The sequence below is a fragment of the Eulemur rufifrons genome, chromosome 3 (assembly GCF_041146395.1).
Source record: "Eulemur rufifrons isolate Redbay chromosome 3, OSU_ERuf_1, whole genome shotgun sequence".
Classification (NCBI taxonomy): Eukaryota; Metazoa; Chordata; class Mammalia; order Primates; family Lemuridae; genus Eulemur; species Eulemur rufifrons.
This window is the reverse complement of record NC_090985.1, coordinates 46083147-46155235: the sequence shown is the minus strand read 5'-3', so window position 1 is coordinate 46155235 and position 72089 is coordinate 46083147. Positions and strand designations below refer to the sequence as shown.

The window sequence follows — 72089 nt, the reverse complement described above, 5'->3', positions numbered from 1 at the left end:
AATCAAGAAAATTGAACTTTTATTATCTTGGGTTCTATTGCTAAGGCCAGAATTCAATTTAATTAGATTCAACAAACATTTATTAAGTGCCTCGTCTATGCCAGACACTGTTTTGGACTAGGAAATCAAAGAGGAATAAGACACAGCCCCTACCCTAAAGGAAATCAACATATAGCTGGGGAGATGGATGCATAAACAGATAATTACAATAGGATGGGATAATCATGACAGAACAAATGTACACGGATGACTATGAGAGCTCAGAGGAAGGGCCAGTGATTCCAGCCTGGGATTGGGAATGTCTGACTCTTCAGCCTTATTTGGTTGCTTCATGAGCAGCATTCAGAGTTCCAAGACTTTTAATATTACTCTAGACTCTCCCAGGCATATAGAAGTCATGTCATTTTTTCCTCGTTGTTGTTCTTGGTGATTCCAAATGTGACTCCAAAGTCACAATGCTGGGAGGAGAATGGGAAATTCCAAGTAGAGTCATGAGCTTGCTTTTCCTTCTATATGCTCTGTGACTTGAGTACATCACTGTGCCTTTTGTTTTTCATCAGGTGTTGATATTGTCAGTACATTTTGTTTGTAAGTCACCTGTTGGATATCAACAGCAGAAGCCAAGAGTTATTCCAGAGGAATGATAGGATTGGAATTCTATTAGTACAGTGTGACATTCCCTTGGTATGTGTTGAAATTAGACTACACTGTGATTATATCCTACAGGTCTGGAAAATAACAGTAACCAAGCTGCATTCAACTCTAACAAATGTTATTAATAACACCTCTTATAGCAAGCTATACTTATTCCTTCCTTTAAATTAAATTGTTTTCTTCCCCTATAAAAGTAACATGTTGATTAAAGGGAAGTACAGAGACAGCTACTGTATTAGTTTCCTATTGCTGCCATTACAAATTAACACAAATTTAGTGGATGTAAACAACACAAGTTTATTCTTCTGGAGGTCAGAAGCCTGAATCAACTTCACTGGGCTAAAGCCAAGGTGTTGGCAGAGCTGGATCCTTCTGGAGACTCTAGGGGAAAAATACGTTACTTGCCTTTTTCAGTTTCTAGTGGTCACTCACATTCCTTGGTTTGTAACCTTTCCCCCCATTTTTAAACCACATCACTTTGATTTTGCTTCTGTCATCATGTCCCCTTTCCCTCTGACTCTGTCTCCTCCTGAGATTGCCTTATAAGAACCGATATGATTACATTGGGCCAAACTAGGTAATCCAGGATAATCTCTCCATCTCAAGATCTTAATTTAATTATACTGGCAAAGTCCCCATTGCCATATAAAGTAACATTCAGAGGTTCTAGGGATTAGGATATGGAAATATTTGGGAGCCCATTATTCAGCCCATCAAAATTACTATTTGTTTTTGGGCACTGACTTAAAATTCTTCAAAAATTTATATAATCCATACAATTGTGTACATATACATTGGTATTATGTTTTTTTCACTTAACTTTGTATTTTTTGTCCATCTCAATATATTTTTTGAAATAATGCTTTTTGACAGCGGCATAATTCTTCTGCAGGAATATGTCATAATTTATGTAGCTGTTGCATTGCAACTGGTGTTTGTTAGGAATCTTGGTTCTAAGAAATGGAAGTCCAACTCAAGCTAGTTAAGCAAAGAGAGGAAGTTATTGGCTCTGGCAATCTGATGAAGTGTTGACCAACAAGGGTCAGGATTCAGCAGGACTTCAGAAGCCACTGAAATCGGGGATTCTAGTGGTGCCAGGACTTACTCCATTTTCATGCCCTTTTCACACTCTCTCACTAAGGCCTGCTGTTTTTTCCCCCTCACATTTCATTTCCTGAAGAGGGACTAGCTGACTACAAGCTCTCTGTTCAACCAAGTCAATCCAAACCCCTTAATAAAAAGCAAAACCCCATTCTCATCATGGCCTGAATTTAATCTCAGGGAATGCAATCGCAGGTCCTGGTGACATGGGTCTTTGTTGCTCAGAGTGTGGTCCACAGACCAACAGCATCAGCAACACCTGAATTTGTTAGAAATGAGAACTAAGGTCCCACCCAGAGCATGACGAATTATAATCTGCATTGTAACAATATCCCAGGTGGCTTGCCTCCCCATGGGTGTTTGTGAAGCATTATTCTAGTAATTGTTCTAGTTCTCTCCTTAGATTTTGGTGAGAGTTGGCAAAAACTGACCAGCAATTAAGGTTTATAGTTGTAGGAGGAAATATGTGAGGATAGTCTATGAAGACAGAGTGAAAACAAACAGCTTCGCAGATTTGGAGAACCAATGATCATGGCCTCTGCACGGCAGTTTCTTGCACCATGAGGTAGCTGAATCCGAATAGGCAAGACCTGCAGCTGTGTCATCCATAAGTTGTCGAAAGCACATCAGGGAAATATGGCTTTGCCAAGTAAATCTGGTATCTCTGCATTTTAGGCTCTGTCCCCACATGGCTCACCCCAGAGAATCAGCCAATTTGTCCTTCCATATGTTTGTAATTAAACGGGCAGACAAAGGTGAAGCCAGTGTAATGTGATATCATTTGTTGATTACCTATGAAGCTCTTTTCCATTCACATAAATCACCTGTGGGGACTTATGTCTGGAACTTCTGTAATTTCCATCCTATTAAGAAGTATGTAGTTTTCAAACTGCTGTTAGGCAGAGAAATGCCCAACCTCGAGTAACACCTACAGAGAAAACTAAGGGAATTTTCATAAGAATGTTTTAAATGGTCTTCAGAAATAATAATTGGTAACATGTATATGAATAAATAGACGTTATGGACCTTGGCATCAGATATAATTTACTGTCACAGAGTAAAAAAGGGCATAGATTCCTCTATGCCTGGGTCTAAATCTTAGATAAGATATTAGGATCTAATTAGGGTATAGGATTAGAAGTTTTTGGCTGCAAGTAACAGAAACCCCACAATCCAACTAGATCAAAATAACAAGGGCCTTGATTCTCTCAACTAATACCCATCAAGAGGGCAGGCTCCTATGGGCATATCTGGGCTCCACATCTGCCTCCCTGCAGTTCCTTTGATTCTCCTCTGTGTGTTGGCTTCATCTTTAGAGTGACAAAAAGATGGCCACAAGCATACCAGGAATCGGTTCTCACATTTCATTGGCCTGAATTTTACATCCATGCCAACACCAGTAGCAAAGAAAACGGATCCACATTATTGGCTTAGACAAATAAAAATATGCTTTCTAGACTTGAAGATGGGGCCCACCTTCCTGGACGCATAGGATGCTCACAGCAGGATGAATGAAATGAAAGTAGGATTCTGTTAGGAAAGAGGAAATGGCTGAGGCATAGATGTATATTGACTGGGTGGGCACCCAACAGCATCTGCTACAAGAGGTCACAGTAGCATCTACAGCCATAGAATTTATTTGGGCACTGTCAGTGTTCTGTGGTGCTAGAGAAGGTTTTAAGGAGAAGGAACGGTCACTCTGACAACATTCTCCATATTAAACACAAAGGTTTTCCAATGGCTTTGCTTGTAAAATATAATAAATATAAATCTTATTACCAGAAGTAGAAATAACATCAGAGATACAACAAGATGTTTCAAAGAATGGATCCCACCACACTTTCCTTCTAATTCTGCAGATAGGAGGTGGAGCTCTGGGGATGTTTTGGACCATAGATGAAACAGGGATGGGGGAGGGGATCAAGAGAAAAGTTGGGGATGTTTATAAAAGGGCAACATGAATGACCTTTGTGGGGATGGAAATGTTCTGTATTTTGACTGTATTAATATCAGTGACCTAGTTGTGATGGTTTGTAAAGTGTTACTATCGAAAGAAACTGGGTAAAGGGCACCTGAAGTATTATTCCTTACAATGGCATGTGAATCTACAATCATCTCAAAATAAATCCTTTAATTAAAACACTGCATTGAAGTAGTATTTATCTTGATTGCTGAGTGGTTTTGAATCCCCTTAAATTTTTCTCCTGTGATGTGAGTGTCTCTCCTGTCTCCTCCCAGTCTCATCTCATATGCAGGCTGAGGGCCACTTTTTTAGTAAATAAATTTAAGCAAATAAGATATCCTTCCTAAGCCTCAGTTTCCCCGTATGCAAAACGGGAATGACAGTAGTTCTTACTTCCTAGGGTTTTTGTCAGGATTAAGTAAGATAATGCATGTAAAGTAATCAGTCCAGGGCATGATATATAGTAAATTCTAACTAAATGTTAGTTGTAGAGCCATACCACAACACGATAACCAGAGTGTCTATGTAAAAAGGTGCACACATGGTTACAGGGGATGGGATTAGAGGAAGGATTCATTTTCTTTAATGACTCTATTTCCAGGTGACAGGGACAATATGGTTCCTAAAAATGTAACCTCCTTTTCAGGCAGGCTTCGTGGGTGTGCAGTCTCACAGGGCCTCATGCTTGGTTTAATGTTCTGCTGTCACTGTTTTTCAACAAAAGACCTCATTTTTTTTTTGCACTCCACCACAATTATGCAGCTAATCCTATCTCCCTTTAATCAAAGCCAGTGTCTCCTCAGAGAGGGCAAGATTGACAGTCACTGCCTACTCTCCAGCATGGAGGGCAATGGGACTTCTCCCCTGTACCCCAACAGCCTGGGCTGTTCGTTCAGCTTGTTAGAGGGAGTTCTGCCTACAGAGCTGTTCTCCCAGATCCCACCAAAATAACATCTACCCTCAGGTGGAAACCTCATTGGCTTTGTGAGTATATGGGTAGGGATGGCCTGTGGAGGGTTTCCCCTCCAACTTTGTGGGTTTGGGGACTTTTGCTTGATCATTTTTCATTAGACAGAAGGATTTTGTGGACAAGATCAGGGCTATGCTCTGTCACGGTTAAAAAAAAAAACAAAAAAAACCCTAAAACTGTGGGTCTTGAAGAAACTGGAGGCTCAAGAAGGAAAACATACAAAAGCACTAATCTATCACTTTAGTGGTATTTCCAAATTGTCAAAACCACTCTGAAGTCTGTCCTGCTCATGAGAGGCATGCTTGGGGTTTTCCAGACACTGATTTGGGAAGGAATTTCTCTGTTGGGTGGCTGAGGATGCAGCCAGTAAGATGATCCGGCACAGCAATATTGCCCTTGGAGCTGGCACGTTGGAGTCCTGTTTGTCCAGGTGCAGATCGTGTACAAATCTGTCCACTCAGCCACTCTGCCCCAAGGGTCTGCCAGAACACCAGGTGGGCCCTGTACTGATGGGCTTAGCCTAGGGGAAGCTGCCTCTCACACAAAGCTGGGGGGAACCAGGGAGGGAGCCTCTGGCTCCTCTCAGGCAGTGAAACGATGTGCCTGGAATAACAAAGGAGAGAAATCACAACAAATGAAACCCACAGCATAGGAGTTCCAACCATGCTTAGAAGTGATGAAACTGAAAAGAAAACTTAGCTGGAGTTCAAACTGTGGCTAGGGTTGTGACAGTTAATAAATCAGCGAGCAAGTCTGGAAAACGTTAAGTTTCAACAATAAAATTAGGAAGTTGCAATACTGTCATTAAACTAGTGTTATTGAAAGAACAGTAATTATTAACACATGTGGGTCTCCTCTCTGCAGATATCTTTTATTTATTTATCAGTAAGGTTTGCTTTCTCCAGTGTGGTATATTGGTAAATAAAATGCGTTCTGCCACCTGCTAGCCATGTGACCTTGGGTAGGTTATTTTCGATCTCAAAGCCTCAGTTCATACATCTGTAAACTGGATTTAATAATAACTGTGTCTATGTATGGTGGTTTTAAAATATTTTAGCAGCAACCTGGAGTAAGAAATATAGTCTATTATCACAATGCAATGTGCTACATACATACATATATCCATACATGTATAACTGAAACAAAGTTTTTGTAAAATATGTCACATAACTGCATTGGATGCACTTATATTTTTATTCTTCTTTTTCTATCGTTTTTAATATAAGAAATATTGGTTGTGACCCACTAAAGTGATTTCATAACTTAATGTTTCAAAAATACTATGGTAAATTCATCTGCCCATTAAAAAAGATAATATACATAAAATACTTAGTTCACAAAAGCTGGGCAATAAATGTGGACTAACTTCCTCCTCTGGCAGCCAAACTTAACATAGGCTACAATATATACTTTGGGTTTCTATGATGTTTACATGTGTGATGTTTATACATTTTCTTAATACAGTGAACTAAATACATTACTTTGGGTTTCTCAATACCAGTGCTAAATTGATCTGCACTTGTGATAAGCAATTAGATACCTCTTTGACTATTCATGAAAGAATACAGAAGATCTTGGGTCATATTTAATCTACAACAAACTAACCAATGATCCCAGAAGTAAACATTTTTAAAGGATTGCTACACATTGATTGTTAAGGATTTTATTTGTGTTAACTCCAGCTGCAGATTAGAATAATTCAGGGAAATTTCAAAATATAACCAATGTTTATGTTAGAGATTCTAATCCAAATGGCCTGGATGGAGCCTGAGGTTTAAAAAAACCTCAATATTTTTTAAAATAGGCTTAAGGTGGATTAGGAGGGAAGATGGTGGCCCAGAGACACCAGCTGCCAGATCATCTCAGAAAAGAGGAAAGGTTTTAGATGAAAAATAAACAAACAAACATAGATCAGGTATAATTCCAAGGGAAAAGTGCCAGAACCTACAAGGGATTCCATGGGAAGAAGTTGCTGAGCAGAACAAGAAGGAGCAAGATACTGGCAGAGGTCAACCTTCATGAGGCTTGGAGTCCAGCAAAAAGGGTAGATGGAGCGGTTCGTTTTTCCTCCCTCACATCTCTGGCAGTCAGCAGGCTCCTGAGCTGCTGGAGAACCTTTCTACCCTCATAAGCCCCAAAACGGCTGCTGCCAGTGAACTGGGAGCTTCTTGAGGACAAAGCACCAGGCTGCCGGCACCCTCGGGTCACTTCTCATCGCTGCAGACCTGAGCTGAGACGGCAGGCACCATATTGCTTCTCCACCCACTGTGCACCTTTGTCCTCCCCAGGGGGCTTCAGCCTCTCAGTTTTCATCTCATTCGTTCCCACACAAACATTTCCCAACTCAGGCCCAGACTGCAGGAGCCACAGGGGCTGGTGGGTCCAGGAGATCTGCGTGATCCCAGAGCCTGGACATTCCAGGTGGGCAGCCTTCTGGAGAAAAGGACAGAGATGACCAGAGTGCTAGCTTTCCTCCATCCAGACTCTGCCTCCCCTTCCTCTCTCCCACTGTTCTGGGGCTGAGGGTATAATTATGTATGCACAACACTTACTATCAAGAAATTATACACTAGCATTAGGGGAAAAGTTACAATTTGGCTGTTTTGGGCACAGAGGTGAGGGCATGTAACTTCAGCTGGGGGAATCATGGAAGACTTCCCAGAGGAGGTGATACTTGAGCCTTAACAATTGAGTAGGGACTTTTCAAATGAAGGCTACAGTGGGTGGAAGCTATGGGGGAGGGTACGGAGTAGAGAAAGGGATTTCCAGTCAGAGGAAACAGCATCTGCCAGTGCATCTGGGGAGTGGGAAGAGATGAAAAGATCAGATTACAAAGTGACTTACGTATTTTAGTAAGGGGTTCGAACTTCATTCTGTAGACGTTGGGGACTTTATGCAGAGGCTCAACATTGTAAGATTTATGTTCTAGAAAGGTTTTCAATGGCAAGAAGGTAAATGGATTTCTTGGGGATGGGGGTGAGCAATAACACTGTCAGGGAGAAAGGTCAGGAGTCTTATCCAGTTGTCTAAAAGGAAAATAAGTGTTTGAATAAAAAGCAGTGGTGTTTTCAACACAAAGAAATGATAAATGTCTGAGATGGTGGATATGCTAATTACCCTAATTTGGTTACTATACATTACATGTATTGACACATCGCTATTTATGCCATGAATATGTACAACTATTTGTCAATTTAAAAATTAAATTAAAAAAAGAAAAAAATACAGTGGTGTTGAGAACAGAGAAGGGTTGGATTCAAGAGAAACCTAGGAATTGGAATCTATAGATCTATAAATATGAATTGGGGCATTGGATGAGGAGCATCAGAAGGGGGAATTCAGGGTGACTATTAGGTCAAGTGACTGACACATGATGATGCCGTGGGGACCATCGGAAATCACCCTGGATGTTCCGTTGCTGTTTCAGGTTGCCGTGTAAGGAAGGCACCACTGTCCATGGTGCAGACAGACGGCTTGTTGACTTGTGCACATTCTTGCAGGTTAGGAATAGTTTTGGCATATACGCAAATTTAGATGTGTGTGTGCATATACACATATATGTATGTGTATTTGACAAATATACGGATCTCTACTTGGCTAAGCGAGCACCCATGTGTTTATGATTATCTCTTTCTTTTATTTTTTAGTGCCATGTTAATGCAGCAGTACAGTGTTGAAGTTATGTGCACGGGTTTGGAGCCAGACTGCCTGGGCACAAACCCTGGCTCCATCCCTCACTGGTAGGGTGACCTGGTATAATATAATTACTTCCTGAGTTTCCTCTCTCTATAAAACCATTATAACAATTACACCTGGCTCATAGGGATGTTGTGAGGATTAAATTAGTTAATTCATAGTAATCCACTTAGAACACAGCCTGCCTGGGATATGGTAAGTGCTCTCTGACTGTCAGACTGTTATCTCTTAATATCATGGCCAGAATATCTTCATGGGTAAAGTCCTCTGAGGGTTCCTGATGCTGCCTGAATGGCATCTTTGCCTGTTGCTGCCATGCAGAGCCCTAGCGCTAAGACAGACTCTGCCATGGGCTGCGCATGTATTATCTCCTTCAAATGTCACAGCAGAGCTACGAGGTCCTGCATGGAATATCATGATCCCAGTGTTACTGATAAAGACATGGAGATTGGAGATGTTAAGCAACTTGCCCAAATCTACACAGCTAGTGAACAGAGGAACCAGGATTCAAACCCAGGACCACCTAATTCTAAAGTCCATGAACATAATACAGGTTGTTGGTAGGGCAGCCAGTGGCCAGAACAGTCTGACATTTCTAGCAGGCCATCGATTGGAAGGGCCTCGTTATGCCAACATTAAGAGCCACCTTAATGCTCTGAGTGCAGGAGCCTAGCCTGGTACCACACATGACTACAAAGTGTAACCTAGGCAGTGTCCTTCACTGTTTGAGAGAGGGATTGTGCTTCTTCCCTTTATCTCTCTCCCAGCCATCCAGCCCGACACAATTACGTCCCCTTACCTCCTTGTTTTCTCTTAGGGATTTAGACTTATAGAAGCCTTGAAACAAAAGACCTAATTTAGCAGGTTACAAAACATTGCAGTACTGCGATCTGGAAAAGATTATTTTAAATGACAATTGCCTCAACCATATTTAACTGAGCCATAAAAGGAGGAGAATATACTTGGAGGAGAATATACTTTGAATACACACTGCCTTTGTGCTCAGTTTACCCATTTCCACATCACCATCTTCATGTCTTGCTGGAGCTTGGTAGATCTCGGGCCTCTTCTTTCATTCTGCCTCTCAGGTTCCTGTACATGCTGCTGATGGTACCCACCACCGCGTTGCCATCTTTCATGACGCTTTCTCTGATGCACAAAGATCACGTGTCCTTTGATACAAATGTGAAATATTACTAATCCCCCTGTCTTTTTCAATTGCAAGCTGGAATACTGAGGGGGAATTTAGGAGTAAGTTATCGATGTAGGTTGTTGCCAGGGTGCTGAAATCCAAGAACTTTGCTCCACCCCAGGTCATTGTTTATAATCTCAGAGCAGACTCATATTTCTTAGGATCTATTTGAGCCAAAAATGCCTTCCACAGACAGCTTTCACAAGGTTACGGAAGTTGAATTTCCTAAGCTTTGCATTTCCTACTAAAAACAAACACATTTGCCCACTATCTGAGATACCACCACTCTCACCAGTCTCTAATGTTATTCCCTCCTGGAGAATGAAACCTGGCTTTCACCCAAGTCAGGTGTGCTGGATATTTGAAAAACGTCACATTAAAAGCAGTTAAAATAGATAAACTGGGTCAATATAGCAATAATCCATTGCTTTTCTAAAGGATTCATTCCCAAGATTCTTTATACGGAAAGCTTCTCTTGTACCTTTGAAATGATCTACAAAACCCAATTTACGTGAAATTTTCAAGAGCTCATATTTTAAGCAAAACACTATTAGTCAGTGTTTTGAAATCCTCAGACATGGCTTGAATACAAATCTCAAAAAAAGAAAAAGAAAACTCCATATCTATATTTTTAAAATATGGTCTTTTGTCACTAAAGAGATTATAAGCAAATGAGAAGTTTGCTAAATTATTGGTTTAGGAAGAAATGCATTCCTTCTCATGGACTCAGGGGTAGTTCCTGAATTTCATTTCTGTATACATTGATGTATGCATGGTGCTGTCTCACGAGTCTGAAGGTGACTTGGAGGCTTCCCACAAAATCCTCCCCAAGTTGCAGACAAACTCATAGAACTGAGGGAGATGTGTTGCTTTGTCTTTTCTTTTAAAGCTACCGTTTTATTACGTACTTATTATGGGCTGAATGCTTTGCCAAGTGCTTTATATACATCTTTTAATTTTACCTTTGCATGAAACTCATGAACTAAAATTAATTGTATTCATCTTGCCCATGAGAAAACTGAGGCTTTGGGAGGTGAAATCATTTGTCCAGGGAGAGGACAGAGTTAATCAGTAGTTTTGATTCAAACACAGGCTTGTGTAGAGTCATAGCTAACATTTATTGGGTTCTTCCTGTGAATCCAGGTCTGGTTCTAAATACTTTACATGTGTTAAAGTCATTTAATCCTTACAACAGCTCTGTGTGGTAGGTTCTAACACTCTTCCCATTTTACAGAGGAGGAAATGAAGGCATCGAGAAGTTAAATGACTTGCCTGAGGACAGACAGTTAGAAAATGGGAGAGATGGGATAAGAACCTCGGTCCTTTGACCCCAGAACATTTTCCCCTAACCATTGCACCCTAGAGGTTCTCTATAAAGTCCTGCCTCACATTTCTTCCCTTCCACTGCACTGCCTAACCCCCTTCCCTACTTTATTTTTTGCCATAGCACTTCTAGTAGCTGACATACTTTACACTTGCTCGATTATGTTTGTTTGTTTTTTCTTGTTTGTCTTTTCACACTAGAATGTAAGCTCCAAGAGAGCAGGGATTTCTGTCTTCTTTGTTTACTGCTGTTTCTCTGGTATAGTTGTACTTCCTGGCCCATCTACAAACTACTGATAAATATAGAATGGTGCCTGCCCGGTACATAGTAGGCAGTGAAGAGATCAATGGGAGAATGATTGAATTGTGGGTACATCTATGAGCTCATTAGCACTGACAGCTACTTAAGATCCGTCCTGCTATTCTGCTTTCAGTGGTGATCTTGAGCCCAATTTAGTAGAATGGTAAGTATGTAAGACAAATTGTTGTAGGCTGAAGAGTGAATGAGAAGTCAAGAAGTAATTCAGATGAGGGGAGGAAAGATGTAGGATGGTAGCTGGAAAGGGCATTTGTGGAGGGGGAATACATCTGTGGGTGGAAAGGTGTGCTGAGTAAGGGGAAGGAGCAAGTGGAAAGGAAGACCTGAGGGGAGGCGATTGCTGGCTCAGTGAGGTGAGAGTGGAATTGGATTAAGAACTCTAGTAAAGGGGCTAACGTTGCAAAAAAAAAGGAGAGCTGTTGTTTTTTCTGAAATGGCAAAGGGAGGTGATGACTGACAATTATGAAGAGAGATTTGAAGTGAAGACCAATTGAGGCGCTCCTTTTGCATGCCCTTGCTCATCCCAGGATAATAGCAGGGTGAAGCTCTCTACTGATGATGTTGAAGAAAATTCTGATTTAAAAAAAAATGATGTCAGATAAAATGATGATTTTCTCCTACTGAAACAGGGTATGGAGGACTGAACTTCATCTCATTGAAGGCATAAATTTCTTGTATGCAATCAGTAACAATGACAGGAAATCAAGACTGGGCTGTAATTAGTGTGAAATTGCTCCCTGTGAAACTGTTAGTAAAAGGAGCTTGCAAATGATGAAGGAGCACTGGCTTAAACTGCTTTCATTGACTCCACTTTTACAGGAGCAAAGCAATTGCTTCACGTCTTAATGTTCCCACGGGATCAACCAAAGATTCATGTCATAGACAAAAGGGATAGGGAAAGCGGTAGCTTTCCTTCCAAGGTGATGGGGTCAGCAGCTTTCTCAGACTGAGAGGACACGTGTGATTCCTGGTTGCTGGCGGCAATCATCTGCTTCACTTAGATCTCTGGCTACACTGGTCTAGTCAATGTGACACCTGCTTCCAGTTTATTCCTTGAAACTAGCTTATGCTCCCTTCTTTCTCTTCCCAATATTCTCCCAGGCGCTAATCTTTTCCTTTTTCTTCTCTCACTAATAATTATTTTCATTCTTTAGGAATCCTCCTACTCAGGAACTCACTCCTTCTTTTAGTTATCTATTGCTGAGTAACCAAATTATCCCAAGACTCAATGGCTTAAAACAACAAACAAATAAATGTATTATCTCACAGTTTTTGTGTCAGGAATTTGGGAGCAGATTAGGTGGTACCTTCCCTCAGAATTTCTCACAAGGCTTCAATAAGGGTTTTGGCCGGGGCTGCAATCCCCTCCGAAGACTCTACTCGAGGAAGATCAACTTCCAAGATGGGCCTTGCCATCGGGAAGCTCACAACATGGTAGCTGGCTTCCCTAAGAGTGAGCAAGTGAAGGAAAGCAAAATGGAAGTCAGAATATTTTTGTAACCTAATCTCAGTAGTGGCATCCCATCACTGTTGCCATATACTGTTCATCAGAGCTAAGCCCTAGGTCCAGCCCACACTGAGGTAAAGGGAAAGGCATGGGTTTCAGGAGGTGAGAATCTTTGAGGACCACCTTGGAGGCTGCCTACCATTCTCACATTGGGTGTATTCCCCATCCTATGCTAGCAGTAATATTTATTTTCCTGCAGGTAGTGAGTCAAAGATAACCATGGCCAGATACCATCTTGAACATGATTGCTATAGTCACTCTGTGTAGATGGGATGGACTCTTCCCACCCTTGCCCCCACATTTAATTTATATGTTAAAACTGATGACATTGCACAGGCACCAAGAGGATATGAGAATGTTTGTTACTCAATTAGTGAGGTTTTCTGGGGAGAGCAGGGCTGGCTCCCAAGCTGGTCCAAAAATGGTGTGAGAGAGCAAGGGAAGAGGACTGGCTTGGGGTTTTATGGTGGTTAGTGCCTGGGTCTGGGATGAGGGTTCCTGTGTGTGGGCCAGGGCTTGTGTTCTTGCCTGCTGGGGCCAATGGATGGCATGTGTAGGCTTTCGTATCAGCTTTTCCAGATGTGGCGCAAAAGGGGAAAGGGAAGTGGTAGGCCTTGAAAGCTATCAGAAGTCAAACACAAAACATGGAGTCAGACTCTATATTACATTTTGAAATTCAGTGGATAAAATTGGGTGTTGAGATTCTGAACTCTAATTCTGCAGTGGACCTGTTATTTTTTGTGTGTAACTTACCCACAATGGAAGCAAATTCCTGAAAAATCTCCACATCCTCAATGAGAAGTGACTATATAAATAAATGTGGCTTATCTTATATGTGGAATAGAACAAGTTGAACTTAGAGAAGCAGAAAGTAGAATGGTGGTTACCAGAGGCTGGGGAGAGAGGGGTATTGGGGAAATGTTGGTCAAAGGATACAAAATTTCAGTTAGATAAGGAGGAATAAGTTTACCTGTTGGCAGACATTATGGGATTTTTTCCAGTTTGGGGCTACTGTTAGTTAACCTTCTCTGAATGTTTGGGTATAACCTACATATGGATACTTGTATGGATTTCATTTCTCTTGGGTAAATACTTAGGAGTGGAAAGGCTTAGACATATGGTAAATATCTGTCTTAACTTTTTAAGAAACTGCCAAGCTGTTTTCTAACGTATGTTTGTACCATTTTGCATTCCAATCAATAGTCAATAAAACTTCTAGTTACTCCATATCTTCACCAACTGCTAGGTATGGTAAAACTTTTAATTTTAGCCATTTTAGAAGGTACATGTTATGGCATCTCACTGTGGTTTTAATTTGCACTTCTATAGTTTCTACTATTGAGAAATTTTTTATGTGCATAATTTGCTCTCGTAGTGTCTCTATTTGAATCTTTGACCATTTTTTGTTGGGTTGTTTGTCTTGTTGTGAGTTGTGTTCTTTATATATTCTAGATACAAGCCCATTGTTATGTGTGTGTATATAAAAGGTCTATAGTTTGCCTTTTCATTTTAACAGCAACTCTTGATGAACAAAAGTTTGTAATATTAACAAAGTCCAATTTGTTATTTTTTTTCTTTTATAGTTCATGCTTTGTGTGTTTAAAAACTGTTTGCCAAACCCAAGATCATTAAAATTTTCTGCCTCGTTTTCTTCTTGAAGTTTTATAGTTTTATAGTTTTGGCTTGTATACGTAGGTACTTGATCCATTTTAAGTTAATTTTTGTGTATGGTGTAAGGTAAAGGTTAAGGTTCATTTTTTGTAGATGTCTAGCCAACTACTCCAGCACCATTTATTGAAAATATTGTCCTTTTCCCCACTGAATTTCTCTGGTACCTTTATCAAAAAACAATTGACCATTTATGTGTTGGTCTATTTCTGGACTCTTTATTCCATTCTCTTAATTTATTTATGTATCCTGATGCCAAAAATGACATTATGTTGATTATTTTGATTTTATAATAAACCTTGAAATCACATAGTATAAATCTTTTAACTTTGTTATTCTTATTTATTTATTTATTTATATACACACCATGGAATACCATCACTTTATTATTCTTTTTCATATTGTTTTAGCTGTAAGGGTTGAACATTCCTAATCTGAAAATTTGAAAATGGAAATGCTCCAAAATCTGAAACTTTTTGAGCCATATGATGCCACATGGGTATCTGAGATAGTGGCACTTTTGCTTTCTGATGGTTCAATGTTCACAAACTCTGTTTCATGTGCAAAATTATTGAAAATATTGTATAAAATTACCTTCAGGCTATATGAAACATAAATGAATTTTCTGTTTAGACTTGGTTGCCATGTCCAAGGTATCTCTTTATGTATATGCAAATATTCTAAAATCTAAAAAACATCCAAAATTCGAAACACTTTTGGTCCCAAGTATTTTGGATAAGGGATACCTAACCTGTGCTTGATTCTTTGCATTTCCATATCTTGCTGAGCTTTGATTGGGATTGCATTGAACCTATAGATCAATTCGGGGATAACTGACATTTTAACAATGAGGAGTCCTCCGATTGTCCTGTAACCTTGCTGAATCATTTAAAAATATATGTTCTAGGATTTTTCACATAGACAGTTATGTTGTCTCTAGATATAGCTGTAGGTTTTTTTGTAGATGCCCTTTTTTAGGATGAGAAAATTTCTTTCTTAGTTTGCTGGTAATTTTTTATCAGGAATGGATTTTGAATTTAGTCAAATATTAATAAATGTTTTTTATGCATCTATTGAGATAATCATATACTTTTTTGATTTTGGTCTGTTAAAATGATAAATGACATTGACTGATTTTCAAATATTAAAATAATCTTGAATTCCTGGGATAACCCCCATTTAGTAATTGTGTAGTATGCTTTTTTTATTTTATTGGATTCAATTTGCTAAAATTTTGTTAAGAATGCTTGCATCTCTATTTAGTAGTGTTATTGGCATGTAGTTTCAACTTTTTGTTAATGTTTTCCTCCATTATTTTTCTCTCATCTATTTCATTTCTTTCTGCTTTTATCTTTATTATTTGCTTTCATTGGTTTACCTTGGGTTTAATTGGCTCTTCTGTTCCTAATTTCTAAAAGTGAAAGCTTAGGTCATTGATCAGATGTTTATGCTTCAGTCCTATAAATTTCTTTCTATGTACTTCTTTAGCTGAATCTCATACATTTAAATAGTTTATGTTTTCATTTTTATGAGTTTAAAATAATTTATAATTTCTTTTTTGATTTCTTCTTTGATCTGTGGGTTATTTCAGAGTCTGTTATTTAGACTTGGTGGTTTTAAGCACATCTTTTTGTTGATTTCTATTTCAATTTCATTATGATTAGAGAAACTACTTCATTTGTTTTTAATCCTTTAAAGTTTTTTGAATCTTGTTTTATGACCCAGATTATGGTCTATCCTGTTAAAAGTTTTGTGTACATTTGTAAAGAATGTATATTCTGCTGTTGTTAGTGGGAGAATATTATGTCGTTTGAGTCAAGTTGATTGTCTTGTTCAAGTTGTTCATATTGTTACTGATTTTCTGTTTACTTTTCTCACAATTTTTATGCAAAGGGTGATGAAATCTCCACCTCTAATTATGGATTTATATATTTCTCTTTGGGAGCTATCAGATTTACTCATATTTTGAAGTTCTGTTATAGGATTTCATATCTTCTTGATCCCTTTATCATTATTAAATGATCCTGTTAATATCCCTAGTAATATTCTTTGCTCTGAATTCTATGTTGTCTGATATTAATATAGTTCCTCCAGTTTTCTTTGAATTAGTGTTTGCATGTTATATCTCTTTCCACTCTTTTATTTATAATCAATCTGTGTCTTTGTAGTAAAAATAGACTTCTATAGGCTGCAAGAAATTTGGCTTGTGTTTCTGATGGGCATTCTCCTGATATTTTTATCTTAATTCCTTTTTGCATAGTGTATTTTTATTTTTGGCTGCCTTTAAGATTGTTCTCTTTATCAGTGTGTGATTTTAAACAATCAACTATGATGTAACTTGGTGTAGGATTCTTTATGTTCATTGCATTGAGGGCTTATTGAGTGTCTTTATGATTTTCATCAAATTTGGGAAGATTCTGACCATTATTTTATTAAATATTTTTTCTGTCCCCTCCTATTTTTTCAGGGACTCCACTTATATATTATGCTGCCTGAATTTTTCTATTTTTAGTTGACTGGCTAATTTTTTTCTATTTTTAGTAGAGACAGAGTCTCGCTCTTGCTCAGGCTGGTCTTGAACTTCTGACCTCAAGTGATCCTCCTGCGTTGGCCTCCCAGAGTGCTAGGATTACAGGCGTGAGCCACCACGCCCCGCCTTTACAAATATTTTGACCAATGGTTAACAAACTTGTAGCTTTCCAAAGTGAGATATTTCACCAGTCACATCATTTTCCTTTCTGCTGGGGTGGGGAGGGGTGGAAGGGTGGAATCAACTGAATTAGTTTCTCTCAATTTATAATAGAGATTTTTAATTTGAGGTCTACAAACTCCTAAGGGCTGTCTGAATTTGAAAGCAAAAAGATTATATCTTTACCAGCTTCTAATTGAAATGTAATATTTCCTTCAATTATACATGTGGCAAAAAACCCTAAGAGTTTAGTAACACCTGTGACTTTGTCAACAATAAGGAACCACATATTTTTTATATCACAGTATGGTTATTTCAGATATGTGAAAATATTATTTATGTTCGTTCTACTCATGGCTAAAAATTATGGTAGTTTTACACTTAGTTCTAGGTCTTATTATTTAATTAATAAGAAGCACTATTATAACTCACAAATACGTTTTAAAAATATTTTGGTAATTATATCACAGTATAATTTTCTCTGTAATCAATATATTTTATTTTGTGCATGTAGAAACATTATTCTGACAAAAATAGGCTTTGACAGATAAAATAGGCTATAAGCCCCTGTTTTAGTTAGACTTTGTATAATTCCTGCCTGGAGTCACCTCAAAAAGAGAAGAGGTAGCAATGAGGCAGTTCCTAGCTTTTCATTTCCAGCTTCTCCCCAGCTGGAAGATTTGGGGATGTAACCTAACTCCGAGAGAATGTGACCTCCTGCACTCATTGCAGGCTCAGTAAACTGCAGGAGCCCAGCAGTTTCTCCGCTGGCTGTAATAGCTTCCACCAGGAGCAGGGCTCACCAGGTTCTGGGGGCTGAAACTTCTCTGCAAGGCTTAGCTGATGACAGATTTGCCTTTCTTCTTTCCTTGTGAGCTGGTGCCAAGATGACTTTCCACATCAATGAAAGAGCTTTATATCTGACATTCTGAGCTTGGGGCCTCCTTTCATTTACTCAGCACCAATTCCCTTCTCCGTCTTGGGATCCGGTACATTCAGGGCTCAGGATCTGTGTCATCTCACTCGCCTCTAACGCTGCCTCTGCCCTCCCAATACTCCTCCTCTGTCCCTACTCCCTCCAGCTGTGGCAGTGATGATGCCAAGAGACTGGAGGATTTCAGCATCTAAGCCTTGCAAGCCCATGCTGAGACAAGCTAGCAGCTTTCACTGTTTGACAAAAAGAGAACAGAAACAACATCAAGCTGAAAGCAAAGGCCACATGGAATTGAAGTCTCTGATCTTGTCATTCTTTGACCATAAAACTCGCTGACCCAGAACTCTCTTTTTCTAAGATTAACTCAAAGACAAAACTTTTCGGTCTCTGTTAACTGAGAACATTTTACTGCAAGTATCTCCATTTTCTGGTTTAACTGTAGTAATGAGAACGAACATTTTACAGTTTATGAAGTGCTTTCTTAGTTATGATTTCATTTAATCCTCAGAGCAATTGTATATATCAAGTGTTCTTGCTCCTATTTGACAAATAAGATATCTGAGCCCAGAAAGGTTCAAGGCCAGCTCTGTAATGCATCAGAACTGGGAGCTAACCTAGGACTCCTGCCTCCAGTAGCCATGCTCGTTCCAAGGCCCTGTACTTCCTGCTCTAGGAAGAGGTTAGTGTGCTTGATACCCCTGAGACAGCTCAGTCTGTTGTTGGCTTGTCTGCTCTTTGTGTTCCGCACATAGCTTTTGTTTCCTTCAAACAATGATTTTAAAGAATTCATATGAGTTCCCAACAATTAAAAATTTGGAAATTTCATATTGAAATCCAGATTCCTGATCTTCTTTCCCTTCAGATGAATCAAAAGGTCTGACTATACAGGGCATACATTACTGCAAGGCTTCCATTAGCTAGAGGTGAGTAGTGGTGCTCCTTCTAGATGGAGTGTGAATTTTCCAGATGCCGCAGTCCCTACCACTCCCTATTGTCCCAACATTAAGACTGTCAGCTATCATTTATTATTATCTTCGTGTGGCTGTTTTTCTTATAGTGGACTTAAAAGAGGAAAAGAAAACAGTTCTGGAACTCACTTCTGTCTCAAAAGTGGGAAAATGAAATACAGACCTAGAAAAATTTATGTTTATTTTTAGCCTGATTTAGCCTGTAGGTAGCTGAGTCTGTGATTCCTTGTAGAGACAGTTGTTCCCAAATGTGGATGTCCATTGTAATCATTTGGAAAGCTTTGAAAAAAATGTACCATAGCCCCATTGAGTCAGAATCTTTAGGGGTGGGCCCTAAGGATCTGTAATTTTATAACCCCCCAGATTGTTTTGACCAGGAAATCACTGATCAGAATCACTGATTTAGCCCTTTCTTTAGGATGCCTTCTTATGGAAAGCAGACCTCACTTCCCCCTGAGGCTCCTTCAACAACCCTAGGAAACGCAGGTAAAGCAGAAATTGACGGCAGCTGAGGGCAGTCAGGTGGAAACAACCCATTTGGAGCTAATAATACATGGAACATCAGTTGATTCGCTGGTTTGGCCTTATCAGGTGACCAACAAAAAGGCTTCAGGAGATCACATCAGTGCTGATTCCCACCCCGTGGCTAATTCACAGAACCATATCTTCATTCACGCTGACAGGAACTGCTGTGGTTTGAATGTGTCCTCCAAAATTCACGTGTGGGAAGTTTAATCCTCAATGCAGTAGTGTTGGGAGGTGTTTTGGTCATGAGGGCTCCGCTCTCGTGAATAGACTAATGCTGATTATAAAAGGGCCTGTGGGAGTGAATTTGCAACCCCTCTGCCTTCTGCCATGTGAGGACACAGCAACAAGGCGACTTCTGGAAACTAGAGACTGAACCTGCTGGTGCCTTGACCTTGGCCTTCCCAGACTCCAGAACTGTGAGAAATAAATTTTTGTTTTTTATAAATTACCTCATCTATGGTTTTCTGTTACAGCAGTACAAAGCCGCCTAAGACAGGGACCTAGAACTCAGGTAGCATTTTTGAGAAGTTACTTTCCTTTCCTGTCTCTAGCTTCTTCATCTGAAAAACAAAAGTAGGAAGAGATAGTCAAAGATAAAAATTAGGGCTTGAACATTGGTTTCCTAAGTCCTAGACATCATTATTCCAATATGTACTTAATTTCATAGAACTGACTTTTTTCTCTGAGAAAGTTTTTTAAAAAACAGATCATGATAGTCTAGATTGGAAATTTTCTATACACACACATATAAATATATATTTGGAGATTTTAATATATATATTTGATATATATATTTGTCCCAAGACAAAAATGAAGAATTGGGACTTCTTTGTAATTTACTTGCTGCCACTTTTCTTACTCCAAAGACAAAGACAAATTTGTTATAATGTCAAATACCCTACTGTCTGGGCCAAGTATTTAGGGGAATCAAAGATATGTTTTCTTTCAGCCTTTTTAGGATATTAATATTGATAGGAGTCATTGTAGATACCTTTTATTGAGCACTAATTCTATATCAGGGACTCTCCTATTCACTTTTTATACATTGTTTTATTTAGTCTTTACAACAACCCTCTGCAGTAAGTAATTACTTCCACATTTATAATACATACGAGGAGCTGGAATTGGAGCTCTGAAAATAAAGTAACTTTGTTTACTATTTATTGGGTAGAGCTCTCAGGTCACAGAGTATGTACCTGTTAGAGTTGGGATTTGAATCTCATTTTCTGATTCTCGAACCCATGGGACCATTCTCATTTTGTTCCGTCTCTCCTTTGGGCCCCAAGTTGGCCCTCATTCTAACACTGGCTCCTATAACATTTTCTTTCTTAATATTAATCTATTTTATTCAACAAATATCCTGTCCAGGCCAGGTCTTCTGAGGCTGGAGCCAGTGTACGGGCTGGGGTCCAAGGGGGTGGGAAGGGTAGGACTATGGGGACTTGGGTGCTGAGGCACCTGCCAGAAACAGCCACAGGGAGGCTGCTATGCTGGGGCAGCTGTGCTGGACACATCTCCACAAGGTCAGGATTTAGCTCTTAAGGACCATTGTGCCATAAATCTAGTGGGTCACTAGTCAACCCACACTTCCATATAATTTGGAAACAAACTATAGTTTGAATGAAATGAGTGAACAAATTAAGACAGGAAATATACAACCATAATTAAAATTATGATACCTTTTGAAATTACTTTCCAAAACATTTTCACATATATGATTTTATTGCGTGCTCAAATAAAGTCAGTAGCATAAGCAGAGATTCTGTACTTACTGTGGGTCAAAGATCGTTGACAACTACCGGTAAGTCATGTTCCCCACAGTCTCTCAGGGGCCCTTTCATCTCCAATTAAAACACTGCAGACAAACCACATAGATATTAGTGCAATTACAGAAAATAGTTGAGTGGAGTACTTACATTATATGTGCATCCTTTTAGAAATGGTTTCTGGGTAGAAGCAAGGGTGCTGTGTTTGAAAATAAAAGTTTGGGGTGGTCTTGGTTGGTGGATGTATGTGAGGGTACTGAGATTATGGGAGACATTGTCAAACAAATGTAAAAGTTGGAGAGGAAAAAATTTAAGGTGGTGTTAGAAAACAAGATAGGCAGCTGAAAACGAATTTAGTTATATGCCAAAAGGAACAGACTGCTGGAACACAATTACCCTAGATTACACTTACAATGTGATCCTTTGGGAAAGCTGTATATAATATAGCTTCTGAATGGGAGGAGAAGCCTGTATCATTTTAATGGATTTTTGATAGAATACCAAAAATTTAAAGTAACAGAGCTGTGCTTCTATCAAGAAGTAATTCTCTTCACAACCCATTTTTCATTTTAATGTGCAGGGTGGTGGCTTCCTCATTGCTCTTTTCCTCCTTTTTTCTTTTTTATGACCATCCTAAGTATTTTTTTTCCCAATAAACAACCACTGACAACCCCGAAGCCATTGTTCTGAGCTCTTACTCCTGTGAGTGTTTCAAGTAATACTGTTCTTCGTATTCTATGTCATCTTTCTTATCCTTTCATTTACTTTCTTGGCTGCCAAAAGCCTCCCATTTATCTGTCTCCTCTCTCTTTTGTCTGAGAGGTAATTTTTCATCCTGTCTGTTTCCTTATCCCAATGGTCCATTCATTTTCTTCAGGCTCTTTTTCCTTCCTCCTCCATGCCCCCTTCATGACAGCACTTTCTCTATGCAGTTTTAAAGCATTCGGAAGTTGACAGCTGAAGATGGTGATTGGGCCAGAATGAGAAGATGAGTTGATTTAATAGCTATTACAGGGTTTCAAATCAGTCAGGGCTCTTGGTTGCAAATGATGAAAACTCAGCTTAAGTTAGCTTAAGGAAAAGAGAACATATTGAGTCACTACTTATTTAAAAAGAATATTGCAATAAAGAAGAATGGAAGGAAATATTGTAGGAACCAGGACCTCATAAACTAGAACCAGAATTTAATGCCACTGGGTCACTGCCTTTCTTTTTCCCTCTTTTCTTTCTGATTTGTTTGATTCTGCTGACAGGATTTCCCTATGTGCTGGGAAATATGACTACTGACTTTTCGTTTCAGATTCATATTCTTCAGCAGACAGAGGGTGACCCCTACCCCGCTCCCATATAGTACTCCCAGGGAAAGCATCTGATTGGTTCTGCTTGGTCATGTGTTCTCTTTTTGGACCAACCAGTGAGGCTTACCCAGACCTGAGTCAGGAGGTGGGATACAAAGGACTAGGATGGGGCACTATGACTAGCTGACAACCCCACTTGAACCATTGAATGGAGAAGCATGGTTTTCCAAAGGAAAGGATGCTAGGGAAACAAAAACAGTGCATAAGCAGTGCAGAATAAAAAAAAAATTTTTAAATAGTTTTGTTTTCCTACAAAAGTGTACAAAGAAGAAGTCTTTTTCCGGTGTTATCTTGAATTATTATGATCTTAAAAATTACTTGGAGGAGAATTGTAGTACAGGGGATTCCCAAATAGTTTTTTTATTTTTAAAAACAACACCACCACTGTGTCAGATTCTTTTTAAAATGTCCACAATAATCTCCCTCCCTGAATCCACACTGCTGGGGTAGTCCCCTCTCATACTGACTCTGGGCTTGGAAATTTGATTTGCTTTGGCCATTGAGACAGTAACAAACATTATGCAAAGCAGTTTTGAAACATACTTGTGCACTGGGGCTTGTCTTCCTGGCTGCTCTTGATCACCTGTTAAGTCTGGGTTAGCCTGCTGGATTGTAAGTGGCACCTGGTCTAATTATATTAATTGTCATTGACAACAGCCAACCAAATACCAGACATGTGAGTGAGGCCATCAACCACCAGCTGATCACAGCCTTGAGTGACGGCTTAAATGTTTTCTTACAAGTATGTAGCAAGTTGTCTGCTAAATTCAAGGAGGCTGAGGGGGTGAGTGTGAGCGGAGGATTTGGGGAAAGTCTTTTGGATTAGTCATTAAAAGTACAAGCACGAGTCAAGGGATTGAACAGTAGTATTGACTAGCGCCAAAGGTAGAAACCAATCTGAATAACTCTGTGTGCATGGCAATGAGGGGGTTTCCCTCATCATCACAAATCATGAAGTTCTACCACCCAATTCAGGAAAGCAGAGAAGGACAGAAGGGGAGAATCGGACTATAGGATGTCCTGCTGATTAAAATTTGTACAAACATCTATTTGACTGCTCTCCCAAATAAAATGATGCTACACAAGAGTGCTTGCTCCCCTACCTAAACACCCATCACCATCTTTGACAGGTGGTGTGATAAGGAAGAGCTTAGTTCAACTGAAAGAGCCTAGGTGAAAAATCTGAGCATGAACTCCCCACAAAAGGGCAGTGCTCTCAAGAACTTGGAAACAGGATTTCAAATGGAGCTGTTCTTCAAGATTTACATTATAGAATCAGCACATAATGGACACAACGTGACCCTACAGAAGAGGCAGAATGGTTCTTAGCAAGCTTTGACTTCCACCAGGTGGGTGACAATAATATATTTGAAGGAAAGAAAATAGGTCGATTTGTCAGGGGAATTACTTTAGCATCAGCCATGGAGGTGGGAAAACCTAACGTTGGCATTGGAGGAGTGGTCACACAGTCTGGAACACTTTGGTCCCTATGCAGGTGTGTCCCCACTCTAAAATGATGTCATTAAAACATTTAGTTCATCAGATACTGACCCTTGCTCAAATCCATGCTCACCAGGCAATATTCTGAACACAGTTTGGCTGTATGTATATGCTGTAGGATTAATCATTCATTCATCCAAAATAAATACCAAATATCTACTATGCTTCAGAGTTTTTAAAATCTAGGTCTTGGAGATACAGAAGTGAATTAGTGAGACAAAATCCCTAGTCCTCATGAGGTCTACATTTATTCTAGGTAAGACACACACACACACACACACACATACACACACGCAATACATAGTACTTTAAGTGTGGCTATGGGGGAAAATAAAGCAGAGGAGAGGGATAGGAAGTGCTGGGAGTGTTTCAGTTTTTGTTAGGGTGGGCAGGCAAAGCCTCTTCAAGAAAGTCCATTTAAACACAGACTTGAAGAAGGTGAAAGCACAATCCATGCGACTATCTGGGGGAAGACCGTTCTAAGTGAAAGAAGCAGCTGGTAGAACATTCTTGAAGTGGGATGGGCTTGGCTTGTTCCAGGCCTAGCAAGGAGGCCAGAGTGACAGTGGAGTGAGCAAGGGGGAAGGAAGTAGGAAATGTGATGAGAGGTAATGCGGGTGGGGGAATGAGGTCGCCTGGGATCTTTTCGGCCATTCTAATGAGTGCTGTTTACTCTGAGTGAGACGGGAAGCACTGGGAAGGTTTGAACAGAAGGGTGATGTGATCTGACCAAGGTTTTAACACGATCCCTCCTCCAACTCCTGCGTTGGGAACAGTTTGGGGGAAGGGAGTGTGCTCAGGGAAAGGGACATCAGTTGGGAGGCTAGTGCAATGGTCTAGGGAAAGAGAGGCTGGTGACTTGAACTTGGGTAGTAGCAATGAAGGTGGTAAAAGGTGGTTAAATTCTGGCCATATTTTGAAAATACAGCAGCGGGAGCGTTTGAAGGGTATGTGTGTCAGAGAACCTTGTTGGAGGGTATGAGTGGTGTGTGTGAGAGAAACTTGTGAGTCAAGGGTGATTCCAAGGTTGTAGGTCTGAGTAATTTACCACTAACTGCGATGTGAAGTTCCACTAACTACTATGGTGAAGCTGCAGGAGGAGCTTGCTTGTGGGTGAAGATCAGTAAGTCAGCTCCAGACACATTCAATTTGAGATTCTATTAGACATCCCAGTGGAGATATGAAACAGGCAGCTAGAAGTTCAAAAGAGAAGTCACAGCTGGAGGGAGACATAAAGTTAAGAGTCATCACCATGTAGATGATATTTAGAGGCAGGAGACTGGAAGAAATTGCCACGGGAATGCAAAGATAGAAAAGGGAAGTTCATGGATTGAACCTTGAGGCCTTCAATATTAAGGGTTGGGAGATGAAGAAGAATCAACAAAGGAATCTGAGAACAAGTTTCTAGTGAGGTAGGAAAAACAAACAAACTTCAAAGAGATTAAGAGTGAGATGTCACAGAAGCCAGGTCAAGAATTTGTTTCAAGACTGAACTAGGGATCAATTGTGTCAATGGTGAGACTGTGCTAATTAGTCAGGCCAACAAAATCATTGTGGGCCCCGGGACTGGCATATTTCTTATTACAAATTAATAAATTGGATCTTTGGTTTAAGTCTTCTTAAGTCTTCTGTGGGCTGGATACTCCAAATTGGACTCAGAGCAATGAATCTGCTTTGGGTTTGCTGACCAAACTGGACAAGCCTCTGGGCCTGGACCATGGTAAATTCCTGTTCCCTTGTGAGGCTATTTGGTAACCTTTCTGCTTATACTCTGGTTTTAGTGACATTTAAGTTTTGTCACATGGTGGGTCTGCTTGGAAATTCAGTCTACACATCTGCCTCTAACCAGCCTGCCCTGTCAGAGCTAATCTATTAGCTGTCTTAAAGGGGCATCCCACATGTGTTGGGTCTTTCACGGATAGGATTTTGAAGTCAGTTTCATGTGCTATAGTGGATGGTGCAATAGAAACTATGGCCCTTATTATAGACTTGAATTTGTGTAGTAAAAAGAACTAGGAAATTTTGGCTCTAGTTCCAGCTCAATCACTCAACTCATTCTATAGTTACTAAACTTCTTAAGGCCTCAATATATTGTTTGGATAGGCTAGGTTATATATCAGTAATAAATTAACACTGAAATCTCAGTGGCTTAACCCAATAAAGATTAATCTCTTGGTCCTGGTATATATATCTCTCCCAGGTCTGGGAGAAGGCTCTCCTCCCTAAAGTCACTTAGGGACCCAGCCTGATGGAGGTTCCACCATCTAGTAGCTTCCGTGGCATTCCTACCCTCCTTAATCACTGGGGGAGATGTGCATATGGGCTTTTCACTACCTTGATTCAGAACCACCATGCTTCACTTCTTCTTGGAGCCCATTGGCCAGAACTAGTCACCTAACAAGAGTTGAGCTGTGACATGTCGAGAAACAAATGGAATCTTCAATGACAATTACAGTCTAGGCCACACTCAGTTTCCACATCTGTTGATAAAGTTAATAATAATAGTAATACTACTATTAATAGCATTTACCTCATGGAGATGTTGGAAGGATTAAATGAGATAACATACGTGATATGTTTAACATACAGCCTGGCCCATAGAAAGTGTTTTACAAATTCTAGCCATGATAAATATATTATTGTTATTATTGTTATTAAATTGGTAATAAATTATATTATTATACAATTCTCCCAAGAGCAGAAGTGACAGTCCCTAAGATCTCAACCATTTGTCACCTTTGGGCCATCAGGAAGGCATTCTGTCCTGGGCTCTGCTTCAGGATCAAGAAAAGGGCCATTGAGAAAAGATTCCAGGAAAAAATAACTGTTGAGGTGGCCACTCTTCATCCTCTGTCTTCGGCCTACCCATTTTGCCAGTACTCCTGGCCGTGAATGCCCCTGTCAGCAACCCAGGGAAAAGTCTCAGGATATTGAAAGCCTCCTGTTCTTTCTCCTCCTACACAATTTTCCAGGGCCCAGTGTTCTTCCTTATAGTCCCAGGCTATCAGCATGAGACCCTGCAGTGGCCACCAGAGTCATGATGGGTAGACTTAGGTTTCCTGGCAGTAAGGCTCATGCAAACAGAGCTGGAACCAGGACTTATGAAAATGGCCCTACTCTGCAAGCAGATTCTTGTCTGGAAATGTTTTTCAACTGTCTTTTCTCTGCCTGGTTTGTAATGGAATAAAGACCCCCCATGATCTAATTAAAACCAGAAGAGATTGTTGTAAGAGAGGCCAAATTTGTTGGTAAAGAATGTATAGCAGCCTTTCTATGCTGAGGGAAGGAGAAATGCAAGGTGGTCTTTGAGCCTAGTATCTGGTAGAAAATCTAGCAGTATTGCTTATCCTAAGACTTAATTCTGACCTCAGACTGCTACCGGGGCTTTGCCTCCTTATATTTGGGTTTCCAAATCAACTCCATTCCTTTTTACCTTCATGCCTTAGCCCATGCTATTCTTTTTTCCTGAAACACCCTTCCCTCCTGTCCTCTGCACTCCACTTGTTGAATGAAAACCCATTCATTCTTCAAAGTATGGTTTAAAATGCCACTCACAGCTTCCTTACAATCTTTGAAGGTATAATTGCAAGGGTTGGCCGGGCGAGGTGGCTCACGCCTGTAATCCTAGCACTCTAGGAGGCCAAGGCGGGCGGATCATTTGAGCTCAGGAGTTCGAGACCAACCTGAGCAAGAGTGAGACCCCCATCTCTACTGAAAAAATAGAAAGAAATTATCTAGACAACTAAGAATATATAGAAAAGATTAGCTGGGCATGGTGGTGCATGCCCGTAGTCCCAGCTACTTGGGAGGCTGAGGCAGAAGGATTGCTTGAGCCCAGGAGTTTGAGGTTGCTGTGAGCTAGGCTGACGCCACGGCACTCTAGCCCGGGCAACAGAGTGAGACTCTGTCTCAAAAAAAAAAAAAAAAATTGCAAGGGTTATGTCTTCATATGATATTAGTACCTAGAATAGTGTCTGGTATTCAATAAATGTTTGTTGAGTTGAAATTCCTTTCTTTTCTTGATTGATTTTATCCCATTAGGGTTATGGTTATGGAGACTATCTGCTGTGACAAAGTTTCAAGAAGTTGGTGGAAAGTTGCTTCTGCCTCAGAATCCCATCAAGGAAAGCCTTAAGTGCTGAGATTTTCTGAAATGTTGACGCTCATAATACTTGAGATGGTTCCCCCAAGAAATCAACCTTAACTATCCTGTATCCTCCTTACCTTGCTGAAATTGACTTTCAAATTAAGGCCTAACATTATCTTCATCTCATACGGTGACTCTTCTTCCTGAGGAAGCTATGTTGTTATTATTGTAATTACTTTTGCGGAGCTTTCCAGATTGCAAAGTAGGTGCACATACATTACCTCATTTAGTACTCATCATGATCATGGGGTTAGGTAAAGCAGAGAATAACATTTCATACACAACGTCTATAATCAAGCGAAGCTGCCAGTCTCTGTTATTTTGGCAGAGTCAACCTAAACAAATTTGGGATGGCTCAGGGGAAAGAAACTCAGAATTTACCAGCTGCTGTTACCCTCCAAACAGCATGAAGAAAATGACACTTTCCCGGAAAGCAAGGTTCTATACCAAGAATTATTGTGGGCATTTGGAATTTCAAATCAAGCATTCTCCTATAATTTACCATATATTTAAACTGACAGGCTCTCATCCAAACTGATCAATGTAGCATCTGAATCTGGGGCCCTTGGTCATTTGTTCTGATCCAAACATCTCTGCTAGGTGGTCTCTGAACCAATTGCACAAGGGCAAACCCTCCAGGGCCTCTGTCTCCTGCCTTCACAGGTAAGCAGAGCATCTGCTTGGTGGCCCTGGAAGCGATGGGTAACTAATGTCCACGGAGCAAAGCTTTGACTGCTGGAAGATGGAAAGTGGTGGATAAATTATTCTTCCTTCCTTTTTAGTTTTTTTTCCCCTTGTTTTTTCAGGCAAAATAATGAGCTTTTAAAAACCATAAGAATTCATATTCTAGTCTCAAGACCAATGTCTGCAGACATTGACTTCATATAAGTTATTTTATTTTCATCCTTTACCACTGGTCACGCTGAAGCCAATAAAAGTTGATCACACCCCAACTTGGAGTCACATACTGGGTCAAGTAGTTCTGGGATCACAGACAGACAAGTCTTCCAAAAGTTCACAGTCAAGTAGTCACGAGAAGCAAGCAGGTAAAGTACAGTATATTGTGATAAATTTCATCAAAGGGGTATGAATAAATACGGAAATAGAGAAGATGGGGAGAATGATTTCTCTGGGGAAATGGAAGGAAGGTTTACTTCTTTGGAAAAGCTGTCCTGATTCTCTTGAACTCACCAAAAGTGTCTGTTACGTTCATATCAGTATACCTGGCACCAGAATCATTCCTTGCTCAGGCTAAAACACTCAATGAATATTTTGGCCTGAAAAACAGCTAATAGAGAGCAGCTCAGCTGGCCAGGCACTATGCTAACTGCATTCCTTGCATGGTGTCACTTACGCCTCACAGGAGCCTTATGAGTTTCCTCAGGAAAGACCAAGACTTGGAGAAATGAAGGCATTCACCACAGCTTCCAGTTAGAGGAAGAGCTAATACTGAACTCACCTCTCTTTTATTCCAATCTCATGTTCTCGACTACTAGGCCAAACTCACTCGATAAAGATAAGCTGTGTTGCTGCTTTGATTATCACTGTTGATAGGATTACTGTCCATCCTTTGGTGTCCTTACTAATTTTCACAGCACATAGGAAACTGTCAGCAGCTCGGAAAATTACAATAGGACATGAGAACCCCTTTGGCCACATGCCTTCTGGAAATAACACTGCACCAGTTTGCTCCACTTGGAGAGCCTCATTCCTGCTGAATTTTCCACCAAACAGCTGTTGGCCAATTGAGAACTAATTAGTCTTAGAGCATAAGTAATGGCTGATCACAGAAGGCACTTCCTCCCGCTGGCCGGGGCTCCAGATGCTGGCCAAGTGTTTGCAATGGCAACTCGGAGGATAAGGATAAATTCTGGTATCTGAAAATGTCATCTGGAAATTGCCTGCCTGAGAACCACAGGAGTGCTTGTTACAAATTTAGATTTCCGGGCCAAACTTCAGGCCTACAGAATCACAATCTTCCATACGACTTTCAGCTGACGAACATCTGCGACTCCGTACATCGTTTGGTTTTGGGAGATTTGAGGGGATGAGACTTTTGTCTCTAGGATTACATTTTTTCAAGCACTGCTTTTCAGAAGACATCTCCATTGAGTTGGGCATGCTTATAAAACAGTCGTCACACAAAGCATTAGCCGGGCACACCTGAAGCATACACAGTCAGGTACGAATTCTGCCTGTGGGCCTGGAGAATCAAATACAGGCCTGGGAAAAAAGGAAGACAGTCTTCTTCCAGAGGAAGCAGCAAGCCTGTGGCCTTTGGAGCAGTGCTGGAGGAAGGAGTCCAGGAATCCCTGTTTTAGGTGGCACAACTTGCTTTCCTCGTAGGCCTCACAGTCTACTCGACAGAAGCCACAAACCTGAGGCTTATAGGCTGGATCTGTCTGCAGATGTGTGTGTGGCCTGCATGGTGTTGAAAACAATTTTAAATCACATATCATATTTAAAACTCAGGAGTGTTCACATAACAATCTGGATCCCTGGCCTCTCCCCAAATGTGGCAATGTTCCACCTTCTTTTCTGAACCAGCAGTTGGTGAAATGTTAGCAGACGCTGTGCTCACCCCCACCCCCTTTCAGCCGGTTCCCCACTGTCCCTCCCCACCCTCCACTGCTGCACGCCTGGCCACTTCACCGTTCCCATTACCTGCCGGGCCCACCTAAGAGTCTCGCTGGGAAGACAGCAGGAGGAATGGGGCGCAGATGCTCCTGGGCGAACCTTTCTGTCCTCCCACCTGTTTAAGAGCCCCTATGTTGACTTGCTAGTTGATGACAATGTAAGAATGTTTAGAGGAAATAGTGTGAAAGCAAGACTGTAAGAAAGGAAAACAAGGTGTCAAAAGTGGCTCCTTATTTTCGGGATTGCTCAGCTACCCACTAACGCTCTGGGCCCCCAGCTCCACGTGGGAGATCACGACCAGGCCTGGCTTCCTCTCCTCCTGGAGCGTGGCTGCTTCTCTGCGTATGATCCTTGGCTTCCAGTTTTTAGAATACATGGATTTTTAAAATATTCTTATAGGACTTAGAGAGATCACTTTCATGTTTTGTTATTGTGAATTTAGTGAAAAAAGAAAAAGCTTAGAGGGATGTAACTACATACTTCCTGCTACTGAGCTGTTGGCCCGGCCTGCCTTGATGGCTGTTGCTTTCACGCAGTATTTCCTTCAGTCCTCACAAACCCATGAGGGAGGTAGGTATCGCTACCCAATTTTATGGGCAAGGAAACTGAGGTTCAGAGAGGTGAAGAGGTTTGCCCAGGGCACACTCTGTGATAAGTGATGGAGCTGGGCTTTATCCACGTATGTCTGTGAGGTCAGTGATCTTTCTACCAGGGTATCTAATTTGATATACCGCTTTTTTCTTAACATGGTTTAAAGAGACACAATGTTAGGAGAGGAGACACGTATAATGCTACTGACTGGATTGTGTTATATTAACCAGTTGGTCATACCACTTTAGAAATTTAACATGCAGGGTATTCTAGAGGGTGTGGATGTTCAAACTGCTTTTAAACTAGGATTTTCTCACAGGTGACTATTGAAAGACCCCTTCTGACTTCTAAGAATTTGTGGTTATTTTCCCTTTATTTAGTGCTATATAATCTAATTATTTGGATAGAGATCTCTAAAAGAGGACTTCAACCTTGCAATTCCTTTCTAAGATGGTGGCCAAGTGTTGCCAATTAACTATAACAGTCTTTTATTCATTTTCATTTCATTTCGGGGAGCTACAAGAACATTTACTCAGAAAACCTGACTTACTATGGCAGGGGGTGTGACTCAGCAGAATTTCCCCGAGGAATTTACACTTCAGCTGGAACCTGAAAGGTGAGTGGGATGCAGCTGGCTCCAGGTGAGCAAAGGGCAGAGGGAAGATAACATGCTTGAAGGGAGGGAACGGTCAGAGAGAGCCCATTCTCCAGGTTCCTTCTGGCTTCTCAGTGAGAGTCCCCAGTATTTACAATAACCTTTAGCTTCTCCATTCTCCTGTGCGTTTAACATCCCACTCTGTCAAATCCATATTCTGAAAACTTCATTTTTCTATTACGATTCCCTTGCTTTAATCATGTTTACAATAGCCACCATTTATTGAGTGCCCACTGTTTTAGGCACTTTAATATGCATTCTTTATTTCATGTAATCTTCACAAGACTCTACAAGTTTGGCACCAATGGTTTTGTACTAGAGAAAACTGAGATCCAAGGCCACTTTGATGGTAAAAGGCAGTGAAGCTTCAAACCCTGGTCCATTTCACTGCAAATACCAGTCCTCTGTCTCTTTGACCTGTATTTCTCAAGTTCAGCTACCAGTGGCAATCCATCAGGAATTATTCCCAGTCACACAGTAAACTAGACACACCTTCCAGAAGCATTAACTTTACTCAGATTATGGCCAGAGATGCCATAACACTTTATAAATGGCTTCCATCCATTCTGCTGGACATGATCTGGCCTGTTAAATCTCCCACCTTATCTTCTATGACCTTCCCCCTTGTTCACTTTGTTCCAGCCATACTCGTCTTGCTTTATCTTGAACAAGTCAGGCACAATTAGGCCTGTGAGCCTTTGCTCTATGCAGTCTCTCTCTCTGAATCCTTCCTCCCCTATCCATCCTCTTGCCTCTTACTTCCTCTAAGTCTTTGCTCAGAACCTCACCTTCTCAACCAGGCCTTTCCTGACCACCCTATTAATACCACAACTATCCTAACATTTTAGATTTTTAACTGAAGTTTATTCATTGTTTGTCTCCATGCCAGAATGTAAGCTCTACAAAGGCAGAGAATTTTTTTTTTTTTTAATGCATTCATGGAATCTATGCACCTTGCCTAGGTTTAGAATTATTTTAAGATTATGTAACCTTGTAATGCCATGCTAGAGCTGTGCTGATATGATAGCCACTAGTCACATGTGGCTATTGAACTTTTGAAATTCTGCTAGCCTGAATTGAAGTGAGTTGTAAAATATATGCTAGATTTTGAGGATTTACTATCCCCCCCAAAGTAAAATATCTCCCTAAATTTTAAAAACACTGATTAGTTTAAAGTAATATTTTGGATATATATAAGTAATAAATATATTAATTTCAGTTGTCTTTCTTAATGTGACTAGAAAATTTAGAGTTATATATGTGGCCCATATTAGATAGCACTGAAAGAATATAAACATAGGACTCACAACTGTTTAGGTCCCAAATGACTTATAACTCAGTTTTCTGTTTCATTGCCCTGCCAACTTTAGCCAGTTTTGTATTTAAACCAGCAATCTTATTATTTTAGCACTCCCCTTTTTATTTTAACATAAGAAAAATCTCATTTCTTCAATTCTTACTGAACTTTATCTTGCTGGTTCCCTCACTAACTAGCTTAATAGAGCCAGGCACAGTGGCATGTGCCTGTAGTCCCAGCTGCTTGCTTGGAAGGCTGAGATGGGAGGATTGCTTGAGCCCAGGAATTCAAGGCTACAGTGCACTATGATCAAGCCTGTGAATACCCACTGCACCCTAAAGCATGGGCAGCACAGCAAGACCCTGCCTTAAAAACAGAAAAGGAGCTAAATAGAACTTTGATATGTGATGTCTATATGAGTGTTGTTATTAACATTTTAAGAACTGTTGATAGCACTAAGTATCTTGAATGGGTGAACGGGGCTGTTGTAGTAATCTCTGTAAGAGTCTTAAACAGTAGTGTGAGCAAGAGAATGTATATTTTGAAATATAAGAACACTGACTCACCACGTAGTGGGGACCCGGAAGGTGAAGGAACCACTCACCAAGATGAAGTTTTAGGGAGGTCTAAAGGAGTAAAGTAGAATTAAGTTTTAAGATAAATTAGGTTGAGGTGCATGTGGTCCCTCCAAGTAGAAGTGCCTACTTCACATGAGGTGCCCTAGGATCAGAAAGGTTAAAAACCTTGATCAAGCACATGCATCTAACTGGCCTGAATCAAAGCCGATGTTATCTCCATCATACAAATGTTAGCTGCTTTTAAAATTGCTTTTAATTAGCTAATAGAGTTTTCACAACTCTTGGAAACAGGTGGGATTTGTTTTTCTTTTTATTTGAGATGGTAGGTCCAGATACAGAATGAAGCTTCTCAAATTTTAGGTTCCATAACCAAATTAAGATTAGAGGCTGGGTTTCTACTCTGCCGTTTGCTCTTTCCACAGCACCACCCTGGTAACTCCAAGTTTGGGAAGGACAGTCACAAAACGAGATTCTCCTGTCTGTCTCCACCTAGGCCTTTGAGTTCCAAGTCAAACACTCATGGTTCTGGTGTGTGTAAACAACACCATAACACTTTATTTACTACACTGAGGCATGTTGTAAATCTTAGCAAAAGCTTTTTAACATCTGAGAATCTTTTCTTTCTGGTCTTTCCCCAGGTTCTTTGGTATGCTGTATTCGAGGCTCCTGTCACTTTCACATTAATTGTAATTCCTTAGTAGTCTGTCTCCATGGCAGTGAGTCCCAAATTAAAGCTGCTCTGGGTTTGAAGATAATTGGTGCTTAATAAAAACTGTCTTTCCTATTACAAACAGCATCAAACTATTAACGGTTAAGATACAGCAGGGCTTAAACCATAAAATTCTAAGTGCCTTAAAGCTCACAGTTAAGGGCAGGACAGTCAGAGGCTTGACTGTAAAGGTGGTTACATGTCAAGTTACTGAACGCCCTGGCTTTCAGTTAGGGTTCTCAGATCAACGCAGGAAATCTCCAGCACCTGCCCACCCACACAGTTTGTTTAGATCCAAGGACGTACATCCATAAGCATGTCATGGTTTGTATATACTTAGCAGTTACAGGGATATATTCATGCCCCAAAGCTTCCTGAGCACCAGACATCTGTTGGTTTCATTTTAATCTTAATACATTCTACATACATTATAACTTACACATTTACTAAAAATTTTGGATCACGTAGTTCCGTTAACAAAGGTCAAGATACAAAATATTCTAGTCTTCTATTTTTTAGTCTAAGACCTCCTTTGAAAAATTCACTTCATTTATATGGATAATTGTTCTGGATTAGGCAAAGACAAGAGGGCTTTGGCTGTTAACTTTTTCAGTCAACTTTTCCCAGGGGAACACCAACTGAATAACCAATATTCCAAAATTTACAGCTTATAACACAACTTTTATTAGAAAAGTTATACATAACATAGCATCAACTATTTTCAAGAACAATATTAAACCCGATAAGCAACAAAAACCAGACTAACAAAATGTGTAACAAGAAACTAATGACCTTTCTATAATCAAACATTCAATTATCTACAATGTCTTTTTACAAAGGGGGAAAAATCATGGTTTACAGGCACATCATATTGAAAATAAAGCTGCAACAGCAATTTTATACAATTATCACTCTCAAGAAACTGAATCATTAAAACAGTAATTACGAGTTCACAAATTTAAAACATTTCACATAATTTAAAATTATTGGGTATACACTGATGTCTGAGTTTTAAAAATGATCTTTTTTCCCACAAAAGTGCCAACACTTAAGCTAGAACTTTCACTGTTAATTTTGCCCTAAAAAGTTAAGACATGTTTTGACAATCATAATAGTCACATAATTTCTGGTGCTATCTGGTCTGTTAATAATAAAGCCTTTATTTGAATGTGTGTTTTTCAATTAAATTACAGGAAACTGGATATAGGATTTCAGTTGCAAAGCTATTAAAATAAAGTTCCAAACACAGGAGTGTGCAGCAATGGAAAAAGATCAGTACTAAAATTTATAATAAATATCAGAGAAGCCATTAGTTTTTACAGCATTGTCTGCTTAAAGGTTAAGTCAACCAGGTGTATAATTTCCCATCAGTCTGTCCCTTTAGTAGGCAGGGCAATTTCTATTTTCATGATCTGAATACTCAAACAAATATATCAAAACATCTTTTTAAAACTTTGATTTGTAGCTCCTGGAAAGTTATAAATGTTTTTAATAGTCATTCTACTCTAATTAAGTCTACTCCGCTCATTTTGGAGCCTCACTAAAATAACAGATTTCAGGATAGCAAAGTTCATCAGAAAGACTCAAATGGAATGATTTACAAAATAGAACACTTTACACCAAGTCCTATCTTTTTTTATAGCTGCAGGGGATCAGTCACAACACAATTTCACGTACACCCTTGCTCATTATGGAATTATACTTTAAAACATATCAAGAGGATGACCTCTGCTGTTTTAGGTACAGTGGTTAACGAGAATATTGCCGGTGTTACTGATGGAAAGACATTTTTTGTTTCCCTGTCAGACTCACACCATAGCTCTTAAATTAAACTGTCAGGCATTTTTCCAGACAGGTTTTCGTTTCGACGCAGTAATGGAGAACAAAATAAAATCATGACTTTTGACTGCTACTCAACATTATTACATGCACCAATATTGCACACATCTGTTCTGCACTGTTAAAATAATCTTCTGAGTCCTTGGGGTGCTGTTTTCTCCATCAGAACACAAACAACCCATATAATCAGTTTCCCTTAAAAATGAAATTGATAAATTTAAAATACTGGGAAAAAAATGAAGAAAGAAAAAGGCAGAGACTTTGTACAGACAAAAATCTAAATTTTCTTGAAAGGTTCTGTGTGCCCTACACATGGGGGCAATTTGTACGCACTAGTGAAATGAACACTAGCTATAATGCTTCTAGCTCCTTATATAATATGGAACCTTGGTCCAGGTGTTGCGATGATGTCGCTGTACGGTTCTTCCTGTGTTAGCTCAATAGCTTGCTGCTTTTTAAGAACCAAGAAGCTGTAGAACTTTGCTGCAGCTTGCTTTCTGTTCGTGTTTCGACATAACTCAAGCAAACTGATAGATTCAGCTCCAGTTTTAGCGAGAGCTCGCTGAAATAAAACCAAAATAGGGATGAATTAAAATAACCTGCACGATCAAGTAGCAATTTAATAAGGATGACAATTTTGGTTATTGGAAAAAGCACACTTTTTTGAGTACTTCGAGTACACTTTTTTGAATATGAGTATATTCTGCTCAAGACTTTTTTGAATGGTATGTGAATGATTCTCAAGTTAATCAAGAAGGTAAAGGGCCAAGGCCTATTATCGGATGTCTAAAATCAAAAGAAAAACAAGTGACATTGTTCTGACGTGGATTACTAAAGTAACTCATTTCTTTGGACACCTATTGTGATATTATAGTAAAATCTAGCACTTAGAGTTTTTAAAGTGAAAAAAAAAAATGTTTTAAATGTCAACTATCCTTTGAATCTATTTTAGGAAACCTTGAGCAACTTGCCTGGTTTTTCTATAGATGCTCAAGATATCCTGTATCTGGTAGATTAAAGGATAAGTGACTTCTGATTCTCTATAATGACTCAAGAAATCTGATGATTCAATACATTAAATTTGCTCAACTGAAAATAAGAAGCTGTAAACATACTAACCAGTTCCATAAAATATCACCACAGTTATGCTTTTTAGGATAACTCTGAGAAAGTATTCTCCTGAATGCTTTTCAGGCTCTTGGCCTAACAGTTTACATATTTAATTAAAACATTTAAAAATAATGTAGTTTTAGAAAAGGTTTCATGAAGGTTATTCTTTCTATTTATAATATGCAACCTTTTTTTTGAGGGAATAATGCCAAAAGTCTTTGATGAAGCATTTTTCTCTAAGACTATACTGGCAATACCTGAAGACCATGAAGCATCTGCTGAGTCCTTTTGTTCCATCTTCTTTCTTCTTGGTCCTGATCACCCCCTGAAGCATCTTCATCCTGAATGAAAATGACCCCCCCAAAAAAAGATAAGCGGACAAAACTACTCTGCTGCAAAATTAAGCATTTCTATAGCTCCTCAAAGCTCTAGATTGTGTATTTTGATTAATAAACTGTACTTGCTGCTGAAAAATGACTTAACATCTAGTATGAACTCTGAAGTTTATCTTTATTAAATTACAAAAGAAATTCTCCTGTATCCACAAGCAAACATTTGGCTGAATGTATGATTCTGTATTGCTCTATAACGATGTGAACTAGACAGTGTGGTCTACAAACTGCTGCTGGTCATGGAGCTTTCGGTTACTGGCCTTGTTAAGGAACTTAGAAATAGGCTATCATCCATAATACACATTTTATTTAAGCAACCTAAGCTCCCAGCCATCTGCCACCTACAGACCTGCTGCCTAAATGGCTTTTTGCACTCTGAAGTTGGCACAGGGCAGCAGCTAAGATGCTCTGAGGCTAAGCTAGAACTATATATCAGGGTCTAAAGAGCCAGGGGTCAGCAGCTTCACAAATAACAGAAAGCATAACAATTTTAATACTGATTCAACACTAAGTTTGAGATAACAGCACACCCTAGTACACAGGTTAGAGCAGATTTGAAGATAATTTTGCTTTTAAAATACTGTAGTGTCCATCTTAAAAATAAACACTAAGTGTTATAAAATCTACAGCTGACATAATGCTAAATTAGAAATAAGAATATACGCTAATGAAAATGTATCCAATCCATAACCTGTAGTTATGGAAGAAATTTAAACAGCTTCAATGCTATCTGAAAGACAATGTATTTTAAATTTAAGAGTTTAAACAAAATCATCAAAGGATAAATTCTAAGTCTTAACAACCCCAATGATCCAGAAATAAGAAAAAGGCAAAAAAAAAAAAAAAAAAAAGCCAAAAACAAAAGACCTTGAATAGTTTAAACATGCTCTAGGAAAAAGAAATGAATTCCTAAAGCACCTCTACTTTTTAAAACAGTAAAAGTAATCCAAGCCTTCACTCAATCTATTTTAGCAAAGTCACACACTACTCTGGTCTACTTAAGAACAAAAATGAAACCAGACAAATGGAAAATGTTTTGGCAACTGATTTCCAGGCCACAGATAGAAAAGAAGTTATATCAGAGGCAGATGGTAAGAGCAGTAAGAATTGACCACTGACCACAAGATAATAAAAGCAGCTTCAGGCAATTTAGAGGCCAGGCAAGAAACCAGTATAAAGGCAGTCCCCTGTCCTTCAAAAACCCACAAAGGAGCTAATGAGTTACAACACAGCATAGAATATGATGTTCTTAATGATAATCTATACGACTGAGACTATGATTAAATTCAAACATTTTTCATCACTCTGATGCTCAACATTAATTTATTTAGTCCCAATATGAAAAGTAAAAAAAAAAAAAACTGGTTGAAAGTTTTTGCTAACTCTGAAATGAAAGTTTATTTATCAGATATCTCTTATAGTTTCCTTACCTCCTCTTCCTCATCATCTTCTTTTTCCTTTTCTTTCTCCTTTTCCTTTTCTGGTAGAAGTTCTAACTCTGGTATTAGCTGACAGATATTTGGAGGTTCTTCTGGGGGAAGCTCTACAGGTGGTATTTCCATCTGTTCTACCTGCTGAGGCTTAAAGCAAAAAAAAAAAAAAAAAAAAAACAATTTAAGATGCACATTTTAAAGGTATTTTCTTTTAAGAATACAGTTGAAGTTTTCTGGATGGAAAGAAATACTGGGGTATCTCCATGCTTCCCAACAATTAAAAATATAAAATAGTATATATCTTCTTTTTCATGTATTGTAAAGCTACATCAAAGTAGCTTACAAAAAGAAACCAACTTTTATCTTATTATCCTAAACCATAAGTGTTTCATTTATACTTATTTTTTAGGAGTCAAATACTTAAAAAGTCTATGTAAGAAATTTGAAAATAAAAATAAGCAGTAAAAACAAAACAAAAGCAAAAAGTTTCTCTAGTAGTATTTTAGAAAAAGAGAATAACCCATTTATCCCATGGCAAAATAAAAATATTAATTAGCCCAGTACTATCAACTGTTGTTGCATAAAATTGCTGTGAGGTTATTATAATGTAACTAAAAACCATAAGCTTTGACTCTAGGAGCCTTGAAGCTCTTATGGTAGCAAATAGGAATGGGGAGATTATTTTTCTGGGTGTGTCCCCTGTATTTGCTTCTTCTCGGGTTTAATATAAAAAGTTGAGAACATTAAAAAATGAAGTCTTTAAGAAACCAAAGAATTACCAGGAGAGTGATATTGGAGTCACCTACTCACTACCTATTCCCATTCCCAGGCATACACAGAAAAATGCTCTTACTGACAACTCCCTACCACCAGAGGGCACAGAGATCAGATCTGCTTCTTAAAAACTGGCAGAGTATTCTTGTTGGAGGCTGAACCAGGAGGCTAAGGTTATTGAAATGCCTCCCTTTGCTCAAATAATTATTTTTATTTTTTTGAGACACAGTCTCGTTCTGTTGCCCAGGCTAGAGTGCTGTGGCATCAGCCTAGCTCACAGCAACCTTAAACTCCTGGGTTCAAGTGATCCACCTGCCTCACCCTCCCGAGTAGCTGGGACTACAGGTGGCATCACAATGCCTGGCTAATTTCTTTCTATTTTTAGTAGAGATTGGGTCTCGCTCTTGCTGAGGTTGGTCTCGAACTTCTGACCTCAAGTGATCCTCTCACCTCAGCCCCTCCGAGTGCTAGGATTACAGGCATATGCCACCACGCCCAGCCCTTGCTCAGATTAATTTATTCTATAGACTTTATATCGGGAAGTCCTAAATCAGACTCTACTACTTCCTTTATACTTATTTAGTTTTCCTATATCCTAGCTGAACTTAAAGGTAGCCAAAGTCTGAATGAAGTAGCCAGATACGGCTTCATTTTTTTCCAGGTATTTGACAAATTTATTTTGATTACTCAATATGATAACCTAAAACTGTCCAGGTACTGGAGATAATGCAGAAATGTTTGCTAAAGAATAAATCAGAACCAAATTCAGAGTCAAGGATTCTACATTAGCCAAAGATGCTCACTATGGACCACTCTGAAGCAAGACATGAAGAGTCAGACAGACTCTACAGACTTCCAGAACAGCTTCTCCCACTTAAAGCAGATTGTGTTCATATATCCTCAGCTGCCATTCTTCCTCTGGACCTACTCCTTGCCATTTGCTGTCTAAACCAAAATACTTCAAAATATCACTTGCTACTGACTGTACAAATACCTTCAAATGTCTTGATGGACAGATTTGCTTACTTACAGGAATCACAGGCTCTGGGTCAATTTGTCCAGCTTTTCGCTTAACTCCCTGAGGTGGTGGTGGGGGCATGGCTGACTCATCCAAGTTTGTTCTGCTGGTCTCCATGGCTGACTCCTGGAGGCGGCTTGGCTCTTCCAAAATGGGCTCATCTGCAAGTGGTCATGCGAAGAGAAGACATAAAATGTATGGTTTTGAATAATATTTTAGAACCACTTACTTTTAAAACAAGTACACTAAGACAGGTACTTTCTCTAATGAAAGTGGCCAGATAAAATTTTACCTCCACCAAGATCAATTTATAACAATATTAGCAAAGGGGAGAAGAGGGTCTAAAAAGGACAAGTCCTACCCCCAATCCAATGCAGGCCAATCCTTTAGCAGACTATCAACCCAGCCAGTCTTGAACCTTAAACCTCTCTGAAGAAAGCAAACCTCATACCTAAATAAGGCAATCAGATTTAATGGATTTCCCTGTCCAAAAATTTAAGTATATCCTTTCATTCTTGACTTCTTTTACTCTGACAATATAAAGGTAAATTTTAAGCCAAGTACTCATTTAAATTTCATCGGGGAACTATTCCAACAGAACAAACCGATAACATCACGCTGCTGATGCTGCTGTTGCTGATCCTCTCTAGGAACCTCTGGATTTTCAAATTCTTTGAGAAACTCATCCAAATTATCTGCCTCTCCTCCTTTCCTCCTTTTCCTAAGGTCTTCTGGTACAAGTGGTGTAAGACAGCGTGTAAAGAGCTATGAAAAAAAAGAGAGAGAGAGATTATAAAGTAAAGCAAACTAACTGAAAATCAACCACTGATTTCTATCTTCTATAAGTATGTTCAAATGTAGTTGTAATCAGCACATATATAATATATATAATTTAGCATGATTTTTACTTAATGTTATATCATATTCACACTTCATTCCATCTGAAAATGATTTTAAATATGAGTTTTCAAGTTATGACGGTAGCCATTTTTTATCCATTATCTCACAACTTAGGTTTTAAATTTATCTGCCTACAGTTTATTTTCATTCATAAACTTAAAACTAACCTAACTAGTATCACACCAAATAGCTATACAATGTGCTTTCTCACTTCATATTATATGGTTACCTTATTAACTGTTTAAAATATCTTTATTGGCTACATATCCACTGGGAGGGGAGAGGGAGAAGCAGAGTAAGAGGGAAAATATTTGATCCATTCGTCTACTCTTTAAAAAATATTTTAGGTTTCTTTAAAGTGCAAACAATGTAATTAACATCTTCACAGAAAGGGCTTTTTCAATACTTTTAATTACTTTCTTAGGAAAAATTTCTAATAATGAGACTATAGAGTCAAAAAATAAATATTTTTAGGACTTTCTTGAAAAACGATTATATGCCAGTGCTTCCTATAAAGAGCAGTTTCATCACAAACTTGCTGCTCTGAAATACTTTAGATTTAGAATATAGTCAAATACATAATAAAATCAATTGGTTCTGTGCGTATTTCAACTTCAGACAGAAGAGTAGCTTAACAGCACTGCTCTACTCATCAGAAACCTCTGAACCTTAAATTCTCATAAAGCCAGAATTATTTATTGTTGGAAAAGTTGAACCACTCATGTTTTATTCAGAAAACAACATCTAAAGAATGCAGATGTAAAGCACACTAAAGCAACATAACTAATAGTTTTTTATAGGAAGCTGAGGACAGAGAACTACTATTAAAAATGTCAGTGGCTTTTTAATGTCAAGAAAATTCACTCTATTAATACATCTTTTAGAAATGCAGGTGTCACATATCCCTGTATTTCAGATGAAGTTATTCCCGTTACACTGTGATTTAAGGGAGAAAAAAAGGAAAGGTGCCATTTAGTTGAAAAATACTTGATCAAAATGATTCAAAGATTTTTGAAGTTTATTTTTTAAAAAAATAGCCAAAATATATATGAAATAAAAAATTCTGCAAGGTACATTACCTTCAGTAGTCTGTTATTCCACAAAGGCTGAGCAGGTAAAGAGAAAAGTTTTTCCACTCCTCCTGTCTCTTTCCACATCATCAATTTCTTGGTGGGTGGTGCCAGATCCAACGTAGTAACAATATCAGAATAATCACTAAGTTGGGCTCGAATTGTCTTGCTATCCAACTCTTTGACACTGTCAACGATTAGCTTCCTCTTCCTCTTGGCTTTTGTTTCCTTGACTGGAATGATAAAAGAAAATAAGGTTATTTTCTTGAGAGGCCAGCTTGGAACATATAGCTACTAGATGTGGCCTGATGGTATCCCTTGCTTTTCTACACACAGACTCTAGTAGAAAAGTTAAACCTCATGAGGGTAGAATGTGATATTTTCTAACCACATTTAAAATAGACGCTAGCACACAATAAATAAAATGTGCTGAATGAATATGTATAGACTTTTAGTACAAAATGAGTAAAATAATGCAAGGGCCAATACATTTTTGCCCATATAGCTTTCTATTGTAAACAATGAACATACCACATTTGATTCAGAGTTGGGCTCATTATTTTCTCATTTGAAATAGGGCCAACCACTTACAGTGTTTGTAAAATACTTACTCAGCATAGTGTCTGGTATAGAGTAAATCTTAAATGATAACAAATGTTATTATTTTTATCGGAAAAGTTGTAATTCACACATGGCAATTGTAGAAGCTGCTTGATAAAGTGAAACAAACCCAAGCCTAGTCAAACGGATCTGAAACACCATTCTAGACACTTTTCTATATTCATTTCTAATTCTTACAACCTTGCAAAGTAGATAGCATTACCTCAATTTTAGGAGAAAAGTTCATGAGATTAAACAATTCCTCAAGATTTCACCCTGTCAGACATGTTATAACCTATAGGTTTTTATATATAAAACATTCATGAAGTTCAGTATTAAAAAAATACAAAAAGGCATTATATAGTGACAGTCTCTCTTCAACCTCTGTCCTCTAGCTACTCAGTTTCCTTCTCTGATTATCTGTCACTAATATGGTACAGATTTTACTTAATTAGTCATGTTTCCCTAATTAGTATGAGTTGTATGAGGATAAGGATTTGTTCATTATTATTTCTTTAGGTTCCTAAATAGAACTAGGTTCATAATAAGCACTCTTTTGAGACCAGAAGCCAAAGCCACAACTTTTGGTGATCAGATTATCTTCAGTAGAAAACCCCCCAAATTAATCTTGTTCTACTTGAAAGTGAAAACTGGCCAGGAGCAGTGACTCACACCTGTAATCCCAGCACTTTGGGATGCCAAGGTGGGAGGACTGCTTGTGGACACCAGCCTGAGCAACACAGCAAGACCCCTTCTCTTTACAAAAAATAATTAGCTGGGTGTGGTGGTGTCAAATATTAAAGTACAGGAAGCTGAGGCAGAATCACTTGAGCCCAGGAATCCGAGGTTACAGTGAGCTATGACTGGGCCACTGCACTCCAGCAGCCTGGATGACAAAGTGTGACTCTGCCCCCCGCAAAAGTGAAAATTATGTCTAAATTACACTGTGATTGATTTCAAGTACTCTACTGTCCCCATAAACCATCTCAAGTATTTTTAGGTTTTTCTAGATTATAGCCCAAATGTACAGAATCTAGAACTTTGAAAGATAACTGATTAGTCAATCTTGTACTTTATTAGAAAATGTCCTGCACTATTTTCTAACTGTTATACATGTGAGCTGCTAACATTTTGGGAACCCCCTAAAACTAAGATGCATGTTAGTAGACAGCTTGTTACAGACTTATGAATATTTTGCAGCAACTTGTACAGGTACTTTACAAAATACTCAAATTCTAACTGGATAAAATAAAGACAATGACAAATGACTGTGACATGAGAGAAAGAAACTTAGTTATCTAAAACAGTAGCAGTAGCAGATCAGGAAACAGGCAAGTACCAGAAATAGGACCTTATGTTCTATGTTGTACAAATGTAAAGGTCTGTTTGCTTACCAGTTATATCAATAGGTTCCAATGCAAATGCTTCTTCCTCATTTGGAACAAGTGTTGTTTGATCAGTCATAGTCGGCATGGGTTCAACGGGATCCACTGAATCAGGACTATCAGGCCCACCCACTATAAAAACAAATATAGTCACAAAAGATTTGGGTATATAATACAGACCCTACAAATGGGGAAAAAAAAAATCCCCCTGTGAAACTGAAAGAAATCCCACTGGTACTAAGAAAAAAACCACTTTTCTAATGATAAGGAAGTCTCACCAGAGTTGAACTTGAAGGCCAAAGGGGGAAGGGGCACAGGATTAAACACAAAAGTGAATCAGAACGAGTAATCAGAAGCACTGTAGTTGAGGACATTATAGTTCATTAAAAGCTACAACTTCTAGTTTTCAGTCTTCTATGTGTAGTATCTTTCCAATCATCCCCAGAATTACTGAATACGAAATGCTTACTTGATACGTTATCATCCTCATCCATATCGTCATGTGTAGGCTGCTCTGGCAACATCACCCCTGCCTCAGAGAGGGCAGGAGGATCGTCAAAGATACCACCATCATTATTACTAATAAGTTTGTCATCTGAAATAGGAAATGTCAGTTAGTTATAATTTCAAAGAGAAATGGTAAAAGATTAACAGCCAATCACTGGAGTAATAAAATTATGTTAAAACGGATTAAACTTAAAGGTATATTCCATTTGTATCTGTCTTCCTTCAAGGTAGTTTAGAAAAGTATAAAACAGTATAATAAAACAATTTCTCATTCTTCATTTATATTTTCTATTTAAAAATACACTTGCTTAACATAGTTATCAAACACAAATAGAGTAGTTTTAAGGGCTAGCAAAATTTAGCTCTCGGAGATAAGCATCTTTTAGGTTTTATTATAACATTTTTAGAGGCTAGTTTTGCTGAAAACTTTTATTGAACCATCACAATTCACATACAGAACCTAGATAGCTGCTCAAGACCCAGAATTAGCAAATGCTCCAAAACCTCACAAGTGAATGAAGAAATTATGTTTATATTAGAATAACCACCTATTTATGACATACCTAATATTCCACCATCATTTCCTTCTCCGAAATTATCATCTTTATACTGGTCTTCATATTCTAAATGGTTAATCTTCTCATTCAGATTGCTGGTGCTCTGTTCAGGCTCTAATAGGAGGTTAGAAGCACTAGTGCTTACTAACATGTCGTCATCCTCAAAAGCACTGCCTTCTCTCATCATCTCACGATCATCCATCCCAAAGTCGCCTAAAAATTTTAGTATGTCATTAGTTTAAAAAGGTTAGAAATACCACTGTTAAAAAAGAAAACAACTAGCGATTTATTACAATCATGTCACATTTATTGAAGTCTTATCTTTAAATGTAAAAACATCTAGTTTAAACTTTAAATCTTTAGAAACTAAATTTCATAAATGGACTCTTAAACTTTCTTGTTATAATGTGGTTCAAGAAAAGAATTTGGTGCGAGGCCCAACGGCACACCTGTAGCCCCAGTTACTCAGGAGACTGAGGTGGGAGGATTGCTTGAGGCCAGGAGTTGAAGGCTGTAATACTGCTAAAATACCGCCTGTGAATAGCTACTGCACTCCAGCCTAACAACACAGCAGAGACCTTATCTCTTAATAAAAAAAAAAAAAAAAAAATTGGCTTGCTACCAGTTTTAAAACCTAAGTTTTTGAATAGTAGGTACAATAATGCTCCAAATGATTAGTTTAAAAGTGAGCATTATTTCAATATTGGGACTTTTCACACAAATCAACATATAGGTTCTTTATTGTGTGTGGGAAGCAGGAGTAGGCAAAGAATGAACTCTAAGTATGGAAATGATGCTTAACATAATGGTGGCAAGCCAAACTGTTTTCTTGATGAAAATCCATTCGATCAAATTTTAAGTCTTTCTGTCAGCGTGAATGCAATATAAGTGTGGTTTTCTTTTGAAATTGCTAGTAGTGCCACAACATACTATAACATTATTATCTAGTGGCTAGTAATTTGTTTCTCCTTTACCAAAATCATTTTCTTGTAAAATACTGATGTTCCCAACTTCTTCTCTCATGGTTATCTCTTCCACTCTACTTTGATTCAGGCTGAACTGCTGGGCCACATCGATGTCACTTTAAAAGATCAAATACATTTCAGTCACAAGTCTCACTGTAATGCAGTTATAAGGAAAAAATTTCAATTCTCTCTATGAGAATAAAATACGCATACAACCTACCAAGTTTTAGAAGCCTTAATATTCAATAATTCCAATATAACCCAAGAATGCAAATAATGTGGAAGTTAATTTAATTTGTATTTAAATTTCAAAGCCATTAATGATCAGCAAATAAAATACATTAATAATGCAGAAATCACCAAGGTAAATATTGTGGGGAAAAATTAGAAATGATAAGCTAGATAGGCATGGGTTTTCATCAGGGCACCACAACTTACAGGCTGTGTGAATTCTGAAGCTACCTGACTTTTCAGAGACTCAGTTTCTTCCTCTGATAAGAATAATCTCTTATATAGTTTAAAAATATTAAAAAAACATGTAACATTCAACACCAACTTGGAATACTATTGGCAAAATCTAGAATGTAAATCCTTCAAAACAAATGACCAAGTTTGTATAGCAAATAAATGGTAAGGAACAAAACATAAAAGGGATGCAGAACTGTTAAAGATTCTCAGGAGACTTATGAGACCTATCAATTAAATATAGTTTGTAGACTTCATGTAGTCTCCAACTGAAGCAAAAAAAAAAGCCTATGTTTCAACTGGGGACATTTAAGCGATGACTGGATAATATACAAGCAGATCTCATTTTATTGCACTTCACAGATATTGATTTTTTTTTAAACAAATCTAAGGTTTGTGGCAACTCTGCGTTGAGCAAGATTATTGGTACCATTTTTCCAATAGCATATGCTCACTTAGTGTCTCTGTGTCACATTTTGCTAATTCTCGCAATATTTCATTATATTTGTTATGGTGATCTGTGATCAGTGATCTCTGATGTTACTACTGTAATGGTTTTGGGATGCCACGAATCGTGCTTTTGATACATATTATGTGTGTCCCGACTGCTCACCAACTGGATGTGCCCCAACTCTCTCCATCTACTCAGGCCTCCCTATTCCCTGAGATACAACACTGAAATTAGGCCAGTCAATAACCCTACAATGGACACTAAGTGCTCAAGTAAATGGAAGAGTTGCAAGTCTCTTACTTTAAATCAAAAGCTAGAAATGATTAAGCTTAGTAAGGACGGCACGTTGAAAGCCAAGTCAGGCCCAAAGCTAGGCCTCTTGAGCCAAGCAGCAAAGTTGTGAATGCAAACAAAAAGTTCTTGAAGGAAATTGAAAGTGCTACTCCAGTGAACACAAGAATAAGGCAAAACAACCTTATGGCTCAGGTGGAGAAAGTTTCAGTAGTTTGGAAAGATTAAACCAGCCACAACATTCCCTTAAAAGTTAAAGCCTAATCCAGAGCCAAGGCCCTAACTCTCTTCAATTCTATGAAGGCTGAGAGAGGTAAGAAAGCTGCAGAAGAAAAGTTGGAAGCTGGCAGAGGTTGGTTCATGAGACTTTAGGGAAGAAGCCATCTCCATAACACAGAAGTGGATGGTAAAGCAGCAAGTACTGATGAAGAAGCTGCGGCAAGTTACCTGGAAGACATAGCTAAGATCATTGATGAAGGTGGCTACACTAAAACAACAGACTTCCAATGCAGATGAAACAGTCTTATATTAGAGGATGCCATCTAGGACTTTCATGGCTAGAAAAGGGAAGTCAATGCCTGGCTCCAAGGCTTCAAGGCTTCAAAGAACAGGGTGACTCTCTTATTAGAGGTTAATGCAGCTGGTGACTTTAAGTTCAAGTCAATGCTCATTTATCATTCTGAAAATCCTAGGGCCCTTAAGAATTATGCTAAATTTACCCTGCCTGTGCTCTAGAAATGGCATAACGCTGCCTGAATGACAGCCTGTCTATTTACAGCATGGTTTATTGAACATTTTAAGCCTGTGGTTGAGACCTGCTCAGAAAAAAAGATTTTTCTCAAAACGTTACTGCTCACTGATAATGCACCTAGTCACCCAAGAGCTCTGATAAAGATGTACAAAATGATTAATGTTTTCATATCTGCTAACACAACAGACATTCTTCAGCCTATGGAGCAAGGAGTAATTTTGACTGTCACGTCTTATTACTTAAGAAATACATTTTGTATGGCTACAGCTGCCATAGAGACTCCTTTGATGATCTGTGCAAAGTAAACCGAAAACCTCCAGGAAAGGATTCATCATTCTAGATGCCATTAAGAACATTCATGATTCAAGGAAAGAGCTCAAAATAGCAACATTAACAAGAGTTTGGAAGAAGTTGATTCCAACCCTCCTGGATGACTTTGAGGGTTTCAAGACTTTAGTGGAGGAAGTAACTGCACATTTGGTGGCAACAGCAAGAAAACTAGAATTAGAAACGGAGCCTGAAGATATGACTGAATTGCTGCAATCTCAGGATAAAACTTTAATGAATGAGGAGTTACATCTTATGAATGAGCAAAGTGGTTTCTCAAAACGGAATGTGAAGATGCTGTGAATACTGCTGAAATAACAAATTATTTAGAATATTCCATAAATTTAGTTGATAAAGCAGCAGCAGGGTTTGAGATATGATTGATTCCAACTCTGAAAATAGTTCTGTGGGTAAAATACTATCAAATGGCATCCTATGCTACAAAGAAATCTTTTGTGAGAGTCAATTGATGTGGCTAATTCCACTGTTGTCTTATTTTAAGAAATTGCCACAGTCACCCCAACTTTCAGCAAGCACCACCCTGATCATTCAGCAGTCATCAATATCGAGACAAGATTCTCCACCAGCAAAGAGAGTACAACTCACTGAAGGCTCAGATGATGGTTAGCACTTTTCAGCTATAAAACATTTTAAAATTAAGGTATACATATTGTTTTTTTTAAACATAATGCTACCACACACTTCAAAGACTACAATACAGTACAAACATAACTTTTAGATGCCCTGGGACACAAAATTTTTATGATTTAGTTTACTGCAATATTTGCTTTATTGTGGTGGTCTAGAACCAAACCCACAGTCTCTGATGTATGCCTATAATAAGGAATTATTGGTAATTTTCTAAAAGGTGTTATGTTATCATAGATATTTTTAAAACTTCCTTACCTCTAAGAGACAATACTGAAGTATTTAGAGATGAAATAAGATTATTCATTACTTAACTTAAAATAATCCAATGGGGCTTGTGAGGTGAGCTGAGGAAATATAGATGAAATAAAACTGGCAATATACTGGTAATTAAAGCAGCTAAATAATCAACACACGGAGTTCATAATACTTTTTAGCTATGTTTAAAAATTTCCATGATAAAAAATTTTAAAAATAAAATGACAAAAGTATAAGGAGTGGGGAAAAAAAGTAAAACAGCTAGAGTATAGAACTAATTAACACACACACATACACCACAAAACAGGCCATAAACTTAATCTAATTAGAAGTCAGCTAATTTCAAAATGTAGAGAAATCTGTCATAAAGTAAGTGGGGTTTCACATAGAGCGTTTCTTGGTTGTCATTTGTGTTACTTAAACACTTGGAAAGCTACAGCCACATTCCCCATCATGGTATGATAACTGGATTTTAATGACTTGAGAAGAGGGAAACAACACACCACAGTACTCTGCTATAATGGCCATCTCTGTATAACTCTTTCCTCTTAAATGCATGTCAGGACAATGACCCTTTTTTGCTCTTTAAAGAAAGTTATCTCATATGGTTATTAAAATAAAAATTAAAAAAAAAAACACCAAAATTATGGCTCCAAGTACAGCTTGGCCAAGAAGATAATCATTAGCTGACTTTAACATATAACTGAGAAGTATCACGAAGCAATACTTCACATTTACTGATATCATTATGTAAATAAAGTACACACCTGGACAACTATTTAGTTTACACAAGCTTTGGCCTAAGCAGATCAAAATTCTCATCTCTTAGCTGTGCTAAAGTTGACACTCATGTGATTTTCTTACAGAAGAAAAACTTTCAGGTTATATACTTCATATTTATATACTGCCCTAAATGAAAGCACATGCATTTTAGCTACGTCTTAACTCAGTGTCAAAAAACATTCCAAGGAAAACTATACATCTGGAAGCTAGTATTATTACTTTTTATACACCAAGCCAACAATTAACAAAACAAAATAAAACAAAACAAAACAAAACAAAACAAACCAGACACATACTCTAAGTCAGGCAGTGGCTGATCAAAGTCATGAAATTCTTCAGGTAAAGTAATGGCATTATAGGCTGCTTCCCGATTTTCCTCAGGCAGGTCAACGACACCTGGAAAAGAAATGCTAAGTCTGAATGTCTAGCTACACTATAGATTACCTAAGGATCAAAGGGAGGTAAAGGCAATATAACTTCCCAGGTTTATATTCTAGAATGCAAAGTACCCTGAAGGACAAATACTTCTGTTTTTGCACAATCATAATTCATACTCCTTGCTTTACAAATAAAGGTCAAAGCACTAATTATGTATGAACCTGATAAATCTTTAAATGGACATACCAACAATATTAATAAAGTTTTCTAACTAAGCATGATTATTTTCGAGGGGGACAAAGAATGACTGCAAAGGAGTACCCTACATATCCACCTTACTTTAAGAGAAAGATAAAATAAAATAAAAAAAGCATGTATTTTAAACAAAAGGCACTTAAGTGGCCAAATATGTTAGAATTCATCTAAGTGTCACAGCCTTTGCCTAAATATTTTGCTTTTACAAAAAATCTTATATCTCAAACATTTTACTGTTCTTCTAGTAAAATAAATTGAAGTATTAGAATGTATCCTCAGTAGAAACTATTGTATAAGCCATCTCTGCTATACATTCAGATTATTTTGATTAAAATAAAATGTCATCAATGCTTTAAAAAATATGAGAGGTGAATTCAGATAAATACCCTATTAATTATAACCATATTCAGAGGGAAGTTTGGTTGGCAGAGTCTAGTTTTAGAGCTAAACATTATCTAAAATAAAATAACTACAAAGACACTTAATGAAAAGGCTCAACAAATGAATTTTATTTTAAGAGTATACTAAAATTATTCAGAAAAAAATGTAAAATCCTAAGATTGTCTTTTCTGAGCTATATTTTAAAAAATCATCATATAACAATTTTCAACATTTCAACCTCTAATGACTTAGTTCTATGCAAAACACCAAAAAGAATTAAAAGACAAAGCTCCAAAGGAAGATCAAAAAAGGGGTGATTTTCATTACTTCACAGGTAGAACAGATGGCAAGTAAAGTAGGTTTCCTCCCTTTAACCATTACCTCCTCAAGCCCTGCCCTATCTCTGATGGGTTCATTATATTGCAATAAAACAAAACATGTTGATCTAGAATATGTGTTTAGCTATTTTCCACAGAAAACATGAGAAATTCCACAGTAAGAAGAAAAAAAGTTCAACAATACCTGGGCGAAAAGCCATCTTTATCTTAATAAATGCCTCATTACAGTCGGCAAGAAGGTACTTGGCTTTCCTGTGATAAATTCGAACTACTCCCAATAAGAGATGGCCTGATGTCCGTAATGCCATCTTCACCTACAAATAAAACATTAATATTCTAATTTATAAATTGTATAGTTTTAGAGGTAATCATACTTCAAAGCTTGCGTTCTGTACTGTTTATAGAAATTTTTACTTTATTTTTTCATAAAAAATACCATTTATTTTAAAGTTGCCTCATAATCATCTATATTTTATTTTTCACTGTCTTTAACCATAAATTCCCTGAGTATCCCCAAAAGACAGACTGGGCAGCAATTCATGAATTAATATAAACTTGAAGGTAGTACTAAACCATTCCATGGATTGTCATCAGCCAATTATGAAGCACCTTTGGTTGCTAATCCAGAGCCATTGCTCCTTGCTGGCTAACTGAACTCAAATTTTGTTTGAGAAGCAAGTGTTCCCAGCCTTGAAAGATAATTATCTCACTCCCCTATGCTAATACTTGTTCTTAAGTGGGCATGTAACACAGATCAGCCAATTGAGAAACAGGTGTAAAGCATACCAAAGAGTTTTTGAGGATTTTCCCAACAAAAATTCTTTCCTTCACCGATTCCTGCTTTGTGAGTAGGTAGGCTTGGTGTGGTGCTGTACGCAGTCACCCTGTAACCACAATGCCTTAAGTACAAAGTCAAAAAGCCCACAAGCTCAAGACTGTGAGTCCTTGGATGGCATCATCAAGCTGCCGAACCAATCTCAGATCTTCTTCCTGCCTTCAAACTTCTAGTTAAGTAAAACTGTTATTTCCCTTATCGTTTAAGCCATTTTTAATTAAGTTGGTATTACTTAATTGGAAAGCACACTAACTGATAAAGGATAGCATTCTGGCAAGTGTATTAACTAATAAAGGATAATGGTACCCATCTTTTTTAACCAGAAAATACACTGCTTAGTCTTTTTTCAAGGTAGATCTTGATCTTTATCAATGCTAATGTGGGATCTAGTATGTGGGGTGAGAGGCAGTAGTTAGGAAAAGAATGAGACAAACACACACCTAATTTGAACATAAGTATTTAAAATTCCTCTGGCTATCAGAAGAAAATTTTATTCAAAGATCAAAGTAATACAAACTCAAACTTCCCCAGATAGTTTCCCAAATCACACCATAAAACTTGTAAAATTCTAAGGTAACAAGAAAATCGTTAAACATTTGCTGGAAGTTTAAATTATGATTAGTGTATTATATGTAAAATAAAATGCTATATTTCAAGTTATATGTATACTCTCGATAGCATTCTGGACCCCACTTGTGACTCCCAGGCTCTATATTTATGGGTATTTTATGTGACTTATGACATAAATTATAAAGTTTAAAGCTATAAATTTTTAGATATCCAAAGTTATATCAATTTGTGATCAAATCTAGGACTTAACAGATTGATAAATCCCCGATACAAAGAATTTCCAATTGAAATATTGTTCCTAATGGAAAAACAGAATCTACTTTTATGTGGTCTTATAAAACTTAAAATTAATATTAACTGTACCTTCACTAAGATAAGAGAAAAAGAAATCTCTGTTCACCATTACCCTCTCTAGAACTAGTAACTTTCAAAAAGTGGTGCCTGGGCAGAGGCTGGCTTTCAGGATTAGTTTGCTTCGGAGTTTAGCCTAGGAGTAGGTAAAATGCAAATTTAGCCTAGGGGTAGGTAAAAAGCAAATTTGCTTTTGAGTTAGCGTGTGTTACAGAGTGTAAGTATAATAAAGACCATAGGCTACATATTTAGGGAGAGCTCTGCAAAGGGTGCCAGGGACTCTTCCAATGGGGAAGAAGGGGAGAGAAGAGAGCAAAAGCATTCAAGCTTATAGTTGCAACTGAGTCACACATCTGACACTTGTTCTAAACAACTAAACCAGCATTTCCCACAATAACTGCACACCAAGCAAACATTAGAAATTTTCATGGTACTTCAGTATGTGGAAATATCTTTACATCCTGTTACAATTTAAACAAAATCGAATAAAAACTCACTTAGAAATGATTTTAAAAATTTAAAGTTATTCACTCATTCATACACACTACAATCTTTTACATTATTCTTGAACTGTATGGTTTGCTTTGCAGCTGTTAGTGCAAATCTTCATATGTAAGATTGTTTCATACTCTTTTGTAGTATTCCTAAGAGGGTACAAACTACTCTGCACACATTACAAAAAATTTTATCCTTTTAAGCCAAACATTCTCAATATTTGCTTAGGATATTAAACATTAGCCATATATATCAATTTCCAGAAAAGAGCATACAGTTTCTCCCTTTTCCATTTGCTTATCTAAGTATACCTATAAAAAAATAGAAAATACCACATTCTCATATAATTTGACCAGCAGTGCTAACTAGTACAGTATTACCAGAGAGCAGACTGTTAATGTATATCAGAAATCTTAAAAGTCTGTATAACACTGAGCCCATCAATTATATTCCTAAACATCAATCTTAGGAAAGACTTAAGGATGTGAACAAAGATTTAACAAATGTTTAGTAAATGGTTAGTTTAAAAAAAAAAATAAAAACAACCTGTAATCCTATCACCTAGAGAAATCTTTAATAATATCTTGGTATGCCTTCTAGGCTTTCCTATATGCATGTTTTGGTGAGCGCATGTACACATAATTTTTTTCATGTATGTGGTATATATATATCAAAACTGTATTAAAATATATTATATTGGTTGTTGCAAGACTGCATTCGAGGAAAGGTCTTTCCATAAGCTCTACCACCATTCCTGAACTATTTTTTAGAGCAGTTTTAGGTTGAGATCACACCTTGGTAGAAGATACATAGATTTCTCATATACCTCCTTCCCCACTACATGCACAGCCTGCTCCACTATCAACATTTCCCATCAGAGTAGTACATTTATTCCAACTGATAAACTTACACAGAGACATCATTACCCAAAGCTCATTGTTTACATCAGAGTTCACTCCTGTCCACGAGTTTGGACAAAGGTACAATGACATGTATTCATTACTACAGTATCATGCAGAATAGCTTTACTGACCTAAAAAAATCCTCTGTGCTTTGCCTTCCCAAGCCCTCATCTTTTTACTGTTTCCATAGTTTTGCCTTTTCCAGAGTGTACTATAGTTGGAATCACATTGTATGTGGCCTTTTCAGATTGGCTTATTTTATTCAGTAATATGTATTTAAGGAAATCTTACTTAGTTGCTTCCAAGTTGTAGCAATTATGAATAAAACTGCTATAAACACCTGTAAGTTTCTGTGTAGACGTTAAGTTTTCAACTCTTTTGAGTAAATACCAAGGAGCTGGACTGTATGGGTAAGATTATGTTTAGTTTTGTAAGAAACCACCAAAATGTCTTCCAAAGTGGCTGTACTATCTTGCATTTCCACCAGCAATGAATGAGAGTTCCTGTTTCTCCACATCCTTGCCAGTTATTTGGTGTTGTCAGCATTTTGGATTTTGGCCATTTTAGTAAGTATGTGGTGGTATCGTATTGTTTTATTAAGTATGAAATGTCCGATTCCCTTAAATACTGACAGTTGTTATCTCTGACATTTCACTCTGACATTTCTTGTTTTATTTTCATTGTGAAGGCACACCTTCATTCTTTCAAACACACAGTTTGGCTTGTGATTATCTTTCTAATTTTTTTTAGAGCAATTTTTGCGAAACCATGGGTAAGTCAAAAATTTGAGTTATTTTTGAATGAGTTCCATTGTGGAACCAATGCAAAGCCAACAGCTTGTAATATCAACTAAGTGTTTGGAAAGTATGCGGCTAATGAATGCACAGTAAGCTGATGGTTTGGAAAGTTCTGTTCTGGTGATTTTAATCTTGAAAATGAGCCATATGGGCAACCTGAGACCAAGGTGGATAATAATGAGCTGAAATCTCCAGTGGAAGTGAATCCTTTTCAACCTATGTGTGAATTAACAGCAAGGTCTGATGTTACTATTCCAACAATATTGGATCATTTCAAACAAATTGGCAAGGTAAAGAAGCTGGATAGTTGGGTACCACATGAATGAACACATTGACTGCCACACTAGAAAAAAATATTTTTCCTTGGGGCCACAGTGTTTTATTACAAAAATAGAACTAAAACTTTGAAAACAAAATGATACTTTCTAATTTAATGAAAAATGTCATTTTTTATTGTTTTCTGTGAGTTATATGCTACAATTCTCAAGGCTCCCAAGGTGAAGAGAAGTGTGGGTTACACATGCTTCAAGAGGCCCCGGGCTCAAAACTAGTATTAGTTAAATAAAACTCACATGACAGTTAACATGTTAAATGAGTGTCGGAAGAGAAATCGTCTTGAAGCTTGCCTTTCTTTGCTGTCATGATATAAAGGCGAACCATTTCTACACTTTATTGTTACATGTGATTACAAATGGATTCTTTTTGACAACTTCAAGTGTTTGGCACAATGGTTGGATAAAGATGAAGTGCCAAACAATAGGCCCAAACCGCATATTCATCAAAAAAAGCTAATGGTGTCTGTTTTGTGGTCCAGTACTGGTATTATTCATTACAGCTTCATGAAATCTGGTCAATAGATTACAGTGAATATCTACTGCAGCCAACTGGATGAATTGATGGGGATACTTTCAATTAAGCAGCCATTGGTCAATAGAGACAGGCCAATCCTCTTGCAAGACAATGCTTGACCACATATCACACAAACAATGCTGCTCAAACTACAGAGGCGGGACTTGGAAACACATCCACCATATTCACCAGACCTTGCACCAACTGACTACCACTTCTTCCAGGCTTTGGACCACTTCTTACAAGGAAAAATATGCAACTCAACAAGCTGTGGAAAAAGCCTTTGGCGATTTCACTGCCACTTGCTCTCTAGGTTTCTTCGTTGCTGGCATAAACAAGCTACCATTAAGATGGTAAAACTGTGTTGATAGCTTAGGCACATACTTTGATTAACTGTACTGCTTCTTCTTTGAGATATAATAAACTACACTTTTGATTTGAAATCGGACATTTCATATTTAATGACCTAATACTTTGCATATATACCATGGAGTGTCTTTTCATAGGCTTATTTGTCTTCTGTGTATCTTCTTTGGTGAGGTGTCTGTTAAAAGTCTTTGGCTCATTTTTTAATTGGGTTGTTTTATTGTTGAGTTTTAGGAGTTCTTTGTCTATTTTGGATAACAGTCATTATATATATTTTTTTGTAAAGATTTTTCTCCCAGTCTGTGGCTTCTCTTTTCATTCTCTTAACAGTGTCTTTTACAGAGCAGAAATTTTTAATTTTAATGAGGTCCAGCTTATGAATTTTTTCCTCAGAGATAGTGCCTTTGGTGCTGTATCTAAAAAGTCATTGCCAAATCCAGATCATCTAGATTTGGTATTATATGATCTTCTAGGAGTTTCATAGTTTTGTGTTTTTCATTTGAGTCCACGATCCATTTTGAGTTGATTTTTTTTTTCTGAATGGCATAAGGTCTGTTTAGCTTGTTTCTTTTCTTTTCTTTTTTTTTTTTTTTGCATGTTGATGTCCAGTCATTCCAGCACTATTTGTTGAAAAGACTATCTTTTCTCCATTGTACTATTCTTCTACCATTTTTAATGGTTGCATTGTACAGGACAAGAATAAAATTTCAGAAAATTAGAAATAATGTAAACTGTTCAAAAGAGAAGAGAAACATAAAATAAATCATGATTTATAGGTCTGTAATTGCTTACCTGAAAGCCTAGGGGCCAAATGTGCTTTAGAATTCGGAACTTTCTGATTATAATAAAGGCAATGCAGTGTGTACACACAAAAACACATGCATACAATATTCCTAAGATGGGCCAGAGCAGCTCCCAACGATCATACACATAAGCATTTCCATGGTAAACTTACGAATATTTAAATTACTTCAGTTTAGGTCAAGTCTATTTCAAATTTTATATAAGCTCTGTGGATAAGAGGCTATGACACTGTAAATTCCAATCATTAAAAATGATGGTGGGTCTGTTCCTGAGTGCAGTCTTATTACAAATAATATAATGCAGTTTTTGAGTACACATACATAAAAATTATGTGTACTATACATGCACATACAAAAGTCTACCAGGCATACCAAAATATCACTAGAGGTTTCTCCGGGTGATAGAATTACAGACTATGTATTTTTCTCTTTTTGTTTGCAAAGTTTTCATTTTATTAAAATTTTCAAATTAATAATACTCTTAGAAAGAATGATATAAATGTCTTTAATACTAACAAATTCCATTAGCGATAACTCTAAAACCAGGCAAAATTCCATATGCAAATGGAAACTTTATTGTAATTCCAAGCACAATCTTTCACTTCCCCCACCTAAAAAAATACACTTTTCCACATAACTTATCTGAGTAAGTCTCTGATACACCCCAAGCTTTATTCTGCTAAGATTTCTCTTACTCTTCCAGCAATAAAAATTACTCTATATAACACAGTATGCCAACATTGTCTAAACTGACATTTCTAAGATGAGTAGTTCCCAATGTTGTCCACACAGCTGTGATCTGGAACATTTTCACAAGAAGATAGTTGGTACATGCATGTGATGCGTGTGCACAGGTGTGTATGTATATGTAAAAGGAAGGTGCAGGGAAGAACCTTTAAAATACACATTTAAATTATATTTAAGGGTTTTTCCTTTGAGATTAGTCCTTCTATATCTGTTCTTCTATGAAATGCTAATGATAGTAGCATCTGTGTGTTTTAAAAGTCCTTTCCTGGCAAAGCAAAAACTCCATGAATTATTACTTTAAGTTATACTATTAATATCTGTGAAATCCTAGTATCTGTGAAATCCACTTAAGTGTGGAAACCACTGCTTCCGAACAGTTTCAGAGGATGTCAAAAAAAGCTCCTCTAGGAACAGATCAGTGAACAAGGCAGATAAGGACATACATGGGGCTTCCATCCTAGTGGGAGACAGACAGTAATTAAGGAAAGGAGCAAATATTAGGAAAAAAGTGCTCCTTGGAAAGGACATAGCAAGTACAAAAGTTCTAAGATAGGGAAAAACTTTAGTATCTTCAAGAAAAAGCAAGCAGGCCTGTGAAGCTAATGTAATAATGCAAGTGACATGGACAATATTTGCCATGTGAATAAGATAGATCCGGCCCCTGAACCTTTTTCTAATTAATGGGTCTCTTATTTTGAATATTTTGTACATGCCTAGATCAGGAACATTTATATATGTTAAGTACATGTTCCTAATACCTAGAAAGCTAAATATAAAATATTTGGACACTGCCCCACCTCACGCTTGTTGGTCATTAAAACAGACAAATGAAAATATCTGTGCACTTAGAGAATTTTTAAAGAGAAAAATCAAACTGTGATCACAACAAATATCTAGCAGTGATAAAGACTTCATATAATAATAGAGCAAAACTTTGGATAATCAATCTATGGATTTTTCTTGCCCCCAATATACACAGATGCCTACCTAAAAAGTTGTTTTATAAGTTCTATTTCACATATCAATAAACCATCAACAAAGTAAATAGAAATAGCAACATCAAACATACCTTTGGTGAGATGATACTCTCCACACTGCTTTCCAAATTACACTCAAATACATGGGCTTTGGTTAGCTTCTTATCCCAATGGGCCGCTAGCCAAATTTTGGCCAGAGGCCCTCTTTTACTGAGGACAAAATGTGCGTAGAACATTGTTCTGGTTGACTATGAATTAGAAGAAAACCTGAGAAGAACAAAAAGTTAATGTAAGTATCATATGAGAATTGAAATATTTATCAAGACATAAGAAATCTGAAAAGTTTCCTATTCTTCTAAATACAAGAACTACAAAAAGTGTGAGTAAATATGTAATATGCATTTTAAAAAGCAATCTATTGTTTTAATTTTGAGAGGGCCAAAAGAAGTCCCCAAAATACTAAGGGCTAAAGATAAAAAGGACAAAAAGATTAAATCTCTTTCATGCCTTATTCTATCCCTACCCTGATTACTGATGGTGGAAACTGTCTGCTTACTGGCCAAAAACTAGAGAATGTATTTTTCATGGCAAAAGAATATCTAAGAAGAAAGATACACAGCCACAGATAATAATAATCCATGTGGAAATTTCCATTTTTTAGAATCTCATTAAAAATTGAGATTCTCAGCTAAATGCTTTGTAAAATTGCTACCATGTGGACAAGCACTGTGCTAAGCATTTCACATTCAATCAGGCAAAGCTAAGTAGGTAGGGTGCCTCTATTTTACAGGTGGGTAGTTTAGAAACACTGAGGCTCAAAAAGAGTATTATATACATAGTCTTTTTAACTGAAGAACTTGAAAAGCACTTGTCTACTTATAATTTAAATATTAAATCCAGGACAATGGCACAATATAAGATTTATCTTATGACTGAAATAGTCTTGGAATAACAAGCATGTTATTGACATTTTACTTTTCTTTCAGCAGGCTAATGCATTAAGAAAAGAAAGGTAGCCTGAAAACCCCCATCTGCAAGAGTATATTAACTGTGTGATATTTCCCTTATATTATTTAGTTTCCCTGTTTCAGAGAAGATTTAAAAGAAATCTACTTTACCAAATGAATTCTGCTTATTTCTAAAATGTTCATGACTAGAATAAGATGTACATCTTGCTTTTACAGAAATAAAATCAAGTACACCTACAATACATAAAAGTACTCAAAAATTTTAATTTGAAATAATAATAGATTCACAAGGAGTTGTAATAACAGTGTAGAGAGGTCCCACATATCCTTTGCCCAGTTTCTCCCAATGGTGACATCTTATATAACTAAAAGAGAGGATGAAAACCAAGACACTGACATTGGTTCAATGTGTATACATAATTTTATGCCACTTTATAATATGCAGATTTGTGCAAAAAGATGCAGAACTAATCTATTACCACAAAGCTCTGTCACACGCATCCCTTGCTCCCAACCATTCCTAAGTCTTGGCAACCACCACTCTGTTCTACATTTCTAATTTTGTTATTTTGAGAATGTTACATACGGAATCATATAGTATGTGATTTTCTGGACTCAGCCTAATGCTCTCGAGAACCATATAAGTTATTGCATTTATCAATAGTATGTTCCTTTTTATTGCTGGGTAGGATTCCATGTGATGAATGTATCACAATTTGCTTAGATATTCACCTACTAAAGGACATTTGGTTGTTTCCAGTTTTTGGCTATTACAAATAAAGCTGCTATAAATATTTGTGTACAGACTTGTCGAACAAGTTTTCATTTCTCTGGGATAAATGTACCAAACTGCAATTGCTGGTAAGTATGATAACTGTATGTTTAGTTCCTACACTACAATTATCAAAATAAGTGAGATGTTTTACACCTATAGAGATTATTCTAAAATTTATACAGAAAGGCAAAAGAACTAGAAAAAGCTGAAACTATTTTGAAAAAGAAAAAGTGGGAAGAATTAGTCCACCCAATTTCAAAGCTTACTATATAGCTATAATACTCAACACTGTAGTACTGACAGAGGGGGAAAACCACACAGATCAATGAAACAGAATACACAACCCAGAAATAGACCACACAAACAGGTTCAATTGATTTTTCACAAAAATGCAAAAGCAATTCAAAGGAGGAAGTATAGATTTTTCAACAAATGGCGCTGGACTGATTGACTACCATCCATAGACAGAAGGAAAAAAAAACCACAACAAAAACCCACCTAAACCTCACATATTATATAAAAATTAATTCAAAATAGATCATAGGCTTAAATGTAAAACTATAAAACTTTTAAGGAAAAAAATGGGGAAACTTTCAGTACCTAAAGCATGGTAAGAATCTTTAGACACAACACCAAAAACACAACCCATAAAGAAAAAGTTCTTACTCAATAAATTGGCCTTCATGAAATTAAAAACTTTTGCTCTACAAAAGGCCTCATTGAGAATGCAAAGACAAGCTACAAAACTCGGAAAAAAATATTTGCAAACCACACATCTGACTAGAACTTGGATGTAGAATATGTGCGGAACTACCAAAACCCAAGAGTAGGAAAAAAAAAATCCAATTAGGAAATGAGCAAAGAAATAAAAATTTCACAGAAGAGGATTACCATTGGCAAATAAACATGAAAAGATGTTCAGTATCACTAGCCATTTGAAAAATGCAAATTAAGGCCAAACAAGTTATCCCCACACCTACTGCAAGAGATAAAGAATAGTGGCAACATCAAATGCTGGCAAGGATACAGAAAAAGCTGGATCTCTGATGCTGTTGGTGAGAATGTAAAATCTTTTTTGAATTAACTTTTTAAAAAAGATATAGATAACTCTAATTTTCATGTTTTCACAAAGAGACTGTAAATTTTAAAATGAGAATTGTGTTTATTGTACTTTCAAATAAAAACATGCTCATTCTTTCCAACATTCCACAGAATATATATTTTAATTAAAAATATCACAGGCAAGAGATTTCAAGCATGTCAAAAATATCTGGGAGGGTAGGGGGTGGTGGTGCAAGAGTAATGCAGTCAGGTTTGTTTCATCTCCATTTTCCATCACTTAATAGCAAAGGGTCCTGAAATTCTCGTTCTCTGAACATAATGCTCCCAGTGGACCATTAATTCATACTAAGAAAATTTTCTCAAAAGGAAAAAACCAAAAAACCAAAAACAAAAACAGACTTCAGTTGCCTAACATTGTAAACTCTTTCTCCTAAATTTGGAGTTAAGAACTAAGGAATACTATACTAAGAAGAATTCAGATCAAACACTCTAAGGTAGAAGAAGCATTTAATAGTAACATTTCAAGGGTGCCTTATTTGCCACTTATTATTTTGTACATCAAAATATACTTCCGATAATCAAAGAGAGCCTCCTAAGTTTCAAACAGTTTCTACTTCAGGCCTTAAAAAAGTTTGTTAGTGCAAAACTTGAGCTGCCCCTGCATAGAGTGTTATAAATAAAATTTAGAGAATTTTATAGAAACCCAATATGGCAGGGTGTTCTGAGAAATACAGTCACTGTTGTATTAATACATGGCAAATCCCAAGTTTCACTATGGAAGCAAACAACTGTGTTCCAAATAAACAAAAAACTCCTTAATATTTAGTTCTTAGAATACTGTCTGCCACAACAATTACTAAATATGCGTTTAATGAATAATTAAGCAGGATATACTAAGTCATCTCATAATTAACATATGTAAAAAACTTTAGAGGTTTTAGAAATTAAAACTACTGGCACTTTTTAACAGGTGTCAGTAGCTCATGGCCAGCACTTCAGCAGCTGGTCAGAGCACCATGCCCAAAATACCCCAGCTATGCAGAGGCAGAGATTCCTAAATAGATGCCTTCTTGGCATGGGATGGAAGGTAAGTAAAGCAGAGTGGTGCTAAAATTAATCTGGGAAATAATTAGCAAGAGGAAATCACCCTAATAATTACAGGAAGCCAAAGGAGCTATGGTGCATCCACTATTGACTCTTACCTGAATAAAGGGAAAGTGTAATCATTATTGTCTTTTAAGCCAATTGTTTCCTCAATAATACCAAAATTTATCCAACCTTAAAAAAAGGTTGACTAATTTCTGTAGGTTTTGAAGATTCTACATTCTTCTAATCCTTTACAAAAGACCTTAGCAGAAAACCTGCATTTGATACCAGAGCACAGCTTAGCAATTTCATAATTTCTGAATCAGTTTTTTCTAAAGCAACAAGCAACTTTTTTCAACTGATTCTAAAAAAATTAAAGTCTGATATAAAATGGCAAAAAGATTGATATTTTAAAACATATTCAGCAATACAAAAAAAAAGAAGGAATTTCTTTAGGATTATTCCAAAGACTCAAAGTCAAAGCTCACGTTTCCAGAGTAACATCAGTCATTACCAAAATTTCACACATCTACTAGAAAGCATGGTAGGATAGTGGTTATGTGAACTGGTATGAACTCTCTGAAGGGACAATTTGGCAACATCTTATGGAAATTTCAAACTCATATTTTCTAGCCAGAAATTGTACTTCCAGTAATCAATATAAAAGATATATTTGGAGGTATATCATACTAAAGACAAAAGAAAAACAAAAAACCCACCGAAAAACCAAAAGAAAACACTAAGCACTCTGTGTTTTAGGTATCCAATCGCCTCACGGCCATTCTATAAGTAAATACTGGCCCACTTTACAGATGAGAGAACAAAGGAGAGGTCAGATATATGTCACTAGTATCTAATGGAAATGAAGCTTGAACTACAACACTATGTTGCTTTGCCAGAATGGAACACCAAAACATTAGAAATAACCTAACTGGCCATCAATAAGCACCATGAAAACTTATAACACCAATACAACAGAACACAGACCTCTGTATACATGGGCACCCCATCTGAGGACTAAACTGGGGATCGAAAATATTTAGGAGGCAACCCCCCCCCGAAAAAACACAAAAAACAAACCTACAAAAAATTAACAATAAAAATACAAATAAAAAATATTGTATAACAAATATTTTCATAGCATTTACATTGTACTGGGTATTATAAGTTAGTTTAGAGATGATTTAAAGTATATAGGAGGATGTACTTGTAGGTTACATGTAAATACTACACCATTTTATACAAGGGACTTGAGCATCCACGATTGGTCCTAAACCAATCCCCCTGGGGACAACTATACATTGTAGTCTTGAACACGGATACAAAATTTGTATTCATATAGAAAATCTCCAGGATAAATGCAGAACAGTTCAAGTTTAAAATATCTGTGCAGTATGTACAAAACTGGTGACATTGCTAACTTCTGGAAAGTGGGTATGCAGGGAAAAAATGGGGGACGTTGATTACCTCTGGAAAGAGAGTATGCAGGGAAAGTGAGGCCTTCCTTTTTGTACTGTCTGATTTCTATTTAAACTCCCAGCGTTCATATATATCACCTTTCAAAATAACAACTACTACACTGGGAGTAAAGACATAATCCTACATTGCCATTGATAGCAAGTTAAGCTGCTTAACCTCTATGTAGTTCAGTTTCCCTATTATAAACCTGAAAAGTTGAAGTCTGGTGATTTACTAACCTTGGAAAACATCAACACCTAACTTAGATAAGAATGGAACTATCTCTCTGCAAGGTGGAAGAAGGATCTCAGAGAGAGAAGTTATTTCTGACCCTGCACACTAGAGCTCTCCTCCCTTTTAGTTCTAACATCCTTTGACCAAGGGTTTTACAATCTGACAGTTCTAGGTTTAAATTCAGCTCCCTCCTTAGTTGTTGTGCAATGGTGAGTAAGTTATTTGACATCTGAGTTTTAGTTTTCTCAACTGTGAAGCGGGGATAATATTCACCAATAAGGATTTTGAAAATCAAATAGAACAGCATACCCAACATAGGTAAATACAAACAGTAACTTTAAAAACAATCTTGCAGCAAAAAATGAACCAGCCAGCATGATCGCGCTTAATAACTTTGACATGACATTTAAACAAAAAACCCAATCTTTATTTGTCAAGAATTAGAAAATTTCCCTTTTATACCCAACTGCAAAAGATAAAATTTTTCTGAGTTTGTATGTTCTGCTAAATAAGAATTCATTAGGAAAGAAAGTCTCAATTTTAAGAATACTTTATTCACCTACCACTCTAAGTCAAAAGCTTAATTCTACAGTATACTAGCCTATGGCCTTTATAAACACAGTAAGGGTAAAGGTTCTGTTCCACCAATGTAATTTCTGACTTGTTTATAAAAAGCACTATGTCCATTAGTTATGCACTGCTGTCACCTCAACTACACAACCCATTAGGCACTGCTGTCACCTCAACTATACAACCCGTTAAGTAATTTAATCATTGGATATGGCATATGTCCTCATCGATGCCTTTCCAAAAATAATTAGTTGCCTTCAACATTAAACAAAAGTACTTAATGACTACAGTTAGGAAAACTTCTTCAGCCTGTCCTCCAAAATTCTGCAGACACCTGGCTCACTAGCATTTACACTCATTTTAAGAAAACAGCGGCGTCCTCCCCGCCTCGAAATCAATTACTATTCTAAACAGTATATAATGAAAGCAAATATTAACTTTCGATTGCAAAGACAAACTGATAAACACAAGCCTTTACCAGAAACCCTTTACATCACAACGGCGTTTTTGAACGCTGAAGACAGCCGAAACAAATCAGAATGACCAAAGAAATCCCCCAGCATTTCCTTCTTTCAAATTTGAAGGGGCCGCTAAGTCTGGCAGCACAGCCCGGGGAGAGTGTCACCCCACACTATCAGAGCCTATCATTCGCAAAGCACTTTTCAGCGACGAAAAAGGCTTCAAGCATTTACCAAAAACACACACCTCCCAGCGTCTCTACACCATCCGACATTCTTAATCATTTTTAAAAAACTGATTCGAAAAGTTGAGAGAAAAACCAATTATGCTAATTTCCTAAGAACCAGAAGTAACTTCCCTTCATCACGTTTTCTTCTGGTCTGCCCAATACTTAATATTCCCAATGTAAAATTTTCCCTTAAAAAAAAGCGGAGCGGGGGATAGCAGCAGTCTCTGGCCAAGGGACCCCCTCGGGCGCCACCATGCCCGTAATGGCAGGGCCCGCACGTCCCCTATCCCCGCACCCGAGCTCTGCGGACGGCTGCTGCCCCCTCCGAGCTGGCATCGCGGGCGCAGGGCCCACCACCGCCTCCCCCCGCCCGGAATCCCGCGTCTTCCCAGACAGCCATTTTTACCCGAGGAGTAGGCGGCCCGGTCGCCAGAGCGGGCTCGTTCAAACCTCCTTCCTCTCCCTCCGCGGCCCAGGGTTTCCTCGGCCTCTTCGAGGAGATGATAAGGACCGGCTCCCCGAGGGACCGGCCACGTAACGGCTTTCGTACGTCTTAAAACGGATCAGTACCATTTGTTACCGAACAAGGGATGATGCGGGCCCAGCCTGCGCGGGTCCCGGCCGAAGGAGGGCCCGGGCGGGCTGCGCCGCCGGTCGGGAGCACAGAGGGTGGCAGCACGCGGGGGCGCGGCGAGGGCGGCCTTCTCCCTCTTCCTCCCGCCCCCGGGGCCCGGTTCCCCGAAGGCAGCACGGCGGGGCAGTGGTGGGGGAGGGAGCTGGGGGAAAAGAAGGGGTCGGCCGAGTTTCTTACCTTACTCTCCGCTGGGAGTTGGGCGGGCTGGGTGGCCCGGGGAGGGGAAAAGGGTTGGGGGAGGGGGCGGGGAAAGGGGGAATCCCTTGTGAAGTGTAGCTTCGGAGAAGCTCCCGCTGCCGCCACAGCCGCCGCCTCCTTTCCGATTCACTCAAACAAACAAGATGGCTGCCGTTACGCCGCGGCTCTTCCTGCCGCCCAAATCCTCGGTTCAAATCGGCAGGATGTTTACGGTCAAAATGGTACCTGTGCGCCTGCGCAGCCAGCCAAAGTCGCCAGAAGGAGCGACGCAGGCGCAATGACCGTTTCCTTTTCTTTGGAACCCGCCCTCTGGTTGTGGAGCCCGCAACTGAGCAAGCGCAAAGGTGATCCTCTTGTTAGAGGGTCTTCGAGTGGCGGAGTTGGCAAATAGCGCACGCGCAGTGCTTACCAGTACAGTCAATATTTAGATTTAGCGTTATTCTTGTGCTTGTTTTGAAAAAAAGAGCTGTCACTGTGCAATTTTGTGTGCCCGTGACAGAAAAAAAAAAAAAATCATTTTAATCGCTCTACAGCGACGAAAGTAACATAGAAACCTCAAACTAGCTCCGTAAAATGTGAGGGTTTATTCATTCAACCTGTATTTATAGAGAGTCTTCTGTTTGCCGCACAACGTGCTAGCTAGACTGTGGGATATAATGATAAATACAACAGAGATATACCTGCCCTCATGAAGCTTGCGGTATAGCTAGGGAAGAATCTTAAAATTTCCACAAATATTTTTTTGTAGCATGAAGAAGAGACAGATACAGATATATATGGGGGAATAATTTACTTTTGTGTCCGGTTTCTGGCTTTAGACTCATTTTTAAAGTAAAATATGCAGGAAAAATAGACATTTAAGCACATATGCTCTTCGTTGTCAGCAGCTCCCACCCTTAAGTGCTGTATCCTTCCAGGATTTCAACAACACAAAAACAACATATTTTTACCCTTGTTATGATATAACAGGTGCATGAGAAAGTGGGCAGTCTTGTGCTCCACTCATTCTGGGTTCACTGTTTTGGGCTTGTATCAGAGTTCTCACTGGCTGGAGTCCATTAGCTACGTGGCCATGGTAGCCAGAACTCAAAGCTTCGTCAAGTTAATTGCTGTTTTAGTTGGGCAAATTTTTATTCTTTGTTTTTTAATGGAGACTCTTAAGTTGTCATTAAGGGTGATTAAAATGCCAAGCTGGGGAGAGAAGGGGTGTAAGCATTTTTACTATTTTCAATATGCTTTTTCTCAACTGATACAGATTAAATGCTTGAAACATTGGCATCCTTTCTGCTGGTATGGTTTTAAGCAAACTCAACATTCGTAGTTGTTACATCATCTCAAAAACAACACAGTCTCATTAACAATTAAACTTTTTACAACAGAAAATTCGATTTCTGTCAGTGAACGATTTAATTCTTCCCTTCAAAATAATTTGAGTGTATCAGCTGCTAAATGACCTCCTAAAATTTAAAAAGTCTCCTGTTAGCTTAAGGATCACAGTTTAAATCTCTCAGTTTCAAACAATGGTCAGATGAATATGCATTGCCACTTCCTGTCTCTCTTATATTAAACTAGTTATACTAGTTTTTAGAGTTTTTGTCCTTGGAATCATATGTATTTTCTCTGAGTGTGAACAAAATTCTGTTTTCAAGTCTGATTCTAACATTTAAGTCAACAGGCTTACCTTTTCTTTAACATTTGTATTTATTAACCTTTGAAGGATGGTTATGGATATGGGCTTTGGGTTCAAATTCTTCTCTTCTGCCTCACAGCTGTTTTACCATGTGCAATTTACTTAATGTCTCTGGGTTTTGATTTCTTTATTTATAAAATGGGGATAATACTTATGATTGTTGAAAGAATTAAATGAGATCACATATACAAAGTGCTTAGTATAGTGCTAGGAAATGAGTAACTAATAAATGGTGGCAATTACTCTAGTTCCTTCTACTTTCTGAGTAATGAAATAGCCAGTAAAGTATGGCAAATATTTATCAGTTCTTCACCTTTTAAGAATATCAGTAAATACCTGGATACTCTAAATGCCCTATCCTGACTATGTTTTGCTCTGTGCCCATATTTGAAAATTATTCTCTCTTTCTCTCTCTTGCACACTCTCATCTTCCCCCAGTTGGTATTGAACTCACAAGGTACTACATTTCTTTTCTCTTGAACTATTTGTTCTTACTCAATAGCTCTTATCTCTGAGCCTACCTTCCCATTCATGGATTTTAATATAGTTTCCTCACATACAACCTTAGTCCCTGAAACCTGCTGGATTTGATTCTTTTGAACAGATGTATGTTCTGTTCTGACTTGAGTCCCATCTTATCAACATACTCATTCATCTCCTTGTACTAAAATGTCAAGTTAAATTTCTTACTGCAGGAGTTAGCTGCAGTATCTCCTCTACCTGGGAATACTTATCTGATGAATGTGCATTTGTCAAATTTAGTAATTGTGAATTTGTTTGACTAAAACCTTAAAAGGACAGATTTCAATTACAGATTTAGTCTTCTTTCAGTTGGAAATGGTCTGCTTTCATTTTCTGATAACTTGTATGATATTGGGCAATGACTGAGAAACTGAATGTTGCCACTGTCATTAGTATATCAATAAAAATACCTGTGTTCTGTATATGCCATATTATTTTATGACAACACCCAAACACAACTGAGAAATTTTTGTGACTTAAAAACCATGTAGAAAGAGATGATAAAACACATAATAGCAGATTTGTTTAAGATTTACACATAGCTTTGCAGACTTGTTCCTGTGAACTGGCAAACTTTTAAAACAGGATTCTCTATAACATTGAAAGAATTATAGTAAGTAGGAGCAGTCAGATGAAGAAAAGAATAAGTTAAAAAGATTTTTGGGAGTATTTCTATGTTAGTAATAGGTGAATGTTAAATATGTTACACCAGAATTTAAAAAAAACTTTATAAAAAAATCAAAATGTAAAATACTTGTTGCATGAGGTTTCTAAAGTTGATCAAAGTCCAAAAAGAGCGAATAGCTTTTTTAAGGTTTTGGGTGAAGCCAAGGAAAATGGATTGAAAGTGACTGAGGAAGAATTGCAGATTCTGGCTTTCCTTCTAGTGCCAACAATATCTTGTCTATTCGTAAAAGGAGTTTTGATCAAAAAGGGAATACATTTTAAGGACAAAATTCATAGTAAAAAATGTCATAATCAGATCCAGAAATTACCAATATATGAGAAATAGGGGAATTAAGGAAAAACATCATTATTTGAAATATCAATTCTTTTTTTTTTTTTTTTTTTTTGATAGAGGGCTCACTGTCACCCAGGCTGGTGGTCTCAAACTCCCACTCTCAAACAATCGTCCTGAATATCCGGGACTACAGGTGCGTACCACTGTGCCCAGCAATTCTTAATACGCTAGATATTAAGTAAATGAGTGACAATAGGGCGTGTGTGTGTGGGTGCGCGTGTGCATGCTAGAGAGAGAGAGAAAAAAGAATTTTGTAAGCCTTAGAAATGGTAGATTTCATTCACAGTCCATCCGCAGCTTCAAGTTGAAGCTATGGGATTTAAGTAAGTCAGGACTCTAGAGAGGGGCTGCAAACATTCCTGTCAAGGCTGGGCTGAAGGTCTGCTCAGGCAGGTAGATGTCAGTACAGAAAAATTACTAGGAGCAGGAGTGAGCCCAGGGATAATAGAGGGCTAGTCTCGGGGCCAGAGGGGAATGTGAGTTTGTCAATTACTGATGTGGAGACCAGGGGAAGCCTCAGAGGCAGAAGCTGGGTCAGGATCTATGTTAATCACTTGGACTTTTTCCAGAAAATGTCATTATGCTAACAACATTTCAATACTGGGAGCACGTTTAACTCTATAGCTGGGAATTTTTGTCAGTGACTATTTTCATGTATTTCCTCTATGTTCAAATCCATCATCTCTTCTATAAATGTGGTGTATCTTTGAATATAATGGGTGCTAGTTGGGCATGATGGTGCATGCCTGTAGTCCCAGCTACTCAGGAGGCTGAGGCAGGAGGATTGCTTGAGCCCAAGAGTTCAAGCCTAGCATGGACAATGTAGTGAGAGATGTCCTCCTCACTCCCCCATCTCTAAAAAAAG

General features: G+C 37.9%; 1 protein-coding gene across 1 annotated transcript; it reads right to left on the bottom strand.

Moving 5' to 3' along the window:
• Positions 1 to 35759: 35759 nt before the first annotated feature.
• RAD21 (RAD21 cohesin complex component) lies at positions 35760 to 68154 on the bottom strand. Its single transcript, XM_069466063.1, has 14 exons — positions 67971 to 68154; positions 60411 to 60585; positions 52811 to 52940; positions 51571 to 51670; positions 47310 to 47416; positions 46342 to 46548; positions 45741 to 45866; positions 45281 to 45403; positions 43296 to 43519; positions 41922 to 42081; positions 41329 to 41477; positions 39522 to 39671; positions 37957 to 38040; positions 35760 to 37151 (listed from the first exon to the last, which is right to left on the bottom strand). The coding sequence occupies exons 2-14, from the start codon at positions 60552 to 60554 to the stop codon at positions 36960 to 36962; spliced, it is 1896 nt and encodes a 631-aa protein (XP_069322164.1). The 5' UTR covers positions 60555 to 60585; positions 67971 to 68154; the 3' UTR covers positions 35760 to 36959.
• Positions 68155 to 72089: the final 3935 nt, after the last annotated feature.

Bases quoted from the DNA above. Each gene is read 5' to 3' on its own strand.
- RAD21 (XM_069466063.1), bottom strand. From the start codon at position 60,554: ATGTTCTACGCACATTTTGTCCTCAGTAAAAGAGGGCCTCTGGCCAAA. The intron at 42,082-43,295 runs GTAATGTACCTT...TTTTTTTCATAG, and splicing joins GGAATAACAGACTACTGAAG to CTCTTTACACGCTGTCTTAC. The intron at 38,041-39,521 runs GTAAGGAAACTA...ATTTTCATTCAG, and splicing joins AAGATGATGAGGAAGAGGAG to GATGAAGATGCTTCAGGGGG.